At 39.1% G+C, this 72,089-nt stretch overlaps 1 protein-coding gene across 4 annotated transcripts; it reads right to left on the minus strand.

Annotated features, from left to right (window-relative positions):
- Window positions 1-21,313: 21,313 nt before the first annotated feature.
- On the minus strand, window positions 21,314-56,166 carry LOC103029846 (peptidase inhibitor 16). 4 transcript variants are annotated; one of them, XM_049462721.1, is made up of 8 exons: window positions 55,487-56,166; window positions 45,364-45,509; window positions 45,146-45,221; window positions 42,064-42,173; window positions 38,001-38,101; window positions 37,312-37,401; window positions 27,301-27,402; window positions 21,314-26,974 (listed from the first exon to the last, which is right to left on the minus strand). In XM_049462721.1, the coding sequence occupies exons 1-8, from the start codon at window positions 55,646-55,648 to the stop codon at window positions 26,826-26,828; spliced, it is 936 nt and encodes a 311-aa protein (XP_049318678.1). In that variant the 5' UTR covers window positions 55,649-56,166; the 3' UTR covers window positions 21,314-26,825. The 4 variants fall into 4 exon arrangements, with proteins under 4 accessions (XP_049318678.1, XP_022533292.2, XP_049318679.1 ...); XM_022677571.2 differs by lacking the exon at window positions 37,312-37,401 and having other exon boundaries at window positions 55,487-56,165; XM_049462722.1 differs by lacking the exon at window positions 27,301-27,402 and having other exon boundaries at window positions 55,487-56,159.
- Window positions 56,167-72,089: the final 15,923 nt, after the last annotated feature.

The following is a 72,089-nucleotide window of genomic DNA, read 5'->3' on the forward strand; positions in this document are numbered from 1 at the left end:
GTACGCGTGACGTAAGTACCTAAAGACGCGTGACGTGGCCAGAAGAACTCGACCGACACCCCAGTTTTTAGAATAAATATATTAAGCTTAGCAGGGATGTATGTTCCAACACACTGGTTCCATTAAACACAATATTTTATCACTTGTTCACTCAGAAATGCTTCTGCTTTCAGTTTAGAAACAAAATAGTACACACTGCCACTTTAAATTTCTGGATGTGAAATTATATATTAAATATACTGTTTTGTACATTTATGTATTACTTTTAAAAATGTAAAGAACAGTTACATCCAACAAAACCTACCAGACCACTCTCAATCATCCTTTTTTGGGATGACTTTATTAGTCATTGCTGGGATGTGATGGATCCTAATTCAGGAATACTCCTGCTTTCAGTTTAAATAAATAAAAAGCTTTAAGTCCAGTATGTTGTGAGAAAGGACCTTCATAGAAAGCATCAGTGAGCTCTGGTTGCCCTTGACCCTGTCAGCAGTTCACTGGTTGTACTGCTGTTAGCATGGCTGCACCCCCGTCTCCCTCTGAAAGATTTACAACTCTGGGCCCCCTGGACACACACACTGAGCTCTTATGTAACTTTACATACCACTACTGTTTTACCACGAACGCAGAGTTTCTGTGGAGAAGTGTGTGCGTTTGCAACTTTGGTGTGAAGCAGTGCTAAACATATCATGCTACACATGAATATATCTATGGCTCTTAAAACAATAAGAGATCACCTCAGTTTCTGAATCAGTTCCTCTGATTTTGCTATTTATATGTATATGTTTGAGTAAAATTAACATTGTTGTTTTATTCTATAAACTATGGACAACATTTCTCCTAAATTCCAAATAGAAATAGTTTTATTTAGAGCATTTCTTTGCAGAAAATGAGAAAAAGAGAAAAGAAGATGCAGAGCTTTCAGACCTCAAATAATACAAAGAAAACAAGTTCCTATTCATAAAGTTTTAAGAGTTCAGAAATCAATATTTGGTGGAATAACCCTGGTTTTTAATTACAGTTTTCATGCATCTTAGCATGTTCTCCTCCACCAGTCTTACACACTGCTTTTGGATAACTTTATGCCTTTACTCCTGGTGCAAAAATTCAAGCAGTTCAGCTTGGTTTGATGGCTTGTGATCATCCATCTTCCTCTTGATTATATTCCAGAGGTTTTCAATTTGGTAACATCAAGGAAAAACTTCATAATTAAGTGGTCTCTTACTTTTTTTCTGGCTGTATATCTAAATAAATTCACACAGTATGTCAATACAGGCAAACTAATTAAACATTTTATTTACTGGCCATTTTATTAGAAACTCCAGTTGTTCCTCCATACACTGCCTACTTTATTAGAAACACTTTGCAGCTCTGGATGTTTTATTACCAACCCCCAATATAAGACACTTTATAAGAAACACCTTAACAGTTAAAATTTTGGACACACCTTCACATCAGTGAATGTTTTTGTAAAATAATATCTAAGTCAGCCTGAATATGAAGGAACACATAAGGAATCATGTAGTAACTTAAAAGTGTTAAACAAACCAAAATACTCTGTGAAGCATTTAGGTGCTCTTATCTGTGGTGCTGTTAACTTGCAGCTTCTAAGGCTGGTAATTTATCCTGTGCAACAGAGATAACTCCTCCTTTCCTGGGGCGGTCCTGATGAATGCCAGTTTCATCATGCACTTGAGCATACTTTCCAAGTTTCCAAGTTTTTTAAGTCTTTCTTAAAATATTTTTTCTTTACTTAGTTGAGTAGTTCTTGCCATAATACGGATTAGAACATTAGTTGAATAAGCCTATATACCAACTCTACCTCTTTACAATTTTACAACTGATGCGCTCAAACACATTAAGAGGGCAAGAAATTTAAGTAATTAAATCTTGACAGCTGTTAACTGAAAGAGATGTGCAAAGCTGTCATCATTTGTTTACTAAATGATTCTATGTGTTTTTCCTCATAGTTTGGTTGACTTTAGTATTAATGTACAATGCAGAACTAAAATAATGAAAAATAATGAAAATTTTACACAGAACTATTGACTGGTACTATACCTTGCACTGGTCACTTTATTAGAAACACCTAGCTTGAACATCCTCTTAACTGCACCCTCCTTTAACTGCATATAGCTGTTAAGTTAACTTAGTTTTCAACATAAAAAAGCAGGAAACTGCCCATATTTGATGTTTAATTAATTAAGCCCTTGAATATATAACTCACTTTAGGCTTTAGATCCAGGCAGGGTACAAACAGTATCAGTACATTAATAAACCTACGGCCCACCAGCCTCTTTTTCATCTCATTTCTCTCAGGCTGACACTGGCTTGACGTCTCCGGACTCCGGATGCGCTGTGCCTTCGCCGAGTGTGATTCACAGCAGAGTGAAAAGGTGTCAGACAATACCGGGTGCTCCATTAGTTTCTGCCTTTTCAGCTCGATATGCCACTTTCTGCTTTCAAAGCCACGTCCCTTTTGTCACCAGGCCTGTGACTCAGTCTGACATTGATGGCTCAGGATTCAAACCGACACCCGGGCCTCGGACGCGTCCTGTCTTTAATGGACGATAAAAGGAGTGTGTGGTCCATCTCTCCTTTTCAGGCCTCGGCTCTGCGTGAAAGAGATTGCAGCTTTTGTTTTAGTAGAAAGAGATTCTCATTAAGAACTTCTGAAAGATGTCTGGAGCGATTAGGTAACTGGTGTTGGTAATGTTTTTTCTGAAGTGTGTAAAACAGACAACGGATCCTGTATTATCGCTCTGGCTCTAATTGCTACTCTCTAAAGTACCCGCACTTAAGGCAGAGAGGAAAGATTCACAGTCAAGGTCACAGTGACCAACTAGCTAGATTGCTTTGTATGTTGTAATGACTCAGGCCCAAACCCATTTCTCATTTGTACAACTACTGCTTGACTTTCGAGATTAACTACTGGTGCTTTTTTATGCTTGTTATAAAAAAAAAAAGGGACACAATATATTAAAGTCTAATATTACTGATGCCTGGCTCATATTACAAGATAATTGGGCAGATTTGCTTTTCTCTTGATTTCAAAATGACCGTAACCTATGATCTTGTAGAGTCTCTGGAGAGTGTGGAGACTATGAGCCAATCTTTAGTCCTCTGATCTTCTCCCAGAGCAGTGTTGGATGCCCCAATCGTGAATCAAAAATATGAAACATGTTTAACATTTACGACTCAGAAGCCAGTAGTGTACAGTTGTCACAGATTCTCTAGTGGAAAATGTAACTTTGACCTCATGACTTAAAGAATGTCAGCCAATGAAAGCTAAGCTGAACTGCTATACAGGGTGTAAATAGGGCGGATAAATTTAAAATGAATTATTTTTTTAAGTGAGGAGTATACATACATTTAGCGATCTATAGCTAGCTGTATCATAAACTTTTGTGTAGCGTATATAGAGTGAGATACAGTGAAGTAGAGTGAGACAGAGTAAGAAGAGTGAGACAGAGTGAGATATAGTAAAGTAAAGCGAGGCACAGTGAGGCAGAGTGAGGTAAAATACAGACAGAGTGAAGTAGATGGAGGTGTAGTAAAGTAAAGCGAGACACAGTAAGGCAGGGCGGGGTAAAGTTAAGTAGAATGAAAAAGAGCATGGTAGGATGAGGCAGAGTGAAGCAGATGGAAGTAGAGCAAGGTAAAACAAGGCAGAGTGAGGTAAAGTGAGATAGAGAAAGATAGCGCGAAGCAAATGCGGTAGTGCAAGGCAGAGTGAGGCAGATGAGCAAAGTGAATGGCCACACCAATCTTTTTCTTATCCTGTAAAAAAATTGTGCAGCCAAGCTGAAAGTGCTGAAAAACCTTTGCAAAGCTTAAACTACTTTTCAAGCTTAATTTATTGTATTTCACATTCATATCAGACTATCAAACAGTGTTATTACACTTTAACTTTTTTTGTCTATATTGTACACTCCAGATTCATACCCTCCCTGCCTAATGATCGGATTAGGGTGGATCAGTCTTGGGCTCTTACTGAGCATGTGCACAGGGTCTCGTTATGGGGATTCTAAAAGGCATCTGCAGAATAAAGTGGCAGAATGCAGAGAGGGGTTACGGACAGACAGGCAGAAGGGGTCGGATTTGGACACGACTGAATTAATTAAGTGCAAGTGCAGGGCAGGCACAGGATGTCCCAGAACAGAGGGTCTGAGCCCAGCTGTGTATGTGTTTGTGTATGTCTGTGTGTATTTGTGTGTGTGTGTGTGTGCGTGTGTGCGTGTGCCTAGCTGGATGGCTGCCTTGGGGCTGCAGCGCGCCAAAAAAAACTGACCCACTTCTGAGACAGTGCGTCTAGGCTGGCACATGGCACCGGCCGCCCTGGTGCTCAGACACCCACGTGCCGGGCACAGCGTCTGGGATCTTAGCTTTATCAGTGCTGTGATTGTAGGAGGCTGCGCCCTCTAACCAACACAGTGTTTCATAATGGGTGACGCATGACCTGGATGAACACAGCCATTTTAACCCTACACATCCTAGCTTTATTGATTAGTTATTAATTAATTCATTAATTATGCATAATTAAGGAACTACTGTGCTTTAATTAAATAACTTTGATTTACCATCTTTTTTTTTATTTAACAGGGTTCTGTTTTGAGGCCTATGAAATTATGTTAGGACCATTACAAAGCTTTGGCTTAAATTCAGGGTTTAAGGGATAATTAATTGGTGTAGATTTAAAAGATATACCTTAACAAATTCATTAAGATCAATTAAGGAATTAGTGACATTCCTTAAAGGTTACACACTAACACTGTAATATTTGGTTGGGTCACTTAGATAGCACAACATTTATTTGTGTCCAGAGTTGTATATATTTCCCCCAAGATCTTGTATTGATGATGGAAGATTTGGTACAAGTCTTCTCCAGCACATCCCAAAGATTCTCAATGGGGTTAAGGTCTGGACTCTGTGGTGAACAATCCATGTGTGAAAATGATGTCATCTTGGAATATGGCCGTGCCATCAGGGAAGAAAAAATCCATTGATGGAATAACCTGGTCTATTCTGTATATTCAAGTAGTCAGCTGACCTCATTTTTTTTTAGCACATACTGTTGCTGAACCTAAACCTGCAGACCAACTGCAGCATCAACCCCAGATCAAACACTGCTTCCACAGGCTTTTACAATAGACACTAGGCATGATAGGTGCATACCTTCACCATATTCCTTTTTGAAGAATGTGTCACAGTTACTTTCCCTGCGGATCACTAAAACATCAGGCTTGTGAAAGATCATCACAATATTCTTAATTATAGTAACAACATATTTAAAATAAAAACATGTAAAGCATGGTAACTGATATAAGCAATACAAAATTAACATACAGTATTTGCTTGAAACTAAAAACAACTTAATAAACATAATGTATGTATGTTTTAAGTAATAATACTGTAAGAATTTTAATTAACATAATGACAAATGTAGGAAAATTGCATATTTCGTTGTATATAGTCCAGAGTTTAGGGTGTAATAAAACATAAAAATCAAAGGGCTATCATATCACACCATTAAATGCCTGTATTTAACAGTACATATCTCATTCTCATGTATTTAAAATAAATGTTTCAAGCTATATTACTGATTACTGTAGCAATTTTGAGTAATGGGAAGGAAAACCCAGGAAAAATGTCTATTTGTTTTTGATAAATATAACTAGCAAATCAAACTGTTATCAAATGACACCATTACATTTTTAAAGAAGCCTTTCTGTACTATTAATGACATAATTTGGAGTAATAGGAGGAAAAGCTTAGGAAAAATGCCCAATTGCTTTTTGCATAAATCAGACATTGATATACTAACCTCACTAATGCTTTGTCATGAAATGTCTGCAATTAAATTCTCACAGCAATGGTAGAGACAGTTACTCAAACAACAGTAATATAGTTTCTTTTGATTAAAAAAATAAAATAAATAAATACACAGGTGTCCCGATACTTTTGTCCATATAGTGTAATATATCTGCACTGTAAATAATGCTTTCTAGCTCACACCTTTCAGTCACATCCGCACAGCATCACAGCATCTAATACCTTTAAGAAGTGAAAGTGTGAAGTCTGATCTGAGATTATTTGCTCTCAGCAGGCAGTATAGAGTCGCTGTAGTTCTGGGAACAGCAGCATGACGGATGATGGCTGCGGATGCATGAATGCAGTTTTGAATTTGCACTTCCCCGTGAAATGCTGGTTCTGCTCAGATTACTGTGAATGACTCGGCTGTCATCACATAAAAGGAAAAGGAAAGCACACTGGAGTTTAGATTTTGCGGTCACAGATAACAACTTTTCTATACAATGATATTAAGACCACATCAGTATGAAACTTCTATGAAATAATATAATAATAAAAAAAAAATAAACATTTTTTTCAGCTTCACTGAGCCTGAAGGAGCGCTTCTGTTTCTCTGCATACTTTTACTATTATAATTTTCCTCCTTTCACCCCGTTCTTCAATAGTCAGGACCCAACAGGACCACTGAAGAGCAGGTATTATTTGGGTGGTGCATCATTCGCAGGACTGGTATGGTGGTGGTGTGTTAGTAGAGTAAGTTGTGCTGATATGACTGGATCAGACACAGCAGTGCTGCTGGATTTTTTTAAACACCTCATTCTCACTGCTGGACTGCGTGTTGTAGGTAGCACCATGTGAACGCTAATAAAGGATGAGTATGATCAACACAAACTATGCAGCAACATATGACTTTCTGTCTATGACTTTACTATTTATTTACTATTTGGTGTTATCTACAAGGTGGAGCATCTAGGTAGGAGTGTCTAATAGAGTGATAGAGTGAACGGTGAGTGAACACGGTGTTTAAAAACTCCAGCAGCACTGCTGTGTTATTAAACAAAAGACAAAAACAGTGTGCTCCAAAAGTCTCAGTGAAGTTGAAAAATGTATAATGGGTGTAGAAACAAGAAGGTGGTCATGATGTCATGTTGGATCAGTTGCATATATATATATATATATATATATATACCCCTTCAGTTTCTGAATCAGTTTCTCTGATTTTGCTATTTATAGGTATATGTTGGAGTAAAATAAACTACAGACAACATTTCTCCCAAATTCCAAATAAAAATATTGTCATTTAGAGCATTTATTTGCTGAAAATGAGAAATGACTGAAATAACAAAAACAATGCAGAGCTTTCAAACTTCAAATAATGCAAAGAAAACAAGTTCATATTCATAAAGTTTTAAGAGTTTAGAAATCAATATTTGGTGGAATAACCCTGGTTTTTAATCACAGTTTTTATGCATGTTCTCCTCCACCAGTCTTACACACTGCTTTTGGATAACTTTATGCCTTTACTCTTGGTGCAAAAATTAAATTCAAGCAGTTCAGTTTGGTTTGATGACTTGTGATCACCCATCTTCCTCTTTATTTTATTCCAGAGGTTTTTAATCTGGTAAAATCAAAGAAACTCAACATTTTATGGGGCCTCTTTTTTTCCAGAGCTGTATTTTTCTACATTACTGCATCACAGAAGTGTTCATGCTAGCTAGCATAAGCATACATATATATGACACTTTCCCATTACCTCCTAATAAACCAAGTTAACTAGAACACCAGCAGGCCAAAGAAAGGAAAAGTAGAACTTGTTAGCACATTAGCACATATCTGCTTCAGTCAAAAGATAAGCACACCCATAATGACCCCTAAAACAGGAAATATTTAAATCTACATGCAGTATAATTGAGGTTTAACACACTCAAAAAGTGCCCTGTGTCTTGGAGCCATGTACAATGGTGTCACACTGACTAGCCTGTATGTCTGTTTCCCCTCAGGTTAGCTAAACAGGCTAATCCTAATCTGTCCGTCTGTGTAATCTGAGAGCAGAATAAAGTTGTGAACGCTCCAGGGCTAATCTGTCCTTGGCCCTGAGAAAAGTGACGCAGCACAAGTTAAAAAAAAGAACACATGGGCGCTAACAGCTGCATTAGCGCAGCAGGTGCCAGTGTGGGATTACCCCTCTGTCAGCTAACGCTACATCCAAGATTTTTAACAACGGTCTGCGAGATGACTAATGTGCCGCTGGTACTGTGTACATCCATGTTCATATTGCATAAGAACTGAAATGTGCAGGTGCAGATGATGCTCTCGACAAGATTAATCCAATTCACACGTGTCCTTCCTATGCAGAAATCTGATATATTTGATATATATTGCATATATAGTATTAGAATATACAGTGGCATAAAAAAGTATTATGTTTTAGCATTTTTTTAGACACATATAACCTGAGTTCATATAAAAAGCACTTTTTAAATGATGATTTAATTAATAAGTAAAAAAAACTATCCAAACCAATCTAGCCCTTTGTGAAAAAAAGTGTTTGCTCCCCATAGATTTACTGTGATTAATCACACTTTTTAGAAAAAAGCTGAGTTCAATTTCACTACTAGCCAAAACCAGGCCTGATTACTGCCAGACCTGCAGAGAAATCACTTAAACAGAACCTGTCTGACCACATGAAGCAGCTACAAGATCTCAAAAAGCAAAAAGAACAGATGAGAAAATAAAGTCATTGATTATCTATCAGTTTAAAAAAGGTTACAAAGTCATTTCTAAAGTTTTGGGACTCCAGCAGACCACAGTGAGAGCTGTTATTTACTAATGGAGAAATCATGGATCAAGACATGTTTATGACAAACTTAAATTAGCAAAGAAATGTATACTATATTCTAATTTTAAATGTTATGATGAATGGACCAATAAACACTGTCAAAATCACTTACATTAAAAAGGCATGGGACATATCGTCTTTTGGTAGTTATCCTGAAGCACCTGATAAGTGGACTGATAGAAAGCATTGCTAAAGCAAATTATATATTTGTCTCCATTATGTTTTCTGAAAAAAAAAAAAAGATTATATAACAAATAATTACATAATTTATAATAACAGTAAATAAGCATTCGGAGTTAGCGCAGCTGGGTTGAGCAACATACTTTAAGCAATTATCTGGCCACGCCTTGGATTATCCTGTACACACAGCAAAAAATTACCAGCACAAAACAAAACGCTGGGAGGCGTTACCTGGTCAAACCGGTCTGCAGTGTCTCTCATCACTCTGAATTTCACTGGAGTATGTCTGTATGAAAACTTAAAATATTAAAATATGTGCAGAGTGCTGGATGGAAAATTCAATGTCTGGTAATACTTCACAAAAATGAGTCTAGAAAGAAGTTAAATTTAGTCTAGAACTAAGACTATCACTGCTATCCTGCATGACTGAACTAGCTTTGTTTAGTAAATCTGTAACTGACACACAGGCTGCGTCCCAATTGTGTACTAAACACTTATACCATAAAGTATATACTATATACTAATCCTAATAGTGTGCGTTTTGCAGGTTTGGCACTTTAATCTACACTTCACTCTTCATAAAACAAAATTAGTTTTATTTGCATGCAATTGGAACACAACTATAATGATTTTAACATGATTTTGCTTTTAACCTTTTTGACCTGAATTCTGTTCAAGTGATAGACGAATATAAGAATGCTTTTTTTCTGTCTGTATTCTGCGCAAAAGAAGACTCCTAATATATAATATTAATACAAAATCTATAGAAAAATTAATTAACTCTAATATAAGTAATTGCTTTTGCGAATGTCCTTTGCTGTGAAGGCCAGGCATGGATGAGGAAAGCACAGATATAAAAAGGCTATATTGGCAATTCAAAAACGAGGTTAATAAAATGCAGGGTCAAAATGGTGTTCTGAGGTCAGTAACTGAAGACTCAAGTGAACTACTGCTATAATCAAATTATATCAAACCACAGAACCTACTAATTTAACCAATGCAGTGCCATCCAGCTGTAATTAAACATAATCCATTCATTTTGCTCGGAAAAAAGTTAGCATGCCAGTTAGCTGTTGGCCATTATGCCTAATCCACTACTTTGGGATTCATGATAAAAGTCCCTAATGCCAGATCATATTAATAAAAATATCTATCCTAAAAGTAATAAAGAACATCCACTCTTTTAATTTTGTTTGGACAATTTTATTTAATTTGATATACAGTATTTACAGCATCTCTATTACGGATTGATGTTCATTACAGGGGGGTTGTATTCTATGCCAGTTATTTATTATTTCTTTCATCAGGTAATATACATTTGAATTCTACAGTTTAAAATACTTTTCTTTTTTTTTTTTTTACAAAAAGTGATGCACACAATTAATTTACATTAATTAATAACAGAGAATGTAATTCATTTGATTAATCCAACCAGTCTGGACACACTTTTTTTTACCACTTTAATCAGAAACTCTCTCTCTTTGCTCTATGCAGAAGTGCAACTCACTGGATGTTTTTATATTTATTGCATTTTTCTGATGTGTTTAAAATCATCATCTAACATTCTACAGTAATAGAAACCTTTAGGCGTGTTACCAGAATTAACAATGGCTCTAGATAACTGCATAATGCATCATTTATCTATCTTTTATCAAGCTATTCTTTCAGCATGTATGAGGAACCGTGCTTATTGTGAGCCACTGCTTACGTAAAAAAAGATCGTAAGTACATAGTGTGTTATTAGAAATGTCTATCCCGCTGCAGATTTGCCATGTTAGCTAACCCTGCAGGCCTTGCACACTCGTGGGAGTCGTCCTTTATCATTATAGAAAGGCGTGCCTGTGGGGTTCCTCTCCACCGCCCACCTCTGCCAGAGCGTGATGGGCATCAAGAGCACTGGTCCCTGCTGACTGACCACAGCCAGCGCTTTAAGACCCTTCAGGAAGACTTGTTGTAGGAGGATGGATACACTGGCCGAGGCAAAGAAGACCATTTGGAAGGTGAGTATTGTTGTAAAGTGAAAAGCAGAGACGGGGGTGGGGGTAGAAGGACAACCTGGAGCAACAAGGGTCTTACCATATAAACAGAGATGTATAGTAGAAATACTTCACTACTCTATTTAAGTACTGAATGGTGTATATGTATCTACTGGAGTCTTTTTTAGTCTTTTCTTTTACTTTTACTGCACCATACATTTTCGTGAGTTTAATACTTTTACTCCGATACATTTTTTATATGCTGCATCATTACTTGTTACAGTTATAAAATCAAAGGAATCGTTCTTAACCCACATTATCACTAAATCCAGAGTGCTAGACGCTCTGCACTGTCACCGGGTTTGATTAAGCTGCTCATCATTGAGTGAATCAAGCAAACATGTGATCTTATCAAAATGATCTTATGAGAAGACAGAGCTGCTCCCATTCTGCTTTTTGCTCTGCTGCCAGACTGCACTGAGAACAGTTACGCTTTGTTAGTTTGTTTCTAGTTGGCAGAGCCAGAAACACCTTCAACACGCTCACACCTACAACTTGAAGTGATGGTGGTGACGGTGAGGAAGGAGGCCTCCCCTGACCTTACTTATAATCTATGTATTTATTTGTGGGAGTGGGAAAGAGAAGAGAGGGATGATTTTAAGGGGGATGATACATACATTTTAAGATGCTCTAATTAATTGTTTTTTAATATAAAACACTTGTATGTGGCCTTTGACGTCTTATATTAATTTTACAATAGTAATAGACGAACTGGTAAACTTTTATCGGAAAAATCGGAAAAAAATTATCCTGATACCTTGCTGTTATTTCTATTTAGCCTCTCTTTTGGGCGAGTTTGTTTAGAGAATTAATTTAAGACTTTATGTAAATGTACTCTATTGTGTACATTCCTTTGCTTGTGCTGCTTCTACAGCCAAATGAACTGTGAGTGTTCTTTAATTTAAACGTATGAAAACAAAAAGATATTCAAACTGTTGTAAATAATACATAACACAGAACTGCCCTTTTACTTTCAGTACTTCAGTAGTACATTTTATAATAAACTACTCTAGTATTTTAGTACTTCTACTTAAATATAGAGCTTAAAGAACACTTCAACTTCTACTTAAGTCATTTTTTTTGATAGAGTACTTGTACTTTTACTCAAGTCTCAGTCTCTAGTACTGTATACATATGCACAATCTGGCCTCAAACATGGATCTAAAAAGGTGTGTACCAGCGGCCCCTAGTGTTTCACTGTGGTTAATATGGAGGAGAAAAAGAAGCTAGAGTTGCCAGTTTTCTAGTGTGTGATCAGTAGCCTCAGTACTTGTGGAAATCATAATGGAGAAAATGAGCTCATCCACTTTCATCTATGTGAGATGTGTATGATATAACCAACCCATATAAAAAAAGACTGTGTCACAATATGGGCCCTATTTTGACAAGTTGTAGTGCACTGGTCAATTGTGCATCATGCAGCTGAATTTAGGATGTCAGTGTGTCTTTGGTTTTGTAAGGGCACAAAAAATATGCAGCACAAAACACGCAAAAGGCAACTCATTCTCTTAACTAATCTTGATTGTGTTTTGGGCGTAACATGAAATAAACCAATCAGTGTGCCGGTCTTCATTCCATTTAAGAGGCAGGTGTGCTCTGACTGGTGTGTTAGTATCTTAAGAGCATGGCACTTTGTGCGTCTCAACAGAGGATACTGGCCTGTGTGTTCACGCTGTAAAGGTACACCAGCAGCTCATTTAAGGGAACAGCAATGTTGCTCACACATCTAAATCATTGAACTCATAATCCAATCCTTTCCATGGCCACAGATGTATAAAACCAAGCATACAGCATACACCTAGTCATGCAGACAGATTTTACAAACATTAGTAAAAGTAGTAAAGAATTGCAGTCTGGTACTGTGTAAGGATGCCACCCTATGCAACAAATGTATTCGTGAAATGTGGAAAGTGTCTGGAATCAAAAGCAAGTCGCTCTATCAATGTAAAAACTTCAAACTTCATGTGTCCTTGAGATCATCTCAAGAACAGTAGAGCATAAAGAGCTTCATGGAATTGGTTTTCCTAACCTTAGATCACGAAAGAAGATGCAAAAAAGGCAAACAGATACTTTAGACACACATTAAACTCTTATTATATATATTTTTTTGTATTGTAGATTAATACTAAAGTCATCCAAACTATGTAGAAAAACATAGAATTATTTTAGTAAACAAAAAAGTGTTAAACAAACCAGAATATGTTTTATATTTTAGATTCTTCAAAGTAGCACCTCTTGCTTAGATGACATCTTGGCTGGATTTTCTCAGTCAGCTTTATGAGCTAGAGTCTTCTCGAATGGCTTTCAGTTAACAGCTGTGCTGAACTTTTCAAGAGATAATTACTTGAATTTCTTGTCCTCCTAATGTGATTGAGAGCATCAGATGTGATTCAGAGCATCAGATGTTGTGAAGAGGTAGAGTTGTTATACTGTGAAAATCCCTATTAGAGTAATGTTCTAATCCATATTATGACAAGAACTACTCAACTAAAAAAAGGTGACAGTAAATCTGAAAAAACATTGTAAAGAAACTGGCTCCAGTAAAACAGGATCAAGAGTTTCCTCTGTTGCACAGGATAAGTTCATCAGTTACCAGCTTCAGAAACCAGAAGTTAACAGCAATTGGCATGCAGTCATGTTTAAGGCAGATGTAAATGATTGGTTTGGTCTGATAAAAAGTCATTCAGATGCTATTTTTGGTTAGTGCACCTACTGGTAGAATATCACTGACTGACAGACATTTCTCCACAACTTGGCATTATTTCAGCAGAATAATAATGCTCACACACAGCCAGCGATTACCAGAAATGTCTCCACCAAATTACAAAACTTTATTGGGTTGCCAGATTTATCACCAATTTAGCATTTGGTAAATGCATGACAACAGACTAAAAATCATAAAGATTCAAAAAATTGATTAGGACTTTTATTTTGTTATTAAAAGGTTTTGAAACTTGTATCATCACTCTGCTACAAGGTATCGTAAGTCACTTAAACCCATTACCTCAGAGAACCTCGGTGAACTCTGCTGGCTGTAGGAGCAGTTTGTGCTCTGTTTCCACGGTGGGCCGCTGGTGGTCTGTGTGAATTAGGCGTTTGGCGTATTTATGATGCTGGATTAGTGTGTTCTGTGTGGACGTGGGCAGTGGAGATGATAGCAGGTCATCTTTATGACTGAATAAATGTGTTTTATCTGTTTGTGCTCGGGCTGATCCAGTCTGTGTATTGGTTTTGCTCTGAGCTGCTGTTAAACAGAGCCGGGTTCCGCTCGGGGGGATTCATGAGGAGGGTCTTTCATATCATATCTTCTTTATTTGGCAATTAAAATTCAGAGTGTGGGATTTTCTTCACCCAGATATATTTCATATTACCCCTCGCCTCTGTAATTCTCTCTCTCTCCATTTCCAATTTCTTTCTGTTTTTTATTTCTCTTTTTAGATTTTCTCTTCCCATTTATGATTTATCTTTCTTTCTTTATTTTTTTTATTTATGCATTCATTCTTTATTCTTTCTGTTCTTGTTTTTATATTTTTCTTTCTGTCTTTCATTCTTTTATTCTGTTTCATTATTGCATTCATTCTTTTATTTTGTTCCCTTTCTTTCTTTCTTTCTTTGTCTTTTATTCTGTCCTTTTGTCTTTCTTTCTTTCTGTTTCTTTAGTTCTGTCCTTTTGTCTTTCTTTCTTTCTGTTTCTTTAGTTCTGTCCTTTTGTCTTTCTTTCTATCTTTCTTTCGTTTTGTCTATTTGTCTTACTTTCTTTCTATCTTTCTTTTGTTCTGTCCTTTTGTCTTTCTTTCTTTCTTTCTTTCTTTTGTTCTGTCCTTTTGTCTTACTTTCTTTCTTTCTATCTTTCTTTCGTACTGTCCTTTTGTTTTTCTTTTATTTTTTCTTCCTTTATTTTTTAAATTCTCTCTTCTCTTAAATTTATCTTTCTTTCTTTCTCTCTTTCTTTCTTTCTTTACATATTTAATTTCTCATTTAAGTTTAAATTTAAGTTCTTTTCTGTAGTTACTTTCTTAATTTATTTCATTTTTTCTTTATTTATTTATATTTTTTAATTATTATATTATTATAATTATTTTCTATTTTTATTAAATTTCATTCTATTTTTTATTCTAACTGTAATAATGAACATACATAATACAGATAACTTTCCAAACGCTCACGCATACAATTACACACACTCTTTCTTAACACAGATAGTCACACACAGAACTTCAGAAACACAGACAATGGAAAATAGATAATCAAAGTGTGTGTGTGTGTGTGTGTGTGTGTGTGTGTGCTGCGTCCTTTATCAGCTCTTATTCTCTCATTACTGTGTTGTGTGAGGAGGGATAATCTCAGCCTTTGAAAGCTAATGAGGGTCCGGTCTGTGGGGCTGAGGATCATTAAAACATTCATTAACTCACTGCAGGGGTCCTTCGAGCTTTAGCAGCCCCTTAAACACTCTCCTCAAACTCAGGGACGAGTCTGTTTCAGCAGCAGCTTCCGGTCAAGACGATTAATCAGCTGTGCTGCTGGTTTCAGTGTGTTTCATTTATAAAGGTTTCAACTCCTAATTACTACTAATTCCACTGTACCTAAAACTGGCATTGTCGACAGCACACCTGTAGAGTAGTGTGAAAAGGTCAACGACTGCCCCTAATTTATTTCATTATTCCAGAAAAAGCTGCTGTTTAAAGTACAAGTTCTTTACTTACAGGATATTCTGAGGATATAAGATAATTTTGCATTTGGCACAAGTGGCTTTGGCCAATTCCTGTATTATACTCTGCAACCGGGGTGTTGGCATTAGCATCTGAACCCAATTCCCATTGTTGGCACAAGCAACTTGGCTGATTCCCATATTTTACCCCGCAACCGGGCTGTCAGCACAAGCAGCTCGGGCAAATTCCCATATTATACTCCACAACAGGGGTGTTAGCAAAAGCAACATGCACATTCTCAAATTCCTGTTTTATCTCAATCGGGGTGTTAAATGAATTAATTAATGAAGTTCAACTTATATAGCATCTTTCTAGAAACCCTAGGACACTTTACAATTTACACGTTTTACACACAAGCACATTACACATCAACACTCATCCACACACCAGTGAGAAGTGGCAGCCAATAGCGCACAGCGTACTCTCAACCGGAAACAACTGTCCACCTGGAGGACTGCATCGGGCACTACAGCAGAGTCCAATCCATATCTGGGCACAGTCATACAAACATTTACACACACACTTGCACACGCATACACACCAGATCAATTTAGAGTGTTAAATTTTTCTGGGCAATTTAGAGTATCCAATTTATCTGATTTCCATGTTTTTGGACTGTGTGAGGAAACCGACGCAGACAGAGGGAGAACATGGAAACTCCATCCAGATAGGGACTTGAACCCAAGACCCCAGTGCTGGGAGGTGAACGTGCTAAACACTAAGCCACTGTGCCGCCAGGAATAAAAATTCCTGTTCTCAATCGGGGTGTTGGCCTCGGGCTTAGGCCAAGTCACATATTTTTACCCATTTTCCACAACAGACGCAGAGCGCAAATAATTGTATTCAGAATTGTAAAGCATGTTTCTGAAAATATTTTAGGACATGTTTATAAATTAAAAGAAATTTGAACAAAAATCCATATTAAAATTAATATAATACCATAATATAACCCCTTAATTCAAATGCTTTGTACACATCTCAAGCCCTTAGTACATTTTTGCAAATGGTTATGTACAAGTAGCCTACACCTAACACAATCATCCTACATTTAGTACATTTCTATCCCAATTGGTTGGTTCTCAGTGTATCAGCGATCAGTGTAGAGCTGTGGTTCCCAACCTATGGGTCGCGACCCAACCTATGGGTCGCCAAAGATCCACGATGGGTCGCGAAGCCCTCTTGATTTTAAGGGGTTTAATTTTAATACTATATATAGTCTAGGCGGGTAAGCAAAATTCGCCGCGCTGCGCTGCGCTCTCTCTGTCTCTCTCTCTCTCTGGGGCGCGGGCGGGCGCTCTCTCCGGCAGCGCGGAGCTGAATTCAGCGCGAGGCTGAATATAATAATATAATAATATAAGAATATAAAACTCAGTTTAGTTAAATAAATGAAAATGAGTGAGGGCCTGTAAAGTTAATCAATTAATGTCCAATATTTGGACAGGTTGAGGTTTTGGTGAGCTGTTTTACTGATTTGAAACTGAAACTGATATTATTCTTTTTTTTTTGTTTGTTTGTTTTTATTTTATATAAATTATTTTTTATTCATTTTAAATAGTTGTATTATTTTATTGATCTAATTATTTTTTTGTTCATAAGATAAAAATTCCTTATGTTTTATGTATCAATTTTTCCTTTATTATGTGTTTATTTTATTCATCTATAGTAAATGTCAGTTTTTATTTGTCATTTCTAACACCCCCCCCCCCCCCCCCCAAACCCAATTATACACTTACATCTTTTACATTTGGGGGGGAGGGGGGGGGGGGCTGGGGGGTTTATGTTGGGTCACCAAAGCTTACAATGGTAAAAATATGGGTCCCTGAAGAAAAAGGTTGGGAACCACTGGTGTAGAGGATGGCTCAGGCATTCACGACGCTTCTTCCCACGGTGCATTGCTAAAGAACACATCAGATGCGATGTTGATGAGAATTTATGGCCAAACAGACTGCAGCGGATGGATGGCCAGGAAGATGAGGAGGGTGACCAGGAAAGAGAGGGGAGTGACACAGAGTAGTCAGAATGTTACTGTACTGCATTTGTGATGCTTGACTGTTTTTTTACATGCTGTAATGTATTTTGTTTTGTTTTTGCAGGTTTTTGTATTTTGTATACATAGTATATTTGATACATTTACCTTTGTATATTTTTCTTTCCTACCTACAGTAATGTGTACAGATGTACTTGTGAATAAAAATAGTTACAATTTCCTCAGCAGATTGAGTGCAGTGTGTGTGGTGTGAACATTGTATTCCTTTAGCTGACCTCTGCCATAAAGACAAAACATCTAAGCATTTTGACTTGCAGTACTTACACAATGCCAAAGGGACAATGCATTTTGGGAGCACTGATTATTTGTGTGAGTACTGACTATTTATATGGGAGAGGGACTTCAATGAACGTTTTGGGAGACAAATGATATTTTGCTGGTTGTCTGAAGTGTTGCGAAGAACTGTAAGTCTGTTTGGCCAATTTACCTTATAGTTATAGGAATGTCATCTCAGTTTCAAGAAATGAGCCAAAACAAATTGAGAAAAACTGTAAAATAAATATAAATGTTTGCTCCTTTATTGTGGACACATCTGCTAATGAATGCATTTTAAGTTGCACCATTCTGAATGTATTACCTTTGTGATGTACAGAAACTTTGTAAATGTAAATTAACATATTCAACCTATATCAGTTTAGCCACTCCTATACACAGCAAAGTCATAAGCAATGTTTCAAACTTGTTTATATTCTGAATTTTCTGAATGATTAAAAATGTTAATAGTCATTCATTATGTTAGGCTTTCTACTTATTTTAGATTGAGACATTTGTCAGTAAAGAACTGAGTACATGCTTTAGTTCATAAAATTGTGCATGTTCTTTAAAGATAAACTCAATGAAATATATAACATGAAAAATAACAGCAAGCCCGGCTCCTTGCCTCAGCACTGTGTTACTGTCTCATTTTAAACAAATAAACAAACAAACAGTTAAAGTTCAAGAGACATGATATGAATAACCCGGCTGATGTGTCCCAAATGCCATTTGTGTTGTACTACAAGCATTAACTGCAGAGAATAGCTGTGAATCGGTGACATTTCCGCCAGCGTCTGAGAAAGCTAAATGTTAATGAGCCCTGCAGGAGTGGTTTAACACCACCACAATATGACAATGGGATGACAAAGGCTCAGTCTCGGCTCAAGTGTTTTATAGCGATGCTTTATTTCTGTAATCTGGGGTGATGTGAAGATGGTGATTGGCCTTTTGCTCAAGGGCCTAGTTTAATCAAATCATCCATAGATCTCTGTAGTGACTTAGGCGCCGTCCACACGAGGCCGGATATTTTTAAAAACTGAGTTTTTTTTTGCCTTCCATCCACACAAAAACTACGTTTTCAGTCACTGAAAACGGAGCTTTTTGAAAATACCTTCCAAGATGGAGATTTTTGAAAACTCAGCTGCCAGCCAAGTCGTATGGATGGGGAAAAGCTTTCTGAAAACGCTGACGTCACACAGCGAGTCTGCGCATGTCTGCTTTTTGTTAACATTAGCTTAGAGATGGGGAGGGGACTCTTTTATATGTGCATTTATTTATGTCAACATTTATTTATTTATTCATTTATTAATTTCAACATTTATTTATTTATACTTATGTAATTTTTGGTCCTCCATAGTAAACACGCCTGCTTTCGTTTTTCACACTGCTGACCTGCCATGCAGTTACAGTGTCCGCTCACAACTTCTCCCTTCTTATCTATAAACCGTGCAGAGTACGTTTTTCCAACTTTTCCACTGAGAAATTAATTATATGCGTCCAAACTGCGGTGCGCTTTCACTGCCTCCGTTTCAACAAGAAAGTGATCACATCTGGGAAGGTCACCTCTGGAAGCGTTTTAAATCAGAGAAAAAAAAACTTCCCTCTTAAATCTTTATCAAAAGGATCAGGAAAATAGGTTTGATCACTTTTTACTAATTTCTGACCATATGTTTGCTCCAGTGGCAGATGCTGGTCTTTTAAGGAGGGGAAGCTCAATTTCGGCCTACATCTTAACATATGTAGTTTTATTTATACGTAAATTCTACCATCCTTGAGATTTTTCTTTTTTTTTGTAAACAAAAGGCATTATTTTCAAGTTTTCACTACACAACAAAAAGGTACCCATTCTTTACAATTACATAAAAAATATGCTATGACATGAATAAACAAAAAATTAGCAGTAAAAAAAAAAAAATCGCAAAACCTTTAAAGTTGGTAAAGAAAAAAATGCAGGTAAATTTAGTTTCTTTTTGGACAGTTTTAATTTCCTTGAATAATCCCTTTATTAATTAAAATTATTTTAATTATTTTTTAATGATAACACAATACTTACTACTTGCCCCTGTTCATTTATGTCCTGAGATAGTTTCATTAAGAGGAATGGCCATCAGTACATTTTATTTGTTACAGCACTTCCAGTCAGCCAGCTCACTTTATCATACCAGAACAGCTGAAAAGACCTGTTACTTTTCTCCACCTTTTACACCAAATTAATCAGAAAAGCACCAGAAATAGAAGCTCAATTTGTCGCTAGTCGTTTTTAATAAAGAAAATGCCGCTATAAGGATTAGGAAAGTCTCCGGTCAACTCAGAACAGAGTGAAAATGCTCCCAGCGCCCATGTTTACACCCAAAGATCTCTGATTCGCTGATTTCGCTTTCAATCAAAAAGGGACTCCGCCTCAGACAGATCATCCAATCACCATGCAGAAGCTGAGCGTCCGGGCCGGCCGAGGCCAGCCCACTGCTCCATAGACCCCCAGAGACGCTGAGCGTCCGATGGGCGGGACGAAGTCCAGCATTTATCCAATGACTCGTCTCGTTTCGCCGCGCGCTTTTTAAAGCAGCGCAGTGAAGCTGCGGGAATGAGTGAGAGGAAAGCCGCGGCGTTACCAGTGATAAGAAGCTGATTCTGAACTAAGTTCAGCGCAGTGTAGCGCTTATTTTTTTTACATTTTAGGGGAAGCTGAGCTTCCCTTGCAGTCTTAGAGCAATCGCCACTGGTTTGCTCTGTTTTCGGGAGATTTGTGAAACATGCGCTCTCATTTTGACAGCTGTATAGTTGAAAATAGCGCCACCGGAAGCGTCGAAGGAACAGACATGCGCAGTAGCTTTGTTATTGTTTTCCTCATTGAAACGGTCTATATATTTCCTGATTAAATATTATGTAATTGTTTACATGCATTTATTGTCACCCCTTCTCTGAAGGGTTAGAAGGGCCTCACTGCACACCTATGAGCATTAAAACGCTGATCTCTGCATGGTGATCTGTGTGACTTGTCTGTAGAAGCCTGAAAGGTTTGTGGTGTTTTTACTGGAGATGGTCATGTTCCAGTGGGATTGTGACATCAGAGCATTCCCTCTATTCGCCCTAAAAGAAGCACATCATTGATTTAGGGTCACGGTTAATCACTTCCTTGTAGTGAACATATGGAAACAGAATCCAAAACAACCACCGATTTCTGTAGTGGTAGGGCTGTAGGGCTGTAGGAGTCTCAGTAGAATCATTGATGGATGTCTTTTTTCTCGGTCTCTGTCGCCCTCTGGTGGAGGATGGATTTCCCATTACAGTCTATTGAACTTTACAGTTTATGGAATTACAGTTTACAGCTAATAGAATGCTGATTTACAGTTGGGGTAAAACAAAATGTTCAGATGCGGTTTTATCAACCTTTTATATTTTAGCATAGAATGAAACATTAAAACAGAACCAAATATAGTTATGAAGTAATATTGTCATTTATTACAGCCTAGTCCATTGACATTACACTGATATGACTGCGACAGCAAACATACAACAAATGTAAAATACTACAGACCTACAGAAAAGATGATAAAAAAAAAACATGTACCAGCTATGGAAAAATATTGCATCATTCCACAAAATTACAAATGAATAACAGACAGCTGCACTTTCCGTAATGTACAATGTAAAATACAATTCATTCTGATAGTGTTTATTTAATTGGATTTTATGCACATATATATAATTTTTTTTAATTCAAATAATATTTAATCAGCAATGCAGTTCAGCCCCTTTAATGTTCCAGTTAGTCAATTTCATTTCATTCTATTCCAGTTTTATATATTTTCCCAGGATGTAGGAATGATTTCCCATTCGTTCCCATTCGTCACATAAGAAAAACCTGGACTAACTCAACAAATCCAGGTTCTGTTTTGGATTAAGATGGATAAAGATGGTCAGTAATTTCCTTGGCCTGCTTACTTGTCAGATTTATCACCAATCAAAGATTAATGGGAACAGCTGGGATGCCAGCTTTTTTTTTTTAGCAAAGTTTCATTACATTGCAACCATCAACTTCTTCTTACTCATGTACACATAAATAAACACATCCGACAAATTAAAGAAAAAGCCTCAATAATTGTTTTTTAGATACATAATAAATATGTGAAAGCTTTGTGACATCCTATCATACTACTATACATAATTTTGGATAAAGATGTATTGAAATTAAGAGGGAGGTGGATATGAAAAGAGTGTCTTTGAAAGAGGGATGTAAAAGAAATGTGCAAATGAGTAGAGCTGCAGTACAGAAACTCCTCGTCACAAAGATAAATGACAATTTGAGATCAGAAGGATCGTCCTTCACTACATTGTCCAGAAGTGGGACAGTGTATGTGTGAGGTACAGGCTAGGTGGGTTGCGAACTTTCGTCACGAGAGATAGTTAGTTAGGGGAGGTATTTATAGGACGGTTGATTGGTCGTGAGCTCGGAGATTCCTTGTCTGGAGGAGTTGGATGCTGCACGATGTAAACTGAGTGGGCGGAGAATTGATCTGGTGAGTAACTACTGGGAGAAAGGATGCGACGGAGATGTGTTGGAACCAGTGCTTTGAGATTATACTACTAGATTCCGTTGTGAACAGAGGATCTAAAGGTGATGCTTGTTGAAAGAGGCGGAGATTAAGTGGTGGACGAGTGGTTCGTACGGGCTGAGGGGTGAGTCAAGTTTGAATAGATAGAGGATCGTGGTTTTTGCCAATTTGGTCCGTTTGCTTCATTCTTGAAGGTAAGGGTATCTGAGTCAAGGATGATGAGATCTGAAATTAGGGGCTGAGAAGGAGTTGTGGGAGATTTTAAGGGAAGTAAATTCTGAGCATCTGAGGAATCTAAGTAGAAGGACGGCTGAAAGGATGGTTTGTTGAGCTTGGAAGATCAGTTCGTTTACACGGGGGTTAGGTGAAGTGTAGTTTGTGAAAATGAAGGTACCGAGGTTGGGTTGCATTTGCATGCGGAGCCAAGGATCTGAATTTCTGTAACTGAAAACGAAAAAGAATAGAATTAAATTCTATCAGCGATAGAATTAAATGGACCTGAGGTGTGAACAGCTTTAGTGGTGAACTGATGCTTAATGGAGTGCCAAGTGAGACGACGGATAAAAGGCAAGATTTCTAGCGATTTGGAGCAACTTTTATTGATGTGGACTGCGGCGAGATTGATCAGAGTGGAGTAGAATAGATTTTGACCATTCATGTCCCCAAAGGAGGGCAGGGACGAGGACCGCATATAAGTCCAGAGAGCGCAGAAGAATCGCGCGGCGGAGCAGATGAAGTTCTCCGGCCAAGCAGAAGCGACCAGAGGAAGGAGCGGCATCTGTGAATAGCTTAATATCAAAAGAGCTGGAAGCTGCGTTGGCGTAGAAGAAAAACCCGTTCGATTGCAGAGGAGGCACAGCCAGAAATGGAGCTCTGACGTGCAGTATCAGTTGAGCATAACGAATGGTGGAGGGCTCGGACGAAAAAGCCAAGCGGAGGAGGCGGGAAATGAAAGAACGGTGGGAAAGACGGTGCTAGGTACGGGCGGGGAGACTTGAAAGGAGGCGGAGTCCAGAAAGATCCCAAGAAACTCGAGAGATGTGGAGGGACCAACGGAGTTCTCCGACGGCGGGGCACGGAGGCGAGTGAAAGCGCTGGTCATGGCTTCAAGACCCATCGAGAGGGGCGAGGAAGGAGGACCGATGACGAAGTTACCCAGGAGGTGGAGCACGAACTGGGGCCCGTGTTAAGCAAATCCAGCAGAGCGCCTTAGCAAAGGAGTCGAAGCTTGGGGTTACTTTGCACCCGAAAGCAAGGTGAACTGAAAAACGGACTCTGAAAAGGCGCCAGGAGTCAGGATGGAGAGGGAGAATTTTGAAAGCCGAAAGCACGTCAGCCTTAGACAGCCAGGCCCATCGCGGGATGGGGAGCTTCGTCCCGCAAACACACGTCAATGAAGTTCCAGATCCGGGGCGTCTTGGAATGTAGCAGGGTTCCAGTGTTGGAGATGAACCGCAGCGCGAGCTGAGAGGGGGCGGCGCTGTAGATGGAGAATGAAGGTCATGAAGCTCCAGCAAGGAGCTGAGCGGGTGCTGCAGCCCGGTGAGAAACGGCGAGAGAGGAGGCGGGGAGAGAATTGACGGAGTAAAGGAAGGAGAAAGGCTGGCTGGAAGGGACGGGTTGGAGAATAGTGTTGCCAACTGCTCAGTAAGGAAAGTAGCCATTGGCTGCAATTTGTGATTAAAACCCCTTAAATGTTAGAAATGTTACAAATGAACTCTAACAAATGGACTACGTCTGTTGCTTTTATAAATAGGCAGAGACTTCTGAAAATAACTCCATTTTAACGTAAATTACATGATTAAGTTTTTTTTTTTTTTTTTTTTTTTTTTTGACAGTCAGCGGCGGCTTTAGGTATGCGCAGTTCGTTGCAGCGTGTTTGAAGAGCGGTGTGAGTGTGTGGTCTGACTGAGACTGCGCTGTGAGTGTCGTGGGCGGGGCTCGCGGCAGCACCTGCTGCTCGCTGAGGAGAAACTGAAGAGCATGTGTGTTCATTTAAACTCTCAATAACAAACAAAAACTAAGTTAGCAAGTTGGCAACACTGTTGGAGAACAGCAGGAGGAACGCAGAAATGGAGAAGGAGGATGACTGAGAGAGGGGGTTTGAACGACTGAGGGGAAGAGGGAAACGAGAGAGACGAGAGAAACGAGGCGCTGAGGCGAAGTTGGTGCCGCGCCAGGGGTGCGAGAGCTGCAGCAGCGGCGAGGGGGTTTGGACGACTGAGGGAGGGGATTTGGACGACTGAGGGAGGGGGAGTTGGACGACTGAGGGAGGGGGAGTTGGACGACAGAGGGAGGGGGAGTTGGACGACAGAGGGAGGGGGAGTTGGACGACTGAGGGGAAGAGAAACGAGAGAGACGAGAGACGAGGCGCTGAGGCGAAGTTGGTGCCGCGCCAGGGGCGCGAGAGCTGCAGCGGCGGCGAGTTGAGCGGGTGACGTCATCAGGCCGCGACGCCGGTGCGGCTCATGTGCGCTGTTCAGAGGTTCAGTGAAAAGTTCCGCTTTTGGAGCAGAACGGGGGAAAGGGACGCCGCGGTCCTTCAAAAACCCGCTGCAGCTTAACAACAGTCCAATCGGACATGCGAGGAGGCTGGGACTTACTAGGAGAGAGGGGCCCAGGGCCGGCGAGGCCGGCTGAGGAAGACGGGCGTCCGGAGCGGCGAGCCCGCTCCGGACGCCCGGATGCGAACTTTCGTCACGAGAGATAGTTAGTTAGGGGAGGTATTTATAGGACGGTTGATTGATACGGGGTGGAGTTCGGGCGTGGTCCTTCTCCCAAACTTTTGTTATTACATAACATCATTTAACGTATTAGCGTATTTTGGTTCCTCTATGGTTGCTTTTTGAAAAAACAATCCAAACTGTACTGGCAACATTCTGTTGTCATTTAAAAAGCTCAGTGCAGTTACCAGGACATTTTGGAAACTAAAAGGTCTAACATTCTCTTATTGTTTTAGAAGAACCTTCAGAACTGTTTAAGGTTGCCTTCAGGTTTTATTTCTCATGTGCATAAACTAATATTCCAATAATGGTAGAAAAATCATACAGAAACATACTGAAGCATTCAAGGTTCAATAAAGTTTTTTTAAGGTTAATGTTTCAGATCCAAATGGTATCAATCTATTTATTTCTATTTAAATGAAGTTTTTCCTGGAGAGCCAACATTTCCAGAATATTTCAGGATCTAACCTTCCCAGAATATTCTAAGAACCAAAAAATGTTGTTGGGTCATATTATAATATACATTCAATGGAAAGGTAGCATGAAAAATACATCTAGTTATGTATGTAATGTGTGCAGCGTATGATTTTTGCATTGTCTTGTTGAATCTCAGAATTGCTTTGTCACAACCCCTTACCATGACAGACCCTGGCTTTTAAACTTGTGCCTTATAACAGTGTGGGGGCACCATTTTATTATGTTAGATCTATGGCACTAAAATAGGGTCGTTGCTAATAGGGCAGGTCTGTGCGTCTTTGGTATCGTGAGGGCACAAAAATATGTGATGTGCTTCTTAAAGTAATTCTCATAATTAATAATGGGTGTGTTTTGGGCTTAAAGTGAAATAAACTAATCAGTGTGTCACTCGCCATTCCCTTTAAGAGGCAGGTGCGCTCTGACTTTGGCACGTTCATATCTTAACAGCGTCTCAGCAGAGTTTAATGACCTGCGTGTTCACGATGTGAAGGTATGCCAGCAGCTCATTTAATGGAACAGTAATGTTATTTTATTCTTTATTCTGGTAAAAATCAGGTTTGCACTCTGCAGCGCATGTGTGCATGTGTGTATGTGTTTAAGACATAAGAAAATAGACTCTTGACGGGTGTAAAATAGCAAAGCCCTTCACAACGCATCCTTGCGCAGGGTGTACGATAGGGCCCTGGGTAGTCATTTTTGTTTATGGTCTAAATTTATCCCAAAAAAAACAAAAAAACAAATTAACATTTCAATTGTGTGATGGTATGATGATTCCTCCCAGATGCCTCTGAGCCCTGAGAAGTTGACTTCATTTCTGGACATGGTTGACATGCTTTTGCTTTAGTTTTGCACTTTAATGCAGTTTTAGCTTAATGCTGCATCAATATTACTGCAGCTCTTTCTATGTATTTACCGTAAAAGCTTAAATTGCAATAACAATGAAAATATCCAAATGTTTAACCTCTACAGGGACTGGACATCTGATGACTCTGGTATGGAGTGATCTGTTAAGACATGTTTTAGCACAGCTAAGATTCCATCCTGTATAACCTATAACCATATAACATTATTGATGACATGAAATGTATCACCTCATCCACCAGGACAGGCTAGTTCTCATAAATAGTCCACTGATCCTAGAAAATGAGATGGAGATCCAGCTGTTCGATATCTGCCATAAAAATAACTGAGATTACAGCAATAAAAGAGAAGCCAACAATCCAACGAGTATTAGCGATGATGCAGAGGGCCTTCCAGATGAAGACTCAGTGTAGTACATTTCAGTGTAGTACAGTTCCGTCATCCACTCTGTAGGCATCATTGATGGAAGTTCATCACGATCTGTAGAAATTGAAAGATAATGTGGTGTTTAGATAAGAGAACACTGTCAGTACTACTTTTGGTGACCAAGGTACTGCACTGGAATGGTGTATGAACCCAAAATATTTGATATTTTGTCTGGTCAAACTCATTACATTTGTTAATATACAACACATTCATACCAAGAGTTGGGACTATAAAAGCTGTCCAATTTGTAGACAATTTGTCATTTAAAATGCAGAGCATTTTAAAATAAATGAAAACACTAAATTTTAGATGTGGGTAAACTTTTGACAGGTACTTTATACGCACATGCACATGCACATGCAACAAATTAAGGAATAAACCGGAAAAACGGTTTTGAACAACATCTGACTCAGCAGGCATGTTGTATGGAATAACTGTCATCCACTGCTCTGTAGGACTCACTGTTGGAAGTTCATCAGGATCTGTAGAAATGATGAAATGGTTTCAGATTTGTGGATATTTTTTATAACCAAGTATGTATTTGGTCACCAAAGTACATACAGTAGAAAGGTACACTGAAATATACAACCCCAAATGAGATGAGCATGATGCATAATGTGTGCAGCATGTGGTTTAGCATTGTCTTGTTCCAAAATATATGTGGACGTGCCTAGAAAAAAATGTTATCTTAAAGGCAGCATGTGTTGCTCATAGGATTGTACTGATACACCCCAATACCATAACTGTTGACTCTGTTTTTTATGATTTTTTTTTATAAATCATTGATTGATCAGATCAGCAATTTTAGTTAAATATATCATATAGCAGATGAACACAGTGATATTTCAGAAGTGAAATGAAGTTTATGGAATTTACAGAAAGTGTGCAATAATTCTTTAAACCAATTTAGGCAGGTGTAGTACATGTCCACCATCCACTGCTCTGTAGGCATCAGTGAAGAAATGATCTGTAGAAATGATAATATGGTGTTTAGCCAAGAGAACACTATATAAATATAGTTATAAAAGGATGTATAAACCCAAATAATATTTGATATTTGTCAGCCTCATTACATTTGTTAATATACAATGCATTCATATATAAAGTTGGGACGATAAAAACTGCCTAATTTCTAATGTTCTAATGTGAAGAGCTCTATTTAGTGCTGGGCGATATAATTTCGATATCAATATAAATACTTTGAAGGCCTCAGAAAAACTGCTTTGCTATAATGAACCCCGCCTACACCATGCGGGGAGGGGAACTGTGATGATGATACTTGGGGTACAGTTCAGAACAGCTTGGGACGGTTCTCAAGCCAAATCCCCCCCGCAGCTAGGTAAGAGATTAAGATGAGGGTGGTGATGGGGTGGAGGCGGGTGCGAGGTCGAAAGTCACGTAGGTGAGGAGCACCTGGGAGGTATATATATGGACCAAGGGGAGGAGCTAGGGAACTTGAGGCGAGGTTCATATCCCAAAACTTTGTTAATTCTTAACAACACTTTGCTATAATGAACCCCGCCTACACCATGCGGGGAGGGGAACTGTGATGATGATACTTGGGGTACAGTTCAGAACAGCTTGGGACGGTTCTCAAGCCAAATCCCCCCAAAAAAGACTAAGTGTGAGGACCGGCAGCCGAATCTGAACTGAAAGTGAGGTAAGCGAAAGTGAGAGTCTGGGGTCTTCAGCAGAACTTCATAAGATCTTGAACGGCATTTCGGGTGGTTTGAGTGAAAAGTCTTAATAGTAGATGGCATGCAGAGTTAGCATCGTCCTCGTGATACGATTTGAAAACCAGTATAATGTTTGACTGAATGGGGAGTTCGACAGGTTTGTGGCCGGGTGAGTTATCTTCTCTTGACAAGGGAATGTGACAACCATGAAAATCTAAATCAACGTCTAGGGTATGACACTTGCTCCCAACTGGGTTGAAGGCCAATCGGCTGAGAATAGGGGTTGATCTCATGAAGTTTTAAGGTGGACTGATTGTCCCTTTTTGGCCCGATGTCTGTTCTTTACATTGTCAGGTCCGTTCGCCCCTTCTGGGGCATAGGCCCCCAACAAGATTTCGCCAGGCATCCCGATCCTGGGCCTTTGTCCTACTTGACTCCAGGTGTACCCCATCCGCTTAAGTCCGCATCCAGATCCCTACGCGACATGTTTCTGGGCCTTCCTCTACTTCTTTCTCCCTGGGTTCTAGGTCAGTGCTTGCTTAGTGATGTTGGAGGCAGGCTTCCGAAGAGTGAGTCCGATCCATCTCCAACACCTTTTCTGGAACTCTTCTTCTTGTAGGAAGTTGGTTTGTTTCTACCACAGATCCTGATTGCTGATGATGTTTGGCCAGTGGATCTGGAGAATATTGTGCAGACATGAATTAATGAATGTCTGCACTCTCTTCATTGTTGGCACTGTTGTCCTTCAAGTTTCTGCTCCGTACAGCAGTACTGATTTGACAGAGTTAAACAGTCTGATCTTTCTTTGAAGAGTTAGTTCCCTGGATTTCCACACTTCCACAGTTCATTACGTGGGAACCAAAAAAATGGGCCTGCAACTGATGATGGGTCCTGCACGATGTCGCGTGCAGCTTGGAAGACAGGATTGTTCTGAAATCAAAGAAGAGAAGCCTGAAGTAGAGAGAGTCCAGTTTAGTCCCCAAAAAAGAGCAACAGGCAGGACCGAAGGTCATCACAGCAGACAGGGGCGCCCGGGCGAAGAACACGGGCACCAGAGGGACTTCAACCAGCAGGCGGAGAGAAGTGACGACTGAAGAATTCAGCGCATTAGTATGGCCGGGCGCAGGGGTCCGCCTCGCTTGCAGGGATTGAGGGAACTGAAAAAGAACTGAGGAAACAAAAGAATCGAGGAATTAGAAAGGAGCCGTCGCGGAATGGATCAAGGGAACAGGGGAACGGATCGAGGGAACAGGGGAACGAGGGAACAGGGGAACGGAACGAAGGAAACTCGGGAACGGGGGAACTCGGGAACGGGGGAACTCGGGAACGGGGGAACTAGGGAACAGGGGAACTAGGGAGGAACAAGGGAACAAGGGGAACGAGGGGAACGGAACGAAGGAACAGTGAAATAGATCAAAGGAAAAGGTGAAATGGATCGAGGGAACAATGAATATAGTGAAATGATTAATTAAATAGAGGAAACAAATTGAATCGAACTGTAAAATAGATCAAGGGAATGATTAATAAATTTAAGGGGAACGGTGAATAAATAGAGGGAACACTAAATTAAACTAGCAGGGAAATGGATCGAGGGAAAGATTAATAAATCGAGGGGACGATGAAGAGGGAACAATAAATTAAATCCAGCGGTGAAATAGATAGAGGGAATGAGTAAAAAAAAATTGAGGGAACGATGTATAAAATAGAGGAAACCAGAAATTAAATCTAACAGTGAAATAGATCGAGGGAATGATAAATAAATCGAGGGAACGATGAATAAATGTGGGAACAATAAATAAAACTAGCAGTGAAATAGCTCGAGGAATGATCAATAAATCGAGGGGACAATGAAGAGGGAACAATAACTTAAATCTAGCGGTGAAACAGATCGAGGAAATGATTAATAAATCGAGGGAATGGTTAATAAATTGAGAGAACAATAACTTAAATCTAGCGGTGAAACAGATCGAGGGAATGATTAATGAATTGAGGGAACGATGAGTAAATAGAGGGAACAATAACTTAAATCTAGCAGTGAAACAGATCGAGGGAAATGATCAATAAATCGAGGGAACGATGAATAAATAGAGGGAACAATAACTTAAATCTAGCAGTGAAACTGATCGAGGGAATGATAAATAAAACGAGGAAATGATTAATAAATCGAGGGAGCGATGAATAAAAAGAGGGAACAATAACTTAAATCTAACAGTGAAATAGATCTAGGGAATGGTGAAATGGATTGAGGGAACAATGAAATAAATAGAGGGAACAGTAAATTACATAGAGGGAATAATACATAATGTTGAACAGGCAAACAGTTCGACGGAATGCTAGAGAGAACAATTAATAGAGGGAACAATAAATTGATTGAACGAAGGAACAGTGAATTAATTATAGGGAACATTGAATGAATTAAGGGAACAATGAATAGAGTAAAATAATAAAATAGAGGAAACCGATATAAATAGAGGGAACAATGGAGTAAATCAAGAACAATAGATCAAACTGAGGGAACCATGTATTAATTCGAGATATTAGATCGGCCTCACCGGCAGGGAGGGAGGGTGGTCGCGCTGTCTGGGAACTGATTCGCTGTGTCGAGCAGTAATAGCTGGCGCTGGTGCTGAGGCGTAGAATCAGCAAGTCAGGCAGGTTACGTGCTGGGCCGGGCATCAGACGAGCTGGATCGAGTAGTTTAGCTTGCGCTGAATCAAAGATCCGGTGCTCCGAACCGGGAACCGACTCGCTGGGTCGAGTAGCTTTAGCTTGCGCTGAATCGAAAGATCCGGTGCTCCGAACCGGGAACCGACTCGCTGGGTCGAGCAGCTTTAGCTTGCGCTGAATCGAAAGATCCGGAGCTCCGAACCGGGAACCGACTCGCTGGGTCGAGTAGCTTTAGCTTGCGCTGAATCGAAAGATCCGGTGCTCCGAACCGGGAACCGACTCGCTGGGTCGAGTAGCTTTAGCTTGCGCTGAATCGAAAGATCCGGTGCTCCGAACCGGGAACCGACTCGCTGGGTCGAGTAGCTTTAGCTTGCGCTGAATCAAAAGATCCGGTGCTCCGAACCGGGAACCGACTCGCTGCGTCGAGTAGCTTTAGCTTGCGCTGAATCAAAAGATCCGATGCTCCGAACCGGGAACTGACTCGTAGCTTTAGCTAGCGCCGGTGCCGAGGCGTGGAATCAGCGTCTGAGGCGTGGAATCTATGGCAAGCCAACTAAGCCAAAACGTGTGGGAAAGAAACGCCTCCTCGCGTAAAAATATGACGTGTCCACACGTAAAAAAATCACGTGTTGACAGATAAAGACGTTATCTTTTTACGTGTACAGACGTAATCTTTTATGGCAAGCCAACTAAGCCAAAACGTGTGGGAAAGTATGGCAAGCCAACTAAGCCAAAACGTGTGGGAAAGATATGGCAAGCCAACTAAGCCAAAACGTGTGGGAAAGAAACGCCTCCACGCGTAAAAATATGACGTGTCCACACGTAAAAAAATCACGTGTTGACAGATAAAGACGTTATCTTCTTACGTGTACAGACGTAATCTTTTTACGTGTGGAGGCGTAAATTTATTATGGCAAGCCAACTAAGCCAAAACGTGTGGGAAAGAAACGCCTCCACGCGTAAAAATATGACGTGTCCACACGTAAAAAAAATCACTTGTACAGGCGGTAAAACTGTTCGTGTATACGCGTTTTGGCATCTAACATCCAATCGGTAAACGCGCCTATGCATACATTTGCATTGTAATAAGGCAGCCTGACAACACATGATGTCATGCAACGTATTGTATTCCATATTCATAAGACGCTTACGTGGGTTACAACGCAGTGTCTACGTACCGTGACATAGCCCCATTCATACTCATACACACTCTGCACCCAAGGTCCACATAACTGAAACGTTGTAATCATGTGTCTATGATGTACCCCCTATTTCACATGATGTAACCCCCGCCATTTTATATCCATAGTGTTTACCCTGCCTTTAGGTCAGTGCAATCATGGCTCTGCAAAATTTTCTGTTGAATTGTAGAACAGTTTTTGCTGACTGCACAAGGCTTGCAATGTCAGATCATGTTCAATCAGATGCTGAGCACATACTGACAAGGTTCCCTGAGTAGGGCACTGTGGCATTAAAAATACTTGTTTATCCACATTTTAATCTGTCCTAGCAGATATGAGGTGTTGTACAGGCATATTAAGACTGCTTCTACAGCTCAGTAAATGTTGCCATCTACAGGCTGCATATTGCAACTGCGGCTTTTTGAGATGGACAGTAAATCCCAAGACGTTAATTTTTTACGTCTGTACACGTAATATATCCACGTCTGTACAGGTGAAAAAAAGCACGTGATGTACAGACGGCATAAATTTACGCCTCCACACGTAAAAAGATTACGTCTGTACACGTAAAAAGATAACGTCTTTATCTGTCAACACGTGATTTTTTTACGTGTGGACACGTCATATTTTTACGCGTGGAGGCGTTTCTTTCCCACACGTTTTGGCTTAGTTGGCTTGCCATAATTTATGCCGTCTGTACATCACGTGCTTTTTTTCACCTGTACAGACGTGGATATATTACGTGTACAGACATAAAAAATTAACGTCTTGGGATTTACTGTCCATCTCAAAAAGCCGCAGTTGCAATATGCAGCCTGTAGATGGCAACATTTACTGAGCTGTAGAAGCAGTCTTAATATGCCTGTACAACACCTCATATCTGCTAGGACAGATTAAAATGTGGATAAACAAGTATTTTTAATGCCACAGTGCCCTACTCAGGGAACCTTGTCAGTATGTGCTCAGCATCTGATTGAACATGATCTGACATTGCAAGCCTTGTGCAGTCAGCAAAAACTGTTCTACAATTCAACAGAAAATTTTGCAGAGCCATGATTGCACTGACCTAAAGGCAGGGTAAACACTATGGATATAAAATGGCGGGGGTTACATCATGTGAAATAGGGAGTACATCATAGACACATGATTACAACGTTTCAGTTATGTGGACCTTGCGTGCAGAGTGTGTATGAGTATGTATGGGGCTATGTCACGGTACGTAGACACTGCGTTGTAACCCACGTAAGCGTCTTATGAATATGGAATACAATACGTTGCATGACATCATGTGTTGTCAGGCTGCCTTATTACAATGCAAATGTATGCATAGGCGCGTTTACCGATTGGATGTTAGATGCCAAAACGCGTATACACGAACAGTTTTACCGCCTGTACACGTGATTTTTTTACGTGTGGACACGTCATATTTTTACGCGTGGAGGCGTTTCTTTCCCACACGTTTTGGCTTAGTTGGCTTGCCATATGGAATCAGCGTGACGAGTCGGGCAGGTAACGTGCTGGGCCGGGTATCAGGCGAGCCGAGTCGAGGAGACCACGGAGCGCAGCCTGGAGTGAGATGAGAGCGGCAGAGGATGAGCGGTCAGAGAACAGCTCGAAATCCGAGGCAACCAGATCAAGGCCCAGGGCGGCAAGATCAGCAGGTGCTGTCGTGCGAGGTCGAAAGTCACGTGCGAGGTCGAAAGTCACGTAGGTGAGGAGCACCTGGGAGGTATATATATGGACCAAGGGGAGGAGCTAGGGAACTTGAGGCGTGGTTCATATCCCAAAACTTTGTTAATTCTTAACAACACTTAGAATCCCTGCAATGGAAATCTGTACACTACTGTCTGAAATTTTAATTTAAGTCTTTAAAGCCTCCTCTCACAAAAACTATATAATACTTTAGAAATAAAAAAATGGTCAGAACAAATCAATGCTCACTTTTATTTGCATGTAGCAAAATAAAAACATGACATCCCTTTCAAACATAAACCTATATACATATCACCAATAAAAATAACTTTACATTACAACAGAGGCAGAGCTTCTTATTCTTTTGTAAACATATTTAACAGATCAAAACAAAAGTGCTTCAACCAGGATAAGGAATACAAAAAGCCTTCATATATATATATATATATATATATATATATATATATATATATATATATATATATATATATAATGAACATGATATCCCCCTCAAATAAACAAAGATATATCAACTATAAATAACTTAGATACAACATAAACTACAAAAGTGCTTTAGATATTGTGTGTAGTGAAACTGCTGGTAGTGGTGGAACAGACCGGAGCGCAGCGGAGCTTCATAGCGGGAGATTTTAGGTGCGGAGAGGAGCGCGGCCGAGATCCGCCTGGTTAGGGTCGGTTTCGATTGGTTTCGGTTCATCGCGGGGGATTTTAGGTGCGGAGAGGATCACGTATGATTACGTCATTACGCACTGACGTAGCCCGGCTACGGATGCTGATTGTGTTCAGCTCTGCAGTGAACTGACGCTGCTAAAAAACGCCTGTCCGTGACAGTTTTTGTAAATAATACATATCGATACGCAACAAAAATTATATCACCGTTATTGAAACATTTCTTATTGCGATAAATATCGATATCGAAATATTGTCCAGGCCTAGCCCTATTTAAGCAATCTATAGTGCACCGCTCAATTGTAGATGCAGCTGGATTTAGGGTGTCGGTGTGTCTTTGGTATCACGAGAGCACAAAAAATACACCTTGTGCAGCTAAAAAAGTGCAAAAAGCATGAACTAATTCTCTTAATTGGACCTGGGAGTGTTTTAGGCATGAAGTGAAATAAAACAGTGTGCCAGCTGTAATTCGCTTTAAGAAGCAGATGCACTCTGACTTGGTTTATAGCACATAGCAGAGGATACTGACCTTTGCGTTCATGCTGTGAAGGTACGCCAGCAGCTTATTTAAAGAAAACAGCAATGTTATTTTATTCTTTATTCTGTTTATTGAGGAAGTAAAAGCTAAATTTGCGCTCTGCAGTACGTTTGTGTGTGTGAGATGGTTTGGGCGGCTTACTGTTGACTGCTGTCAGGGTTTTGATCAGCTAGTGGCGCACCTGTATTTCCCGCCGTCAAGAAAGAAACACACCAGAAATTGACCTGAACACACCTCACTTCCAGATCACCACACCCATAAGTGTAGATTTATTCCTAAACTCGCTATGATGCTATTTTAATTGTGCGGGCACAAGGTGTGAAAATAGACTGTTGACAGGCTGTAAGATAGCAAGGAGCATCGCAACACACCTTGCACAGGGTGTAAGAAGAAGGGCCTGAAATGTCCTGCAAACAAGTATGAGCTGTCATTGGCACATTTTGGGTTGGCATATTTTCTTCATACATTCTCTGTTCAGGACTTGCAATAATTATTGTAATATGTTCAGCATGTGTTTTTGCATTGTCTTGTTGAGAAATGCATGAACATTCCCAGAAAAGATGTTAGCTTAAGATGATTAGCTGTTCAACAATTGAATTGTGCACACATAAAGTGATAAACCTTTCTAGCTCCAAACATTCTAGAAAGTACAATATTAGACAGGTGGTTTTATTGTTAGGGATGATCAGTGTAATCACCTGTCTAATATTGTCAAAAGTTTGGACATACCTTCTCATTCAAGTTTTTATTTTTGTTCCTACATTGTAAATTAATACTGAAGTCATCCAGACTATTAAAGAACACACAATAAATCATATAATAAAGTTAAGTGTTAAACAAACCAAAATACTCTGTGAAATATTTAACTCTTATTTGGGGTACTGTTAATTTGTGGTTTCTGAGGGTGGTGAACTGTGCAACAGAGGTAATTCTTGGTCTTTTTTTTAGGGTCTTCCTGATGAGAGCCAGTTTCATAACATTTTTGATGGTCTTTGTGACTTGAGGATACTTTTAAAGACCTTGACATTTTTAATGATTGACTGCCCTTTATTTATTAAAGTATTTTTTTCTTTACTTAGTTGCATACCTGTCAATTTTTAGATTTAAAAAATCTAAAAATCTTAAAGTCGTCCCACCAGCCCAACGAAGGTTCAGTATCCCTTCCATTTTAAGACAGGTATTTTTAAGCAGCTATCAGACAAATCTCATCACAGTTTACATGATTAGCCTACCGTTCCCTTTCTTTTAGAAAAATCGCTGTATATCCAGATCTGTTTTAACATCAGCTGCTCTAATTAGCTGCCTGAACTCACAGCGACGGGGGGCTTCCCCACACTGACCCCCCTTTGCAAGCTGATTGGCTGTTTCTCCTGAAAGGCGGGACTTTCTCTTTGATCCGGCTCCACGATTGGTTAGGAGACACAGAGCGGTCAGTGCCCTGTCTCTATATCTTTTTATTTTAATATAATACGGGAAATTTACGGGAAAATACTAAAACGGGAGGACGGCGGGAAAGAGGAGTAAAATCCGGTAGTTTCCCGGCCAAAACGGGAGACTTGACAGGTATGCTTAGTTGAGTAGTTTTTCTCATAATATGGATTAGAACATGACTCAAATAGAGCTATTCACTGTATACCAACTCTACCTCTTCACAACTTTACAACTGATGCTCTCAAACTCATTAAGAGGACACGAAATTCAAGTAATTAACTCTTGGCAAGGTGCCTACTTTAAAGAAACTAAAATATAAAACATATTCTGGTTTGTTAAACACCATTTTGCACCTCAAATGTTTTTCTTTATAGTTTGGATGACTTTAGTATTAATCTACAATGCAGAACATTTTTAAATAAATGAAAACACTGAATTTAAGGTGTGTGTAAACTTTTGACTGGTACTGTATACGCATATGCACATGCAACAAATTAAGGGATAAACCTGAAAAACCTGAAAAAACGTCTGACTCAGCAGGCATGTTGTTCGGAATATCCGGCTCCCACAGCTCTGTAGGATTCACTGTTGAAAGTTCATCATGATCTGTAGAAATGATTAAATGCTTTCAAATATGTGGATTTTTTTTTATACACAAGTGTATATTTGGTCACATAAAATAGAGAGGTACACTGAAATATACAACCCCAAATGAGATGAGCATTTAATGTGTGATATGTGTGTAATGTTTAGCATTGTCTTGCTCCAAAAAATATGTGGATATCCCTGGAAAAAAGTTATTTTAGGATTGTACTGAAACACCCCCATACCATAACAGACTCTGGCTTTTGGACTAACAAGCTAAGGTGATCCCTGATTTCCATGATTTTCCTTTATAAATAAAGCAGTTAAATGGGTGGGACAATTGGCCTAAATTGGGAGAAAATGAGAAAAATATTTATAAATAAATAAAAATTAAATTAAGGGTTCAGTAAAAAGGTGAGCATCATTTGTGAACTTTGATTTTAATAATGGGTTCATGTATGCAATCAAACAAATGAAATTCTATGTTTTTCATTTGTATTTTCCAACATTGCCCAATTTTCACTAATCTTGGGTTGTAACTCTTCAGATATCTGACTCCATTTATTCCCTTCAAATTTATATTAGTATAAATCTGTATGTAGTGCAAAGAGGAAGAGCACCTGTACTATCACAGGCCTGGTCCACGCAGTTCTTGAGGTCGTCTGGACATTTGGAACACTGTTCTCCCACTTGATACGGTTTGTGTCCCATATAATTGCCGCTAGAATATAAAGGTTAAAAAATACACAGTTTAGTTGCCAACATAAATAAGTTTATCTGTTTCGTACAATGCTGGGATTGGGGGACACGTCCATTAGAGAGTTCAGTCACGCTCCTCAACACCTTGGAATAAACTCACACAATTTAACACTTTCACACATTTTTGTTTAATTCTAGGTTTTCCAACTCCAGAAATATGCTGTGTAGTAGATCAGATACACTGTATTTTTTTTTTTTTTGCAGAAAATAACTGTAGAGAATAAAAGTTATTTTCTGTATTTTATGTAAAAAAAAAAAAAAGAATATACCTAAAAATCACAGTAAAAACATCTGTTTCAATAAATCTTCGGTAAAAGTACAGTCGAAATCTGTAAATTTAAATCCTTTGTTTTTTAACTCAACTGTACAATTTTTAAGGGGTTTGAATGTTAATTTATGGGATTTCAGTGTGAAAACACACTTACTGATGTATAAACACAGTCTTTGGTGTAAAAATACAGAGCAGTAAATTAGTTTTATATTTTTACATTTTGCTGTAAAAGAGAAGTAACACATTTTAAAACCAAATAGAACACAGATATAATCTTCAGTTTCACTGTTTAATTAAGTTTTGCTAGTATTGACCCACGCCCTTGACTGGGCAGAGAAGAAGAAAACAGGGGGAGCAAACTCAGAGTATTGGGGTGGAGTTCGGGGCAGCTTCGCTGTAAAGCGTGAAGCCGAAGCCCCAAAAGTTAAATCAGAACTTTCGACCACTGCAAGGATTTAAGAAGAGGTCTGACTGTGAAAGGCTTGGGTACTCCAGCGTCTGAGTGTTGGAAGTGCGACCTTGTAGTCTTTGAGAAAGCCAGAGGATGAGTCGATGCATGAGGAAAGCAGTTTGGAGGTCCAAGGAAAGAAAGTTACGGAATAAATTCATTAAGGTGTTTGAAGGTGCTGCCAGCCTATTCAAGTATGGGAGTGTACTGGAATAACAGCATAGAGGGTGAGGTCCTAGGAGTCAGAAAGCAGTTGAAGTGGAAAGATGGTGTTGAACGACTTTGTGGAATGATGCACATGGTGTAGTTTAAAAGCCCCAAAAAGCAGCCGCTGACGCACGGGGGGAGGGGGGGGGGGGAATGGAGTGGGAAGACGGAGGGGGGGGGGAATGGAGTGGGAAGACGGAGTGGGAAGACGGAGTGGAAAGACGGGGTGGAAAGACGGGGTGGGAAGATGGTGGCAATGGGAGACAGAAGAGGGGTAGGGAGGACAGCCAGACTGAGGATTAGGAGAGAGAGAGAGGAGGAGGAGTGGCCACGCTCGAGCACCACCGTACGAGACTGCAGGGAGGCGGAGCCAAGGCCCGCCAGGGGGCCGGGCGGAAGAATGCAGGTTAGAAGGGAAAACAGGGGGAGCCGAGTGGTCCAGCGGTCTAAAGCGCTGCCACTATGAGCAGGAGGTCGCCGGTTCGAACCCCCGCTCATGCAGCTTTGCCATCAAGCTGCCGGCGTCAGAGGGAGCAAAATTGGCCCTGCTCCCTCTGGGTGGGTAGATGGCGCTCTTTCCCCACATCACTCCTATGGTGATGTCTGCAGTACAGGGCGTCTGTGAGCTGATGTACCAGAGCCGAGCCGCTGTGCTTTCCTCCAAGCGCACTGGCTGCTCGGCAATGCTGCATCAGCAGCAGCTCAAAAAGAAGCGGTGGCTGACTTCACATGTATCGGAGGAAGCATGTGCTAGTCTTCACCCTCCTGGTGTGTTGGGGCATCACTAGTGATAGGGGGAGTCCTAATGAATGGGTTGGGTAATTGGCCGTGTAAATTGGGGAGAAAATAGGAAAAATTAGAAATAAAATTATTAAAAAAAAGAAGGGCGCCAGGAGCGGCAGAGAGAGAGAAAGAAGTCCGGAGGGAACCTTTCGGTAGCGGCCAGACCGGGCTGAGGAGACACCAGCCGCGGCGGTTGGGGAAAGACGCACCGTAATCAAGGAAGGCAGCCGGCAGCAGTGGCGGTGGAGGAGTAGGTGTGGACGAGAACAGCTGGTCGTGCGAGGTCGGACGCCAGCCGCAGGAGACATAGAGGCGGAGTACCATCGTGGAGCAGGTAAGGAGCGGGAGTTAACGCCGCAGGCTGATCAACTGCGAGGCTGTTCAATCGCGGGGTCGGTCAACTCCGAGGTTGTTCAACGAGCAGGTAGAGAGGAAGTGACGATTTAAATAGGGAAGGAAGTAGGCGGAGTGAGGGCGTGGATCAACTCCTAAAACTTAGTTATGGATACATAACTCCACTTCAGGTTTGCTTTAACCTAAATAATTATTTATTTAAACACTGTTATGTTCACAAGCATTTATTCCCTAGTTTTGGCTGGAGTGTATTGTGGCGGCGTGGCAGTGTATCTGTGTTTTTATATGTGTTTTTTTGGCCTCATTTATAAAGGTACGCGTCCACTGGCACTTTTCTTCAACGCATGTCGCTGTGCCGGATCTCTCGGCTTGCCGCATGTGGGAGTGTCTGTATGGGCGTGTCTGTGACGTTTTTTAATTCAAATAAACCAACAGAAGAAGTCAATAATAAGTTTAATATTTTTCTATTTTAATCAACCTCACTGTAATATATAGTTCTATAAATCCATATCCTGCCATTTTCAGCTTCTCTTCTGTGGTTATAAGGTGACCGTTCTGTGTGTGAGACGCTCGTCTCTGTGTGGCGTCACAGCCTGCTGTTCTCTGATTGGCTGAATGCAGCGTGGCCGCCAGATTCATTTGAATAAAGTTGAGCTCTGTTAAACTTTTTCGCCAGAGAGCGGGGCTTCCTCCATTAAAATGAATGGGATGTAATGCAGCTGTGGTTTCAAGCTAAGTTTCAAGCTTTGTTTCTATACATGGTTATGCTTTCCAATCACTTTTCACTGCTGTAAGTGAGTAGTAAACCTGTTAAGCAAGAGATTTCAGGTAATTATAGCACAAGTTCTTGTAAAATTACTAACTATTCCGTTTTTAAGGAATATATGACACTTTTTTAAGAATTAAAATATGTTAAAAGTGAAAGATTTCATGTAATTATAGGACAGTTTCTTGTAAAATTAAGAATTATTCTGTTTTATATGGAGTGTATGATACTTTTTTCAGAATTAAAATCTGTTAAAATGGAAAGATTTCATGTAAATATAGTTCAAGTGCTTGTAAAATGACAGCAATCGTTGTTTATCATAGTAAATACAATAACTGTTTTTTTACGGTTTATATCTGTTTTAAATGTGACAGAATTTTTCTGGGTTTTTTTACAGACATAGTCTAATAGACACTGCTATAATTGACTCAGCTTGTCAAAGTAACATCAGAGACAGAAGATTATCTGTTGATCTAAAGCAGGGGTCGGCAATAGGCGGCCCACAAGCATGAAACATCTGGCCCGTGAGATTGTTGGAATTTACAGGATGGCTAATTCTGGTTGATGCTCTATTCTCAGTCCAGCAGAGTGTTTAAAATCTCCAGCAGCACTGCTGTATCTGATCCACTCATACCAGCAAACCAACACATTGCCAGTGTTACTGCACTGCTGAGAATGACTCACCACTCAAATATTTCATGCTCTATGGGGGTCCCGTGGGGTCCTGACCATTCAATATGTGAAAGAAGGATAATAACGTATGCAGAGAAACATAAGGACTGGAAGTTGTTTGTGATGTAGAAACAAGAAGGTGGTCATCATAACATTCTGACTGGACTGTTGCATGACTGTTGCATCATTAATCAGTATCACCTTTTACCTCATTACACACGTCTAATTTAGCTTCATGGAAACACCTTTATGGAAATGAATGACCCCTTATTGATTCTCTCGCCCATCAGCAGTGGTCAGTTTCTAACCACAGAGCCACTTCTCAAGATGGCACTGAACACAGACATGTGAAACGACTCTAGCAGGAACCAGAAACTGACCAGTGATGAGTTGATAAATGTGCTTGGTGAGGTATAGACTTACAGAGGGAGATAGTTGCAGACCAATAAAGTGGCATCCTTAAAATCCAGGGTTTCAACAGTCTCACAGAGGTGTGATCCACAACCCACTTCTTTAGTTTTCGCCCAAACCATCTGAAACAATGACAGATTTCTTTGTTTTAAAACAACACAATACCTCAATAATTCATCATTTATTACCTGCCATGTGTTACCTGCAATACAGTAAACTTTGTTTGCAGACCCTGGTGAAAAAAATATACTAAATTGTACTAAATTGTATTAAAATCTCTAAATATGCTGTAAATATAAAGATAAACAGATTTATGTACTTACTTAAAATATATTAAATGCATTAATATTATGCCTTCATCTAATGTTTGAAAGTAAACTTTGATCATACATTTTATAAAGTACAATATAGTGTATTTAAAAAAATAAACTACTATGAAGTACACATTAATTTTAATGTAATTCAATACACTTCTAAAATACTTATTTTAAAATATACTTTTGTACATTTTTAGCAAAGTGTGTTAAAAACAACTGTTACAGTAGATCACTTAAAGTACAATGTATCATGTAACTTTTTAGAAAGTAAATTAAATTACTACTACTAAAAAAAATACATTTACAAATACATTTGTAACATATAAATAGCACATTTTTAAGTAAGACTTTTGTATTCTTTTGTACAATTAAAGTATAATAAGTACAAAAAAGTTGTTCCATTTTAGCACTCTTTAAGTATACTGATTAAAAATGTGGCTACAAGAACACTTTAGTGCACTACTGCATAATAATGCTTAATATACTTTAATCTACTTTTCTTTTACTAGGGGAGTGGAGGTTATACCTTGACTGATGATTAAAAATTTAAAAGATCTAGTTCTCAAAAAAAATTTTTTTGTGTGAAGAATTCTCACCCTGCTGGGCAGGCTGGTTAAGCTGCTTAACCAGCATAATGTGCGTATGTTTTTTTTTTTTTTAAGTTTAATAGTTTAGGTCATGATTATCCTCACCAAGTTAGTATGACCAACCAGTATGACCAGGCTTGACTATGCAGGTGTACAAGCATGACTACGCTGGTTGTTCAGCATGACCAACAAGCCCATGATTGTCAACCACCACACTGTAAACCCATTCGTTGTTTGAACTCAAATGATTTAGGTCTATTTTACATAAAATTGGATATTTCTAAACAATACTCAACTTTTTGGAGTTAGTTGAACATTTGTGGGCACATTTATACATTCAAACTGAGATCTTTGAGTTGAACCAACTTATAATAACTGAGTTTAGTCTGTTGTCATTGGCAGCTTCTTTTCCATTGGCTTCTGTCACAATCTATTAGCATACTGGGTGTTTAACAGTTTCTGACTACCACTCACCATCAGTGTGTGATGATTCCCCCTGGACTACCTGAGAAATAAATCAAGTCCCCCTTTAGTTGTAATAGCTTGATGTTTTATTTTATGATAACTCAAGTTTTTATTCCCCATTACTCAAAAAAATAGCAACCTGGCTGCCTTAAAAAAGTTAAGTAAACTCAACTTATCCAGTCTTACAGTATAAAAAAAAATAAAATAGTTAAATCAACTTCCCCTTTAGTTGTAATATCCTGATGTTCTAAGTTATGCTAACTTAAGTTTTCATTCCGCATTACTTAACTTTTTTAAGGCAACCGGTTTCAATTTTTTTTAAAAGTAAATTCAACTTAAATTACAACAGGGTATGACCAGTGATACAAAGGTGGTTGACCTGTTTGACCAACAAGACCAAAATTACTGCATTTTCTGAAGAGAACTCAAAATTATGGTCCATAAATATTTGGACAGTGACACACTCTACAGGATTTGGGCTCTGCATGTCACCACACTGGTTTTGAAACTAAACAATTGGGAAATGTGAAATTCATATATTATATAGATGTATTACACACAAAGTGATATATTTTAAGCGTTAATTTTTTTTTATTGTTGATGATTATGGCTTACAGCCAATAAAAACCCAAAAGTCATTATTTCAGAAAATTAGAATATTATATAAGACAAACAGGCACTTTCAGCAGTGTGTGCAGTGTGCTGATTTTCTGGGAAAACACTGCACTGACTTTAGACTTGATAATAAAACACAGTGGATCAACACCAGCAGATGACATGTCTCTCAAAACCATCACTGATCATCAGTAAATTTTACATTTTATTTGTAAATGAAGGGAGCAGAGTCTGGAGGAAGAGTGGAGAAACACATAGTCCTAGCTGCTTGAGGTCCAGTGTGAAGTTTCCACAATCAGTGATGGTTTGGAGAGACATGTCATCTGCTGGTGTTGATCCACTGTGTTTTACAAAGTCTAAAGTCAGCGCAGTTTTGTTTTCCCAGGAAATCTTACAGCACTTCCTGCTTCCATCTGCTGGCAACTTTTATATCTTTTAAGTGCAGATTTAATTTACTAATATACTAATAACTCACTAATATACTAAAATAGATCACTGTGTTTAATACATCTATATAATATGTAATATATCTAAGGTTGCCCGGGGGGGAATTGCTACACACTGTTGGAAACTGTTGGACACACCCAGTATGCAAATAGATTGTGACAGAAGCCAATGAAAAAGAAGCTGCCAATGACAACAGACTAAATGCAGTTATTAGTTGGTTCAACTCAAAGATCTCTGTTTAAGTGTATATGTGCCCACAAATGTTCAGCTAACTCAAAATAGTTGAGTAATGTTAAAAAAAAAAAAATATATATATATATATATATATATATATATATATATATATATATATATATATATATATATATATATATAGACTTAATTTATTTGAGTTTAAACAACTTCAGGGTTTACAGTGTATATAATGTGTTCCACAGTACAAGCTATGAGACAAATTTCAGCCTCAGAGCAAAAGTAGTGCTGAACCAACACAGAGCAGAAGCAACAGTGCCTCCTGCAGGTCACAGCACCAATATACTCAGAATTTTAAGATATGATGGCCATGCTGATCTGCACTGGACATTACCTGTGCTGAGAATCAGACACTCATGCTGGTGTTACCTGAGATGGGTTTATCTCTCATCCACACCCACCATTTCTCACCTGTGTGTAGTGTCCACACATCTCATTTTCAGCACAGGTGTTGTTATCATATGAATAGTGCTTATGTTCCATAAACCTAGAGACAGAAGAAGAAAACCACCGATCAGTCATGCAGTCAGCCCAGCTATAGAATTAAGCTATCATAAATTCTATAAAAAAAAAATATCTATATATATATATCTGTGGTTCAGATTATTAGTGCTTTATTTCTTCCTTACCAGTCACTCAGGGCTTTTTCTATGTCTAGAGGTCCAGTGGTGATGAAGAGGTTCTCCCCCATTATGTTCTGTGAATCAGGGTTGTGTTCCCATATGCATTTGGTGGCATACTCTTTTGCAATCAGAGCAAGTTCTCCAGACCATTTCTACAGCATCAAACAGAAGACAAGGAGATATATTGTAGGAGTAATATTGTTTAGTAGCATGTTTAGGATGACTGTAATTTGCTTTTTAAAAGAAATTAACCATCTCTTACAGCTTAAGTGTTTCCCTTTTAATGCAGTTGCTATGTTCGTCACTAGACATTTATGAACGGAGGGCTAAGCTGTAACTAGGAGGAAACAAAGCTCCACATTATGAATCATTAAAAAAAATGGAAAATTTGTTTTATAGCAGCTTGTTTGTGTTAGGTCCAGATAATCAAACAATCAATCATCTTTTATTTTCACTCAGGAATACATCAAGGGAGACCCTCATTTTCAATACAGCTGGGCATTTACAATTTAAAGGGACTGAAAAAATTAAATTAAAATTAAAGTGTTTAATTGGGTTAGACTAAAATAAGGAACTTCAAAAAGAAAACAATAAAAAATTCAATGGCAAAAGCATTGGCAAAAACAAACAGTTAAGAAAATAATAATTCAGAATAAAAGGATAAGTGGACAGGGCAAAATCTAAAGCAGTAAATAATAATAAGAATAATAAAAGTTCAACCAAAATAAAAAAAATAATAGAATAAAAAATAAGTAGCTATAAAAAAACTAAACAAAAAATCTAAAAAAAAACATACACAATAAGTAAGAACTAACTTATTTAATAATAAAATAAAATAAAAAACAATAAAAAAAAACTCAACTGAAACAAATACAGGCTGTCTGAAGGTGGTTAGAAAATAAAAGTTTTAAATGAGTAATGCGAAGTAATTGTAACAACAGGGAGCTGGGTTTTAGAGCTCTCTGTAGTTAAGTCAAGCTTGTTCTTGTTCTGTATCTTAAAGCAGATTTTCCAGTTCAGTAAAAACTCTACAAAACCTGACAGTTAATCCAGTCAGTCGAGCAGGTCTGATAATTGCAGCTGTTTATAAAAATCACAAATGCAATATAAGATGGTATATGGCTGAAGAGCAAGTCATGAATAATATTAAATGAAGATGTTATATGACTTAACTTGAAGTCTTAAATAATCTTTGTAGCTTCATTCCTGTTATTGTCAGGGTGTGAGCAGAGAGAGGACGCGGGGGCGGACGCAAATGCGAGTAAATGTATTAAAACACTGAAGACAAACTAAACGTATTACAAGGCAAAGAACACAGACTGGATAACTATAAGAAATACAGGATACGTAATGACTGAAAACAAAGAGAAAACAATGACCTAACAGACGATAAATGTACACGAACCCAACAGGAGAACAGAAAAACACACAGACTATAAATAAAGAGGGACCACAGGAAACACCGGACGACAGGTAACAAGGGGGCAGAGCTACAAACGAGACACAGGTGGAAACACTGAATGAGGCACTGGGGAAAACACTGAAGCATGTGAAGGACGGCACAGGAGCATGAGGAGAAATGACAGATAGGGAGAAAGGTAAATAAACAGGGTTAAACGCAAACACAGAAACGGAGCAGGGCCAGGACGTGACAGGAGCTCCCATTAAAACGCGCAACTCCCGGGGCGCGAAAGACCGCCACCCAGGCGCTGCCGCCCCCAAAAAAATTTTCCTTGAGCGAGAAGAATCTTTGGGTACGCCTCCCCCGAGGCTTCTTCCGGCCACGGGTAGTGGACCCAGCATGGACGCCGTGGGAGAAGGGAGTCCTTCGGCTAGCCATCCTGGTTCCAGCCCACGGATTACTCGCTGCGTCCATTGCTTGGGGGTTATTTTGTCAGGCGCGAGCTGGGAGAGGGTTGCGGAGGCGGACGCAAGTACATTTATTAAACAATAAAGGAACAAACAAACTACAAACCAAAAACCAGAACACTAAGAACACATGGGAAAATAAACGCAACCTGAACAGACGAAAACACAAACACAAACCCACCAGGAGAACAGAAAAACACACAAACTATAAATAAAGAGGGACCACAGGAAACCACCGATGACAGGTAACAAGGGGGGGGCGGAGCTACAAACGAGACACAGGTGGAAACACTGAATGAAGAGGCACTGGGGTAGTGATGGGCACAGCAGCTATTTTAGATTAACTGGATCATTAAAATCAGTTCACAAAAAAGATTTGTTGAAAAGATTTGTTCGCCGAATTGTTCAGTGCTTGGCAGGAGGTGCCTGTGACTCCGACCCACCTAACTGATACACGGCTGAACAGTTCATGTTTCAGTTTAGTTCATGGGAGCCCTCAGTGACAGTACGTTCAGTGAACGGAGCCCTCAGCCATGAGCGTCAGTAGGTTCAGTGAACGAATCACCCAGTGAGTGAACGGGAGCGCCGTCAGCACTGAGTAACAGTACGTTCAGAGAACGAATCACCCAGTGAGTGAACTGGAGTGCCGTCAGCACTGAGTAACAGTACGTTCAGTGAACGAATCACCCAGTGAGTGAACTAGAGCCCTCAGCTCTGAGCATCAGTACATTCAGGGAACTTATAACTGAGCAAGCACCGTTCCCTCCCAACGAGAGTCTCCGCCACCAGATTTGCGGGTGACTCAGTAATTCACAGACCACACAGCAGTTCCCCTGCCGGCCTGCACGGTCGCTGCTGAGCTCAACTACTGAATTAAGAAAGGAACGAATCAGCTGAGGAAGTGATTTGATTAAGTACGTTCACTCAAATCGCGAACGACACAACACTACACTGGGGAAAACACTAAAGCTGGAGGACGGCACAGGAGCACAAGAAGAGATGACAGACAGGTAAGGTAAATAAACAGGGATAAACACGAACACAGAAAGGAGGACAGAAACGGAACAGCGCCAGGACGTGACAATTATATAATGTTTTAGGACAATATGATATTTGACAGCAGCAACAATAATTTGTCTGTTGAATTTTTTATTTAGTAATATTTTATAATTATATTAGCAGCCAGAGGAGAGCTGAGCACTGGTAGATCAGACCGCTGTGATCTGGGTTCTCAGTGCTGATGGTGAGGGACAGGGTAAGGGGACAGTGGCAAAACAGAGACAATGTTCCTACCTGGCCCCACTTCTTGAGGGGGAAAAAGTTATTGGTGCCCTCTAAAATTTACTGGTTCTATGTGATGCCCTTTTTATTTTTTTTCCTGCCCTTTTTGATGCCCTGAGCCCATTACTGTTTAGATTATACGATAAATTACATATACAACATGTGTTTACACTATATTAGAATATGAAGTAGCACTCCTCTTCCATCTCCCCAACAGTCACAGCACCAAACAACAGGTGAATACAAGGCTAACAATGACTGACAGCTATCTATAGAGATCAAAAACATTGTTTATATCCCTGCCTTATATTTATGTTGTAACATTTTTCATGCCATAATTTACAAAATCATTTAATATATAAAATAAATATTTTCCTTCCCTCGGTGGCATGTTTTGGCAAGTGTGTACAGTAGTGCTACTCTGTTCTAAAAAAATTACACTTTAAACAAACAAAATTTAATGATGAACAGTGGTGCACTGTTTTATCAAAGTGAAAGTATCCTTTTGGAACGACACAAAACCCACAACTAAGTTGCTAAATTGTTGCTATTAGGTTGGTATAGTTTGCTAGGTGATTACTAAGGTTTTCCAGGTAGTTCCTAGACAGATAATAGGGAATTGCAGTAGTGTTCCTTGGTGGATTCAGTGGTGTAACTAGGTGGTTCCTATGCCAACTGGGGTGTTGGCGCAAGCACTTCAGGCCGATTCTCATACTATACTCATCAACCAGGTTGTTGGCACATGCAGCTCAGACCGATTCCTATATTATACTCCACAACCTGGATGTTGGCAGATGCAGCTTGGACTAATTTCTATATTATACCCAGCATAATGTTGGGTGTTGGCACTTGCTTCTCGGGCCGATTCCCATATTATACTTGGCAACTGGGGTGTTGGCAAAAGCAACATGAGCCGATTCTCACATTATACTCCGCAACCAGAATGTTGGCACATGTGACTCATTCCCATATTATACTCCACAACTAGTGGGTGTTTGCAAAAACTACATAGGACAATTCCCATATTATGCTTAGCATAATGTTGGGTGTTGGCTCAAGTGGCTTGGGTCGATTACCATATCATACTCGGCAACCAGGGTGTTGATAAAAGCAACGAGTCACTTTTTCATATTATACTCCGCAACCCGGATATTGGCACATGCGGCTCAGGCCCATTCCCATATTATATTTGGCAAAAACTATATGGGCCGATTCCCATTTTATACTTAGCATAATGTTGGGTGTTGGCACATGCGTCTCAGACAGATTCTTATATTATACTCTGCAATCCAGGATGTTGGCACATGTGGCTTGGGCTGATTCCCATATGATATTCTGCTACCGGGGTGTTGGCACATGCGGCTCGGGTCCATTCCCATATCATACTCTTCAGCTGGGGTGTTTACCAAAACGACATGGGTGATTCTCATGTTATACTCAGCATAATGCTGGGTGTTGGCACATGCAGCTTGGACCAGTTCTCTTATTATACTTTGCAACCAGAATGTTGGCACATGGAGCTTGGGAGATTCTCATATTATACTTGGCAGTCGGAGTGTTGGCAAAAGCGACATGAGCTGATTCCCATATTATACTCTGCAACCAGGATATTGGCACATGTGCCTCGGGCCGATTCCCATAATATAGTCAGCATAAAGTTGGGTGTTGGCAAATGTGTATATATTATATTTTGCAACTGGGTGTTTGCAAAAAGTACATGGGTGAGTCCCATGATGTGCATGTAACTTACATATCCTATATTAAACTCCACAACCAGGACATTGGCAGATGCGTATACTCCACAAGTGGGGTGTTTGCTAAAACTACATAGGCCAATTCCCATATTATATGCAGCATTATGTTGGCACATGGCTTGGGCCGATTCACACATTATATTATATTATTGCCAAAACCAAAGCACTTGATTATGATGTGCATGTAACTTCAACTACACAAGTGGAAAAATAGGATCATTCACATAGCACATGAACACAGCCTTAGTTCATGGCCAAAACTTCATTGCACATGCTGGGTTAGTAAATGCTTGTGTCAATACATATCCTTAATTAGCAGATTTAAAGTAATAAACTCTTGTCACAATTCAACACTTATAACTGCTGAATAAGCAGAACAAGAGAGAAAGGCCCATCTGCCTGTTCTCCACACAAATAATACTGAACTCATTCCCCACATTCCACTATTAAACTAGCAAAGCAAGAAGACATGGGGTTTTTACTGCACACACACACACACAGCACTCACATTCCTCAGTGTGCTTACTCTCACATATTGCGCAACATAATCCACAGAATCAGAACAGCCTTCTCAGCCACACCCACAGACAGCATAAACCCTTCCATGCATAGTTTCATTTGCTGGAGAATAGGTTTTAAAGCCTTGTGATTTAGCTGAACCTGGCAACCCTGGGTTAAAGCACAGAATGCATAAATCTGTGATATAAAATAATAAAAAAGAGCATTTTACACAAACTTTTGGCTTGGGATTTTTTATGCACTTGGTGACCCTGAGTATAAATACACTGCCAAAACTCATGGGACAGCAGAATGTAAGTTGTTTATGAATTGTTACTTTAGGGGATGGCTTGGGAATACCCATGCCTATATAAGTTGCGAGGTGTTATCTTGTGAGTGAGGTTGAACTGTAACAACGTGCTCATGGCAAGGCAACAATAACTTTCAAAGTTGGAGCGAGGCCTGATAGTGAGTGCCAGATGGAAGAGATGTCATACGGACATTTAAATCATAGAAGGCATTACATCCACAGTGGACAGCTCAGTGGGTGGTAATGATGTCCATGTAAACAAACATGTGACCCCACTCCACAAACAACTCCTATTGTATTGTATTTCCAAAATGTCAACTTTACAGTAGATAAGTCAGACAGATTAGTTATTTTGGGGCATTTCTTTTGGTCCATTCATCATGAAATTTGACACAACAAGTGACTGCTTTACGGACTACATTTAATCAGAAAAGTGGAAAATTACTGAAAGAAAGATACAAGATTTTTCAAAGGCTTATACAAAATAATTCAAAGGCTTCTGATGAGTAGTTCATGAATTCCAGTAGGCCTAAGAAAAGAAAGCCTGAATAATGATTGCACCCTGATGGTGAGTAAGAGGTGGGAGAACACACCCAATGTTTTATATCAAGTTTTACCAGGAGTGATTGTAGTGTACACAAATCCACCTGTATATTACTTCAGCTACATGTATTTGTTTAACACTTAATGTAGTTATTTGAGTAAATTACTTTGATATACTAGTTTTTTTTTCAGCTGAGTTAAAAATTACATTCAGGAGAACAATTACAAGTTTTGTTAGTTTTTTTTTTTACTGTACTGTAAGTTCTTTTGCAAACACTCAGCCTCAACAGTTATTTACCACACTACTAATAAACCTTTCATCAGCCAAATTACAACACCATGATAATTAGAAAAAACAGATCTTATTTATCCTCATGAAAATTAGATAATTACTGTTTACAGTCAGCATGACTTTCATGTGCGTGATTGAAAGCAATGTGTTTTGGAATTACACTGGTCACACATGCTGAATAGAGTCCAGGAAATTTGTGGTTTGAGGACGAACCAAAGTGCGTAAAGCCAAAGATGACACACATAAACAAACTTTCTCCAGAGCAATAAAACATCTACAGATCTTTGTTCTGGTTAACGTTAATAAATCCTCTTCTCCACGCCTTTTACTGGAGAAGGTCACAGTACGCCCAAGATGCCAGTTCATTTCAGGGCACCACACACAGCTGTTCTCTCAAACGTACAGTACCAGTCAAAAGTTTTTACATTGTAAATTTAATACTGAAGACATTAAGGCTGTACAAGAAAACATGAGGAATTATTTTGTATAAAAGTGTTAAACAAACCTGAATATATTTTATACTTTAGATTCCTCTAAGTAGCATATTTAGCTTTGAGGACAGATCTGCACACTCTTCTGGTGTCTTCATGAGGCAAAGTAACCTAGAATAGTTTTCTCAGCTTCTTAAAGGAGTTTCTGGAGCTCATCCCAAATCACCATCTAAACCGTTGGGTTTAGGTCAGGGGATATTTGTTTACTATGTAATTCCATTTGTGTTCCTTAACTGTCTTGATGTCTTTAATATGAATCTACAATGTAGAAACTAAATTAATTAAAAAAATAAAGAAAAGCATTGAATGAGAAGGTCCAAAATCTCAAGGACCTGAAATCCTCATAGTGCTTGAATTGTCATTTAACGAGCTTTTTTTTTTTAACCCCTAGATACCATGGCAATACAAGAGCATACACCAATCAATTATAACATTATGACCACCCCCTCATGTCTACACCCATTATCCATTTTTCAGTTATTATTTGTATGGTGGGTCATTCATTCTCAGCACTGCAGTGAGACTGACATGGTGGTGGTGTATGAGGTATTATTGTGTGTTGTGCTGGTACAAGTGAATCATACACGGCAGTGCTTCTGGAGTTTTTAAACACCTGCTGAACTGAGAATAGAGCACCATAAACATACTGTGACCACTGATGAAGGACTAGAGGGTGACTTCATCTAAAAGATGAAGCAGCTATAGGTAGGAGTGTCTAATAGAGCGAACAGTGAGTGAACACAGTGTTTAAAAACTCCAGCAGCACTGCTGTGTCTGATCCATTCATACACACAGCACCACCCTGTCAGTACTGTCACTGCAGTGCTGAGAACGACCCACCATCCAAATATTATCTGCTCTGTGGTGGTATATCCTGTCCTGATCATTGAAGATCAGGGTGAAAGGAGGATAGTAAAGTACGCAGAAAAACAGAAGGACTGCTTAGTGCTCAGTGGAGCTAAAAACATGGATAATAGGTGTAGAAATAAGGAGGTGGTCATAATGTTGATTGATCTATAAGGTAATTAAATCCCTTTAAAGCACAGTGAACTTTCAATATTCTGTCTTAAATATATAAAGTGAAACTCATTCATGTTAAAGGCCTCACCTCAGTAAGTGAACAAAATAGGCAGTGTACAGGGGTTGGACAATGAAACTGAAACACCTGGTTTTAGACCACAATAATTTATTGTCCCCACGGACACTTCTGGTGGAAACAGGAGTTTTTTTGGATATAATCCAGGTTAGCACCTGAACATCCCTTTCAGACAGCTTCCTCCTGCATCCACAGTTAATCCTGTTGGATGTGGTCGGGTCCTTCTTGGTGGTATGCTGACATTACTCTGGATACCGTGGCTCTTGATGCATCACAAAGACCTGCTGTCTTGGTCACAGATGCCCCAGCAAGGCGTGCACCAACAATTTGTCTTCTTTTGAACTCTGGTATGTCACCCATAATGCTGTGTGCATTGCAATATTTTGAGCAAAACTGTGCTCTTACCCTGATAATTGAACCTTCAAAGGTGTTTCAGTTTCATTGTCCAACCCCTGTAGGTCAGGAAAAATGACTGAAGTCAACAGAAATTATTGAGTTCATGTCTGTATATTGTAAAATTACTTATATATGCATATCAGTAAGTGAACATAATAGGTAAGTAAGGCACAATAGGTCAGCAATGATTTTTGAGACGTCTATATATTGTAAAATAACTCGATTAATTTAATAAACTTAAATGGTTGATATGGTGTTGCTACATGGCTGCAAGGTGGTCATTCTGGTGTTGCTATGGTATCTCGGGTTGTTGTCATGGTGTTGCTAAGTAATTGCTAGGTGGTGGACATGGTATCATTTATCCAGAAAAATATTCTGTAAAATAACCACAAATGAACTAAGCACAAATGAACTGAACAATCTGGATTTGAAAAAGCGTAAATATCGCAACAACATAGAAACCATAAATCAAAACAGAAAAACAGAAAAATTTACTAAACAACGTTCAATTTATCAGAGAGCAGAGACAGCAAATGAGTGATGTGATTTATTATCTTTTTCTGAACCACATAACTTTAAGCGTTATCAGAATTTAGCCAAACAGCCTACAGTTATGACACTTCACACAGAATTAGGTTTTAATGTCATTTTTATAACATGATATCTCACAATGACAATATTCTTTCTCATAATGTTTTTATTTCTCTCATACTTATTTCATATTCACAACAATATTTTTTTATACAACTTATATCCTATAATACAATTTTTTTCTTGTAATTACAAGATGTCCTCTGTGATAAATGACATGTAATTTTTGACATCTTGTCAACAAGGAAATACCTAATACTGTGTCATTTTAATAACATATCTAAAAATTATACTTATTTATTAAGTTTCTTATAAATAATATCACATTTATCATTATAATTACTCCATTCATGCATTTTGCTTGGCAGCAATATGCCTTAGACACCAGTGATTCACGGTCATACATAACTAAAAAAATCTGTCCTCTTCTATAAAAGAAATCTGAAAAATCAACATCAGGATACATAAAATCTACATAAAAAAGGTTTTCTTTGTGGAAATACAGTAGTACTAAAGTTCCTTTATCATATACGTATATAGTATAGTATTGCATTGTATAATGATACTGTTATTCCTTTGATTATTAGAAGAAAAAAAAAACTAAAGAATTTTATCTCCATGTTGCTGATGTTCCAGGTTTTTGCCATGGCAACACTAAAAGTATATGAGACAAAACCTAAACTGTATAATAAACCAATATTTTACACAAACTTAAATTAACAAATTTGCATAAATAAAGAGGTAATGCATGTACCTCAAAAAAGAGACCCTTAGAGCCATAAAAGCCAGCATAAATAATAATGTGAGAACTATTTTTAAAGCTTAAGGGTCTGCAGATACCCTGTTCTTTTTACTCCAGCTTTAGGCGCCCCTACAATCTCTTTAGGAGTCATAACACTGTTTTGACTGAGACACAACAATAACAATACAAAAGAAACAGCACATCCCACACAGAAGTTTATCTGGCGACAGAAACTGAAGATCTGAGGAGATATAGTAGGTGCTCACCATGTGGATCATGTCAGCAGCCGGTGGTTCAACAGTGGACCGGTGATGGTTGTGCAAATTCACAATGCGCTGCTGATCTTCCTTAGGAAACTGGCCTCTTCCTGGAGCCAGGAGCATCCAGAGTCCAGCACAGATGAGGGTCCATCTCGGAGCCATCTTCATGAGCAGAGGGGTGGAAGGTAAATCCAGTAAGTCAAGTCTTTACTAGCTTGTCTAATATACTTATTAAACTGTTTCACTGTACTTGACTCCTTTACGCCTTTATGTTTACCTGTGGATCTGATTTACAGATCAAACTAGCTATCTGTCTATCTTACTGTCTGTATGTCTACCTTCTTCTGTGTGTAAAAGAGGCTGGGAAAGTGTCTCCAGGTTTGCTTGTATGTGTCTGCATGTGGTTCCAAAGACGTTCTGGACCCTCTCGAAACCTTCAGCCGAAACTCCCACCAGTCTTTACTTGCTCAACCCTCCCCGGCTCATGTTTCATGTTTTACTCACATGCACCCAAGCTCTTGCGTACACCCTTGGCTGCTGTCCTACTGGCTGTCAATGATACTGTTTAGTCAGTGAAACCGGGCTGGTATTGGAAGGTTTGAATCAACAAGATATGTCGCAGATCTCAACCCTGAACCATCTGAACCCAGTCTTAACCTCAATATGCGTCCTAACACCCTGGCCCTGCTTCCTCCTCACTGTCTCCTTCATAAGGAATGGAATGCCCCCATTACAAAGGATGCACTCATATTCCACCCTTGTTTTCCCAGAGATCATGCTGAAGCTACTCCAGTCGCTTTCGTAATTTCCTCAGCACCAAGCTCTGGAGAGCTGTGGGCCAAGGCTTATCCTGTCAGATGTGAAACAAAATCCCCAAAGGATGATTCAAATACAGGTCAGAAAGACAAAAGCAACTGCTGGGAATTCATGTTTTGTTTTCAAATGTCTTTGCGTTTCAACCGTTCCTGACTGGGGTATGACATAATCAGATTAAAACTACTCTTGGTTGTATTTATTATGTGTAAGACACAACATCAACAGTTTTCTCAGCTTTGATGTTCCTGATTATAACTGATTTTTCTTTGATAATTCCAAACTATACAACTCAAATATTCTCACACAGACATTGCATAGCATAATATCTGTGCCTGTGTCTTCAAGGTAAGCTTTTGCAATAGCAGCAGTATGTGGACCAGCATTGTCTTGTTGCAATAGTGCATCAGAGTGTGTTTAAAAAAGGTAAGACCACTATTTGTATATTTCACAAGGGTGTGCGTTTAAAAAAGGTAATGTCCTTGTTGCAGAGCCTCATTAATGTAACATTGGGCTATCAGAGTGCCTGTAACGAAGACCAAAGGTGATATGGCATCAGATTAGAGAATTACACCACAAACCATGATAACAGGTCTTCTGGATGTTAAAGAGATGCCTGCACTTACCATCAGTGTGTAGTCTTGTACACAATAGCTACCTTTGCTAGTTGACCCTTGTTTCTTTAAAGTCAGTTAATACTTAAAGAAATGGTTGCATCCAGAGAGAAGTGTCAGATTTAAAAGGTTTTTTAATTGTTTACCAGCAACAATAAATGATTAAAACTACTTTTGGTTGTATTTATTATGTGTAACACAACATGCCAGGTGTCTCAGCTTTGATGTTCCTATTAATAACTGATGTTCCTTTGATAATTACATCTTATACAACTTGAATATTCTAACGCAGGGAGTATGTGGCATATTATTTGTCTTCAAAGCAAGCTTGTGAGATATCTGCAATCATATTCTGTGGTGAATAAATCTGTTTAGACCCCTGTACTATTTATTTTGTATGTATTTACCTCCTGAACCTCACTGGATCCTCTGAATTACGAGATTGTTTAGGAGTCGTAATTCAAAAATTGCTAGCGTTTAGCTAATGCTTCAGTGCAGCTGCAAGTTTGGCAGGGGACTCCTTCTGCGCAACACCAGAGAAATCCAGCCTTATGTTTACAGCACATTGAACTAACTGCCCTCACTGAGGAGAGCTAAGAGTGTCACAGCAGGAAAACACTAACCCTACCAGCTTTAAACAATGTAACACGTGTTACCATTTACTGTCTTTATTATGCAGTGAAATAAATTAGAGATGTTTGGTGTTTCTGGCTTGTTGTTTTAGTACCTTAAGCCACATTAAGATTTGTTCTTTTAACAGGTTTCAGTGGAGAAAAACATACATTAAGCCTTTATACATTTAGTGTTTTAGTTTCTATGGTTCAGTTAGCTGCATTAGCGCTGTGGTTGTGGAGGAAAGTTAACTCTGTCCTGCTAGTTTTCCTGCTGCATCACACAGCTCGAGTCAGACAGGGCAGGTAGTTAGTTGATTAGTTGATTAGTTAGATGTTAGTTGATTATTTGGATCAGGTGTGCTGTAATCAGTATAAACTAATGACCGTAATTAAATCCCCTTATTATCTGCCTTTTACAGCTCTAACTACACTGCTTAACATCACCATACTGATAGTGTTTGTTGCTCTCTGAATGCTTTAATGATCCTCTGTGAAGAAGAAGAAACCAAAATGTGATCCGGCCAGAGGATGCTGGTGTAGCACAGAATTGAGTCCGCTGCCATTTCCTGCTGCTGTGCTGTTAAGCTAGCATTTTTCTAATTACTAACCTTAAACGATCTCGAATTTCAGAGGATCCAGTGATGTTTAGGAGGAAAACGTACACAGAATAAAACATACAGGATTCAGAACATATTTATTTACCAAAGAATGTGATTTGAAAAAGCCCATTCATTTTTTCTATAGGCCTGAACCTCTTAGACATGGAACCCCAAATATGAGCATAAACAACATGGCACCAACTACAAAATGATGACGCGTCTTCAGTGGTCTATGATAGTAATTGAAGTTCTTGAGATTTTCCAATTTACACAACACAAGCATTGCATAGTATAGTCTCTGTGTCTTCAAGGCAAGCTTTTGAGATGGCAGCAGTATGTGGACAAGCATTGTCCTGTAATATTTCACAAGAGCAGGTAATGCCCTACTTAAAAAAAGATTAAGAATGAAAAGATTTTAAGCAGGCAGTTCTTTGTTTATTACATATTTCAATGATTTACTCAGTTTGACTAGCCATTGCTTATTCAAAAGAGTTAAGCTTGTGTTTTTGTTTCTCAACAAATGGCAAAAATGCCCTGCTTTCATTTCTTATGGCCTACAACACCGTGGTCATAACAGTCAGCCATTACATCAAATTTAACTGAATACTCAAGGGATGACTATGGGCAAGACTATACACTAATGGTGAGTAAGGACATTTCCGTTATGCTACATTACAGTCGATGCCAGGTGCCAAAAAGAAGATTATGTACTTGTTTTGTGTAATGTACTACAAAATGGTAGGTAGATATTACCTTATATTTTAGTGTGCCTCACAGTGCTGTTAATTTTTTTTCAATATTTACTCAAAATATGAGGTAAACTTAACTCAAATTAGAAAGGAAACTGTTGCTTCAAATCTACTGAATAGATTATATTGATTCTTTTTTTGCATTCTATATTTGAGTAAAATTTTAGGAAACTTTTACTGCTGAAATTTACGTAAAAGTGTGGATTTTATCCAAATTCTACCTGCAGATACTTACGGAAATATTTTTCTTAAGAACAGACTGACTTGTACTATATTTATTAACTCCATGCTACATGTTTAAAGTGTACAATCATTAGTATAATTTTATGGATAGTAATTGCACTTTTAAAGGTGATATTGGATATTTTCCTAAAGCTTGACAGAAAATTCTGTATTATGCTGGTAAATTATATAGTTATTTACTGTTATTTGTAAACTGACAGCATTACTGTTAATTTACATGTATGAGATTTGATTATTTAGCATTATTTTAAAATTATGAAATATAGTACCGTACAAATGTAAATATACAACTATTCTTTACAGTGTGGATGAATGTATGTAATAAACTGCTTTCGAAAGGAACATGCTAAGTGTTTTGGAATTGTTTCTGCTCTGTTTCACCTGACTGAACTTGAGATGCCTTTTCAGCAAGTAATCTAAAGATCTTCAGGCATGTTACAACAGGAGTGTGTTTTTTCCTGTCCTATTAAAATGTTCAGATTTTCCTACTGTATAGGTATATTAAAGAATCTCTTGTTCTAATGTGAATCCATACCTTGTATCTACAAAAAAAACATTTTGTCCTTTAAACCTTTTAAGTAATGGGATTTTATTCCAAACCATTTTAAAGGGATCCATTTTGTTCATTTAATAAGAACATTTGATTAATGGATCAACAGAAACTGGTAATAATGGAGATAGGTTTCTGCAAGACAGTAAGGGTATATGTATAATTGTAAGAGGGTCAGCAGAAATAGCTGTCAGTCTGGCAGGTCGGGTAATAGACGTGGTGACTGTATAAATGGTCTACTGTTTTCCACTGGTGAAGTCCTCTATTGTGTTGGCAGTGTGTTTAGGTTCATTGTCCCACTTCATGACGGAGATCCTCTGAATTCTGGATTTATACTGCTGCTATCAGCATCCACGAGTTAGATCAACAAATATTACTGACCCAAAGCAGCCAAGCAACCCCAAACCATTACTCTTATTATAAGCACAACACCACATGATCAATAAAGATATCATATCAGTCAAACTAGCCAGTTTCCCAACAGTTTGACTATAACTTAGCTACTCCTAAGTATAACCCTAAGTGTTTCTAATGTTTACTTTGACTTTTGTTTAATTGCAACATAATATATGTCATGTTTTATATGCTCAGCATCAGTTTATTTATTAATAAATCCCTTTCTGTATTTTAGGCCTGCTGCACATTCCAAATTCCAAGGTCGCGGCAAAAAAGGCTGGAAAAATAATGTGGTACTAATAAAAAAACAGCTGCAATCAGAGCTATTTGCAGCTAGCTTACATTACTGTGTATAAAAAGAGCATTTTTGGGATCATTTTAGAGATCTTTAAAAATCAAAAACGACTTTCATTAATCTGCTAATTAAAAAAAAAACATATATGGTACATAATAATAGCAAACAATTCAGAGAATGTTGAGAAATCCTGTGCATAAGGGACAAAGCTGACGGTCAATATTGGATGCTGGTGATCTTCAGGCCCTCAGGCTGTACTGCATGAGCCAAACTCTGATTCATGTAAAACTATGATTCATTAGGCCACAAAACAGTTTTCCATTTTGTCTCGTATCTCCATACAGTACCAGGTGCCACCTGATAGAGGAATGTCAGTGAGTGTGTGTGTGTGTGTGTGTGTGTGTGTGTGTATGTATGTGTGGGAGAGGCAGCAAGGCACGCAAGGAACTTGTGTGAAAACTCCAGCAGAGCTTTATAAATAGCCTCACTGCAAGATCTCTGGTGATACACAGACATCCAAGTTCAGTTTAATGTAACAGGTCTGAGGCATTTAAAACAAATTAACAGAAGTATGATGATGCATCACGGTTTATTTAAAAACCCTGTATTTTTCAGCACTTTGGCTTTATCAATATTATAACTTTTTCATGTTATTGAGATATTTTTCTTGTTTTTTATTTTTAACCTTTATTATTCAATTTTTCTTATGTAGTTTTGGGAAAAAAAATCCACTTTTACCCACTCAGGCCATTTTTAAGTGCTGCATTGTGACAAATATTTTTGGGGAAAGAAGTGATTCATGGCTACTAGCTCTCTCAATTACCACAGCCTGTACCAGCAAACCTCAAGTTGCTAACAAGCTAACCATCTACTACACTGTTAGCCCGGATAAGTTGAATTTACTTAAAAAAGGAAAACGGTTGCCTTAAAAAAGTTAAGTGATGGGTAATGAAAACATAAGTTAGCATAACTTAAAACATCAAGTTATTACAACTAAAGGGGAACTTTTATTTTTGTTATATTGTAGGACCAAATAAGTTGGGTTTACTTAACTTTTAAGGCAGCCAGTTTGTTCATTTTTTTTTTAAGTAATTGGGAATGAAAACTTGAGTTATCATAAATTAAAACATCAAATTATTACAACTAAAAGGGAGCTTAATTTATTTCTAAGGTAGCCCAGGGGGAATCACTACACACTGATGGGTAGTGTCAGAAATAGATTGTGACAGAAGCCAATGGAAAAAAAGCTGCCAATGGCAACAGACTAAACTCAGTTATTATGTGTATATTATTGTTTCAGCTCAAAGGTCTCAGTTTGAATGTTTATATGTATACAAATGTTCAACTAACTCAAAATAGTGGAGTATTGTTTAGAAATATCCAATTTTATGTGAAACAGACTTAAATCATTTGAGTTTAAAACAACGTATGGGTTTACAGTGTTGTTCACTCAAACCAAGTGTTCCACTGATGTTAGCTGCAGGGGCGTTGCTTGGGTATCTAAAGATCCTCAGCTCAGTCAATTATATAAAAAAATACACCATTTTTTAAGCATCCTGCATAATATGTAGTTTTTTATATTTGATGGGTTTAAAAGTGTGGTGTAATTCAGCATGGTTGATTGTTGCTGTCTTATTAAAAATCATTAAAAAAATAAAAAAAAAGGATGAAACAACTGCATGTGACAGAAAATGAAAATGACAAACTCTAAAAACATTAAAAAACATCACTAGCTTTCACAGCATAGAGTTTCCCCAGCATTTTATGTAACAATGTAATTTATTCCTAATATGGCTGTCTCTCTGTCTCTGAATTATTATTATGGAGGGCACATTACATTTTCAAATTTGTGAAGGCAGTTCAACATCCCTCAATTCAAGCATACATCATAGAAGGCATTACCACACACAGTGGACAGTGCACTGGGTGGTAGTTATTATTGTGACCAGTTGTGACTGCCTAGAATTGTCTGTGCAAACAGACAGAAATCAGTTCCACATTCAATGCAGTAGTATCCACACACATATATCCCACAGGATGTGCAATGTTCTTTAGCTTCAGTGGGACATGGCAGAAGTCATGGGACATAATACCAGTCCCTATACTGTTCCAGTATACTGTTCCATGACTTTCCATGACTTTCGTTCCATGACTATTGGCATGTCACTGTATTTGGTGCATCCAGAAAATGTGCAAAACACATTTAAACAGGATCAGATGTGATTTTAGGTGAATTCCTGCTTTAAGCGTGTTTATGTTCTCTAAGCTGCCGGCCAGTGGGTGTGGACCAGCCCTGCTCTCATTAGATCCAGCTCAGAAGAGAAACTAGTGTGCACACATAGCAACCAAACACTGCTGCTTTCCTTCTGTACGCAGAAGTCGACTAATTGTTAATTTGTGACTGATATGCACTACACCAAGTACTGGAGTCAGAAACACAATGGGGGTGGGTTAAGTATCAAGTAAAAAGTATAATTAGTTGCAGACCTTGGACCCTATTTTTGCAATCTATAGTGCACCTGTCAATTGCGTATTGCACGGCTGGATTTAGGTCTTGTCGGTGTGTCTTTGGTATCGTGAAAGCGCAAAACATTACGCCTGCATGACTCGAAACTCAAAAAAAGCCTTAAATTCTCTTAATTAATCATGGGTGTGTTTTGAGCGTAACAGTAAAAAATTAAGAAATCAGTGTCACTTGTCATTCCCTTTAAGAGCCAGATATGCTCTGACTTGGGTGCATTCGTATCTTAACAGCATGGTGCTTTTAATTGTATCAGCAGAGGATACTGACCTATGTGTCCAGACCACCTCACTTCCAGACCACCAGGTCCATCACTGTAGATTTATTGAACTCAGATTTTTTAAACAATGCGGACTCAATTTGTGAAAATAGACTGTTGATGAGGTGTAAGATAGGAATAAGCATTGCGACACGCCTTGCACAGAAAAATAAAAATAAAAAATATATAATATAAAATATAATAAAAAAATATACAAAAAACTTTACAATGGGTCAAAACCATTCTGCATGTAATTTTAATAAAAGTACCGAATTAATACTAAAACCAAATTCTAAAATCCACTGAAAAAACCTTCCCTCAAATACTAAACTTCTTTTTAAAAATAAAGGCTACTTCTTTTTTTTTCATTCTGCTGCACTTGTTTTGTGTTAGCTATGGAGTTAACTAATCTGTCTGAGATTAAAATAAAATAAACAGTATTATGTACATTTACCTTAAATGTAATTGAATTGCTGCTCAACATAATTTCATTTATTAATAATCACCCATTCCTGCATTTCTGGCCTGCAATACCTTCCAAAAAATGTTGGGAGGGGTCAATTTAGATTTAATAATAAAAAAAAAACTAATGATGTGATTTCTAACTTTAATTATGATTCTCTGAGGAGCAAATATGGGCTGAGGATCTTTAGTTGATCTCAGCCTACAAATGAGTGAAAAAAAATATTGAAGTGTTTGGAAACATTTTTTCTCAAAGAAAGATTGGATATTGTTTAGTTGTCCAGTTTAGACTCACGAAACAGAATGAGATAGATAGATAGATAGATAGATAGATAGATAGATAGATAGATAGATAGATAGATAGATAGATAGATAGACAGATAGATAGATAGATAGATAGATAGATAGATAGATAGATAGATAGATACTTTATTGATCCCGAAGGAAATTTAGCAGCCAGTAGCAATTACACAACACAGTAGAAACAAAAACAATACACAGTAGAAACAAACAATAAGTGTAGTACAATACACTTATTGAGGGATAAAATTCTAAATTGAGACTTAAAAAAATATATACATAAATATATAAATACAAAAAAAACTATAGAAAGTGTGGAAGTAAACAGTCGTAGATATGAGGTAGTGCAGTAAAAGAATAAACTAAGTATAGGAGGTATTAGTAGATATGACTATTAAACATAAACATAAACATGTGCAAGTATTATATTTAAGTTAGGTGCGTAGTGTAGTGTCCAGGGGTGCAAAAGTACAGGATGTACAGTAAAGTGTCCCGGAGAATGTTCTTAGGGCACAATTATGTTTATGGGCCATGTACAGATGTAAAAGGAGACAAAGTGATAGCTCAATTTTTTTTTCGTTTTTTGTTTTTTTCAAACAAATTTATGGTAAAAACACACTGTGACCATGTGAACCCTGGTTTTCCTGCCAGAGCATTCCGTACTCAACTCGTCATGTAGCCTAATTATCATGCTCTACAGGAGTGGAATCAGGTGTGTCAGAGCAAGGTAAACATGAGGTGATGCTCATGGGGGTCAGCAGGACAGATCTGACCATAAGAGTATTTGGGTGTTTTCACACCAGCACTTTTTGCTCCAGAGTCTGGCACCCCAGAACGATGAACTTTTTAAAAATTATTATATTTACAAATTAATGATTCGTCTACACTTTAAAGTGTCATTTTTTATAATCAATAATGTTAATTATGCCAAATCGTTGTGGCCCTGGTATAAAACCTTGGAGCATTTGAGCTGTAGAGCAGTGAAACTGTGTTCTCTGGAATGATGGAGTTTCCAGTCCTTTTGGATGAGATTGGTTGGGGAGTTGGGGTGGGGATGGGTTGGGGAGTTGGGGTGGGGATGGGGTGGGGAGTTGGGTGGGGATGGGTTGGGGAGATGAGGTGGGGAGTTGGGGTGGGGAGATGAGGTGGGGAGTTGGGGCGGGGAGATAAGGTGGGGATGGGGTGGGGAGATGGGGTGGGGAGATGAGGTGGGGAGTTGGGGTGGGGATGGGGTGGGGAGATGAGGTGGGGAGTTGGGGTGGGGATGGGGTGGGGAGTTGGGGTGGGGATGGGGTGGGGAGATGAGGTGGGGAGTTGGGGTGGGGATGGGGTGGGGAGATGAGGTGGGGAGTTGGGGTGGGGATGTGGTGGGGAGATGAGGTGGGGAGTTGGGGTGGGGATGGGGTGGGGAGATGAGGTGGGGAGTTGGGGTGGGGAGATGAGGTGGGGAGATGAGGTGGGGGGGTGGGGAGATGAGGTGGGGAGTTGGGGTGGGGAGTTGGGGTGGGGAGATGGGGTGGGGAGTTGGGGTGGGGATGGGGTGGGGAGTTGGGGTGGGGAGATGGGGTGGGGATGGGGTGGGGAGATGGGGTGGGGAGATGGGGTGGGGAGTTGGGGTGGGGATGGGGTGGGGAGATGAGGTGGGGAGTTGGGGTGGGGATGGGGTGGGGAGAAAAGGTGGGGATGGGTAGGGAATCAAATTCACACAGCAATGCTCTAAAATCTAGCAGAAAGCTTTCACCACATTATAGCACAGCAGAGACAGTTACTCCAACAAAAAGCAAGATAAACTCTTGTGCACTGAATGAGCAAGTGTCGTCTTACTTTTGTCCATAAATGGTTCACTGAAACACAGTAACATGGAAACACTGTAGTGAAATGCTGACACTACAGAACATGAACGGCAAACCTGTTTCACCCACAAAGTAACAGTAAACAAAACCCATTTTTCCTTCAAGGAGAAAGAAAAAAACAGCTGATGTAGCACGGAACAGGTAAAGTCCAGAAACCAGCCTCCACCCTAGTTCTTTACTGATTAGGGTCATTCTACAGAAAGATTCTCTTTTGTAATAGAAAAAAGTCTTATTTTCTCAGGTTTATAACATTTAAACTAATACTTTGCAATTACATAATGTACTGGCTGTATGATTACAGATAAATGACACCTTAATTATGTTTGTGCATTTATTTAAATATTGTGTTTACCAAATAAAGAGAACACGGTGATTTTTTATGTAAACGCATCTTAAAAACAACTGCAACTAACCATCAAACCACATGCGGTCAATCATGATATATCTGCTAAAATAATATGTAGTATATATAACAATAAGATATAATAATATATCTTTATTGACAAGATACACAAAAGCTCAGATTTTGTCCCTCTTTCTAACAATGTGTTGATAAAAGCCAAAGCATCTGCTCGTACTGTGAAACAGAAAAGACAGTGATCTGCCAATTGATGTGATTCCCGGGGATTTTTTGATGCAAGCTGAAAAAAAAAGGGTTCAAATAACACACACTGAGTATAGCACAGCCTGTTCACTGTGTATTTGTCTTTCAAATTATTCAAGCTCTGCTCCAACTCACACAGCTCTCCCCACAGGATGGTGATATAACATCCACACACAATTACCCAGAATTCAGCATATCAGACAAACGAAATGTACAGTAAAATACATAAGGAATACGCTTTCGTTTAGTCAAAATGTACACAGCAAATTGATCAGAGTTCATAAAATAATTGAGTGTAAAGTTAATCCAGCACTGGATGGAGTCTCATCTGTTGGGTTTACTCTCAGTCTGCAAAGAGATGGTGTTAAAACTGAGCGTAAACCTGCAATCTTTAAGTTTAACTCTAACCAGTTTTAGTTTTTTATTCCTTTGTTAAAGCGTTCCTTTGTTAATTTCTTTTAAATTTGGTATGATGTTTGTGCTCATGTGGCCGTGTTTTGCTTTGTTAGCTACAGGCTAATAATATAGCTGCATTTTCAATGTGGTCTTTAAATGTTTTTTATTATTATTATTATTATTTAGACTAGCTAGCTAACTCCTGACTAGACTGCCTTGTAATGTGAACAAAGTTTGTTAACACTGCAACACAGATATATTGTCTTTTTGCTTTCTTGTTTGACATAGTATTAACATTAAAGCTAAAGGTACTGTTAAGTTATCTAGCTAATGTTAGCTAGCTAGTTAGTTAGCTAGTTAGCCAGCTGTTGTCAATCATAACCACAAACTTTAATTGCTAATAAAATATTGGTTATATTGGTTTTCCCTTGTGAGTCATTTTCTTTTATTCTGTTTGATACTTACTCTTGAAGAGTTAAAACACGTTGAGTTTATTTGTAACACTACACAACACTATTAAGGACATTTAGCACTCACCTGTTGAGCTGTTTAAAATCTTAACTCCCCAAGTAGAGTGAGAAATACCTGGGCCATTCCACCAAATGGGTGCCATTTGCTTGTAAATCTTCCAAATTAAATTATAATCTTTTTCTGAATCTAATAGCACATATTTAAATTTAAATTATTTAAACACGTACTGGTCAATCTCAGGCACTTTACTTACTTTTTTTACGGTTACTTTTAATTTTAAGGTTTCTAAGCCGAAGATGGTTACATTTTTCACAGTCCGGATAACAAAACTAATGTGACATTTAAAGAGCATGTTTAAAAGCAAGTCCACTAATTCCTTTGATTTTCTTTCAAGAAAATCTTTATTTTAAAAAAATGGTTGACTCATTCCTGCTATTGGAACTCACTTCTGTTACCGGCACTCACTTCTGTTTCTGGAACTCATTCCTGATATATTTTATGTTTTGAGTCAAGGTTATAATAGTTTTGGATTTTTATTTATAGTTTAGTTTTATTTTGTTGTGACTTTTTTTTCTGTAATTTAGTTAGTTTTAATTCGTTTTTAGAGCATTTTTGCTAGTTTTTATTAGTTATTATTATTTTTTTAATGCTTAGTTTTAGTTAGTTTTAATTAGTTCTAGTATCAGTTTTAGTTTTTTCATACTTTGTGCCATTTATCAGGTGCAGGATTCAAAAAGGTCAGAGAAAGTATTGTGAAATAAAAACTCAACAAAAGATACCATTTAAAAAATGTATTCAATTACTGTTGAACAACAGTCCACAAAATGTCAGCCTTAAGTGCAAAATATGTGTAATACTGCTCCTGAAAACAACCAGCAGACTAAGCACACATATGAACATAAAAATATAAACTTATTAATGAGACTTGCATCAGGAAGCTCAATCTGAGAAAAATAAACTCAAAAACTTAGCTTTTTGACTCAATAATAATTACAAACTCAATAATACATTACAAAGTGGAATGCCAATAACTAGATGCAGGTACAACTTTTGGGGATATCAGTGCAGTAGAAGTAACCTTGCTTGTTGTATTTAACATCAAAAAGTGAACAGACAGAGAGAGAGAAATTGGTATACTTCAGTCAATCAACAATTTCTTGTTGATCTTGAGGAAAACACGCTGCTCCAAAGATGTGGTTGTTCTGTTTCTCAGGCCAGATGACAACAGACCACACACAGAGAATATGCGCTCCACAAAGGCTTGTGAGGCAGGGGCACTAACCAGATCCAGTGCCACAGGTGCAAGTTTTGGATAGACAGCCTCCTTTGATCTCCAAAACTGCAGTGGTGTCTCATTAAAGACACTCTGTTTTATGTCATCAACATACTTCTTCATTTCGGTCAAGAGGCTGTCAGTCCCATCAGGTTGATTTGTCAATGACACATTGACCTCCATACGAGATGCAAGGAAGCGGTATTTCTGGAGGACAGTAGGAGGGGAGTCTACTGCATTTTGAGTGGCAGTGACATCCTGAGGAGCAGTAGCTGGGTTGTACTGAGCTGAATGTGTCTCTACTAAAGACTGTGCTGCCCTCCTCAGTGGCACCATGTCTGGTGTTTGAAGAATCAGCGAAACACTTGGATCCAATAGGCAGGCTGCTGCTGGGGTAGCATCAAAGTGTGGGGAATCCGGGCTAAGAATGGCAGCAAAACGTTCTCGTAAGGACTTCAGCAGCACTTGCGCTAACTGCTTCCCAGCAGCAGTAGTTGTCAGAAGGTGTGCCTCAAGGTTGAGCAGGCATGGCACCACGTGTGAGAGTGACTGGCTGTCCCCCTGAAGCTGGTCTGTGTGAATGGCAAAGGGATCAAGGAGCTTGACCAGGTTTTCTATCTTAGCCCAATCGCTTGTAAGAAGTGTGTCCATGCCCAACTCCTCAAGTAGTCAAAGTCAAAGTCAAAGTCAAAGTGGTTTTTATTGTCATTTCAGCTATATACAGAGTACACAGTGAAACGAAACAACGTTCCTCCAGGGACTATGGTGCACATAAACACAGTGTAGACAGAACAATAGTGCAACAGTACAAAAGTGCAGACAGACAATACAACACAATACAGACAAAGAATAATAAATAACAAGACAGTGTGCAAATTATGCAGTGTGCAAAAAGTGTGCAAAAAAGATCAGTGAGGTAGTAATTACCTCTATTACACAGTGTGCAATAGAGTCCAGTGAGGTAGTAGGGTTTTTAGTGCTTTCCATTTTCTGGGGTAAGTGGGGTAAGAGTGTGTGTGCATGTACAGAAAACCATCAGTTCAGTCTCTGCAGTTGAGGAGTCTGATGGCTTGGGGGTAGAAGCTGTTGCAGAATCTGGTCGTGCTGGACCGGATGCTGCGGTACCTTCTTCCCGAAGGCAGGAGGGAGAACAGTTTGTGTGAGGGATGGGTGGGGTCATTCACAATGCTGGTTGCTTTGCGGATGCTGCGGGTGGTGTAAATCTCCGTGATGGAGGGGAGAGAGACGCCGATGATCCTCTCAGCTGTCCTCACAATACGCTGGAGGGTCTTGCGGTCAGAGACGGTGCAGGTCCCAAACCAGGCAGTGATGCAGCTGCTCAGGATGCTCTCAATGGTCCCTCTATAGAAGAGTGTGAGGATGGGTGGAGGGAGACGGGCCTTTCTCAGCTTCCGGAGGAAGTAGAGACGCTGCTGGGCTTTCTTGGCTGTAGAGCTGGTGTTCAGGGTCCAGGTGAGGTTATCTGCTAAGTGGACACCAAGGAACTTGGTGCTCTTAACAATCTCCACAGAGGACCCGTCGATGTTGAGTGGAGAGTGGGTGTGTTGTGCTCTCCTGAAGTCAACAACCATTTCCTTTGTCTTGTCCACATTCAGGTGAAGGTTGTTGACTGTACACCAGTCTGTCAGCCGCTGCACCTCCTCTCTGTATGCTGACTCGTCGCCTTTGGTGATGAGACCCAGTACGGTTGTATCATCGGCGAACTTGATAAAGCTGTTAGAACTGTGTTTTGCAGCACAGTCATGAGTCAGCAGGGTGAACAGCAGAGGACTCAGGACACTGCCCTGGGGGGCCCCAGTGTTCAGTGTGATGGTGCTGGAGGTGCTGCCCCCGAACCGGACTGACTGGGGTCTCCCCGTCAGAAAGTCCAGGATCCAGTTGCAGAGGGGGGTGTTGAGGCCGAGCGAGCTTAGCTTCCTGATACTTGGTACTTGGTTTAGTTCAGTTCTGATCTCCAGCAGTCTTCTCAGCATATCCAAAGTGCTGTTCCAGCGTGTGCTACAATCTCGGACCAGAGTTTTGCCACACTTTTTGATTATTGCTTCATTTGCTACTGACGATTTCCTCACAGCATGTACCAGCTTTCTTGCTCTTGATATGAGCACATCAGCATTTGGGTGCTTGATGGCATCTTTCAGGGTGAGCTGAAGGGTGTGGGCCAGGCATGGCATCCTCTGGAACTTGCTGTTCTCACCATCATCTGGCAGGTTAAGTTCTAAGCAAAGTATACAGAGAGACCCAACAAACACTTTATTAATTGATTAATTATTATAATCAAATATAAAACACACAAAAAATAGTAGTTTAATAAGAATGCCAATTATTTCCACAGGATAGCATGTTTAACATTTCATATAGTATCATTGTAATAAATCTCAATGTTAGATATAAAATCATGATATGACAATAATCAATGTGAAAATTGTACATTTTATATTTTAACAGTAAATCACTTGGGTCCGACATTTAAAAGCATTTAATAGGCTTATAGCAGTATGACAATGGCAATATGTTAACATCATTAGAGCTTTAAACTTTAAAATTAAAGTAAATAAAACAAAGGGCCCACCTTTTTACATTAGGCAAAAGGTTGCTGTATATAAACGACAGCAAAAAAAAATCAAGTACGTGATTTCCGTCTTTTTTAAGCTTAATGGGATTAATATCAATTAAAGCTTTCAGTATACCATTGTGATATTTTATATCCAAATAAAAAAAATTAATAAGACAACTAGCCATATAGAAACAGTCACCCAGGTTTCCAGTCTCTCCAATCTCCTCCTCGTCAGTCTCCTCGGATTCTGATTCGACCCACAGTTCATCCAGGCCATCTCCAGCACCTCCTGGCTGAGCCCGTGATCCATCTGGGGACTCCTTACTTTGTTTTTGGCTTCTATCCCTAAGCAGCCACACAGCTTAGACTATGTTGGAGCCGTTATCTGTCACAATGAGCAGCACCTTGTCTTCTCCTATACCCCATGCCTCTAATGTCTCACCAATGCAGCGAGCAATGCACTCCCCGGTGTGTGGGTGCTCTATTCGGTGTAGGTTAAGCAGAGCATGATGAACCTGGCCTCCAGGTGGATGATAAAAACATGCTGACACACCCATGAAAGATGCAGTTAATTCTCTCTTGCTCCAATCATCGACACAGAGGGTCAGCTTCCTTGCGTCCTTTATGATCTCCTTCAGTTTGTGCTTTGCTTTTCCATTTTCGCGCCAATAAGGTTATTCACTCTTGCAGTACCGGGTGACTTGAATTTTGGTTCAAGCGAAACGGTAAACTTTTTGAAGGCAATCAAGTCACACAGTCGTGTGGACATCCCAGTCTCAATAAACATATTTACTAATGCATCTTCTCGTTTGCAGTGTTCCTGCGTATTAACTAACCAGCAGCTTTGTCGACGCTGAAAGCAGTCCATTATTGTTGTTTCCTTACCGGAGCTGCCGGGCTGGGATGTGGATTCTCTTCCAGCGAAGCTACTCAGAGAGGCTAGCTTGTCTAGGTACTCACAATTAGCCTTCTTGTGCGAGCTTCGCAAATGGACCTTGAGATTCGTGGGGTTCTTCCCCTTG

The sequence above is a fragment of the Astyanax mexicanus genome, chromosome 13 (assembly GCF_023375975.1).
Source record: "Astyanax mexicanus isolate ESR-SI-001 chromosome 13, AstMex3_surface, whole genome shotgun sequence".
NCBI classification, from domain to species: Eukaryota; Metazoa; Chordata; class Actinopteri; order Characiformes; family Acestrorhamphidae; genus Astyanax; species Astyanax mexicanus.

Coding starts and splice junctions, on each gene's coding strand:
- LOC103029846 (XM_049462721.1), bottom strand. CDS start 55,648: ATGAAGATGGCTCCGAGATGGACCCTCATCTGTGCTGGACTCTGGATG. Junction 45,222..45,363: donor GAAAAAGCCCTGAGTGACTG/GTAAGGAAGAAA, acceptor TTCTGTCTCTAG/GTTTATGGAACATAAGCACT. Junction 42,174..45,145: donor TGTGTGGACACTACACACAG/GTGAGAAATGGT, acceptor TCATTGTTTCAG/ATGGTTTGGGCGAAAACTAA.